The 63,184-nt window shown below is 36.4% G+C and overlaps 1 protein-coding gene across 2 annotated transcripts; it reads right to left on the bottom strand.

Annotated features, from left to right (window-relative positions):
* Positions 1–2,557: 2,557 nt before the first annotated feature.
* LOC117410987 (polypyrimidine tract-binding protein 2) lies at positions 2,558–22,015 on the bottom strand. 2 transcript variants are annotated; one of them, XM_034017976.3, is made up of 15 exons: positions 21,911–22,015; positions 20,509–20,539; positions 13,313–13,388; positions 12,857–13,029; positions 12,377–12,520; positions 11,807–11,971; positions 11,475–11,585; positions 11,131–11,338; positions 10,076–10,153; positions 7,207–7,325; positions 5,668–5,701; positions 5,106–5,198; positions 4,509–4,725; positions 4,350–4,427; positions 2,558–4,060 (listed from the first exon to the last, which is right to left on the bottom strand). In XM_034017976.3, the coding sequence occupies exons 1-15, from the start codon at positions 21,916–21,918 to the stop codon at positions 3,931–3,933; spliced, it is 1,665 nt and encodes a 554-aa protein (XP_033873867.1). In that variant the 5' UTR covers positions 21,919–22,015; the 3' UTR covers positions 2,558–3,930. The 2 variants fall into 2 exon arrangements, with proteins under 2 accessions (XP_033873867.1, XP_033873875.1); XM_034017984.3 differs by having other exon boundaries at positions 11,143–11,338.
* Between the last annotated feature and the right edge of the window lie 41,169 nt (positions 22,016–63,184).

The following is a 63,184-nucleotide window of genomic DNA, read 5'->3' as shown; positions in this document are numbered from 1 at the left end:
AAAACAGTACTGTATCCGTTGTGAACAAATCACTAGTGGTGCCAAAAAGGTGTTCTTTTAAGCAAAGTTCCTGTTCCTTTAGGTGGAGTGTTTATGATGGGACAAATCTGTTTCACCACAAGGGTGTTCTCTTAGGTGTTCCTATACGCAGAGACTACCGAATTTAAGATGCTGGCCGTTTTTGAGAAGAACTAAAAAGAGTTTAAAAAGTTTGCCTTAAATTCAAAAGAATACAGTATTTTCTTCTAGTGTTGGCATACAGGTCAACCATGGTTTCTTGGTATGTTTTTAAATGAGAAACAGGACAAAGGGTACAATTTACAGCACACAAAGATGGTAGCAAGAACACAAAGAGTGGGGAGAAAAAAAGCAGGACATTGTAGAGAAGCAAAGAAAGAGAAGATTATATAATGCTCTTAATTTTGTTTACATAATGAAGACTGATTATCACAGATGTATTAGTCTGTCTAATTTGTATCAGTACATAAATGATGTACATATGTAATTAAATTATTAACAGTAAAATAATGTTGTATTTACATTTTTTATTTAATTGATTAGTGGTCTGGGCCATTGAAGGCTTTTATGATGTATTAGTAAATAATTGCTTTTAATGTAGGAAACAAGGACAGGCACATACAATTGATCTGGTCTAATTAAGGTCAAAATTAGCTATTACTCGACACATTGATTCCACCAAATTCCATTGTAAAGCTTGCCTGAAGGGGATGGAAGAAATAATGTTGACCCCCTCCAAATACATTTAAGTCTTGATTGTTTTGTACCTTGTTCCTAAGAACACTTAAGCCTTCAAAACAAGTTATTTTGGCATTTCTGGATAAGATACGAATTCTCAGGTAACGTTTGCAACACTGACACTGTATTTTGGTCTTCCCTTTGAGATACAGCAAGGGTAGTAACATAATTAAGAAAATGTTCTTTTGCCTTTGTTTGGACTTTCAAAGGGTTGTGGATTATTGTCCATATTCAATTCAAAAAGTTTTTCATTTCAGCACCATCATCTCCAGGCAACTGCAATCTGTTTTCTCTGGATACATCTACAATAACCTTTAAGCCTAACCTTTGGTTCACCTGTAATAGATTAGACTAATGTGGCTGCAATCAAGCATGTAGATGATCATTTTTGTAGAAGAAATCAATTTCCTCTGCAATTCAGTCCTGTGAGTATTCCAGTCCTATACAAAGTAATCAAGTCAATCTTGTAATAACATTAATTGTGAACACTTTAGCAAGGTAATAGGAATGGGCTTAACTACAATGTGCTTTTTTCCATATTTAAATACATAAAAAATATTTTAAAAAAGCAGGTAATTATATGAAACTTCTAAAACACATGTACTGTGACTGACAGCTTAAATCAGATTTTTTTTTTTTTTTTAAACTAAATATTGTATAGGCCTCTCTTTCATAATGGATATTTAATTATTCCATAAACAGTAATCTCCCAAAACAATAACGTTCATTATTTGAAGGATCATTAACTTTAATACTCTTTCTCCAATTAAAAGTGTTAATATGAACCATCTACATGTAGAAAAAAAAGTGTGCAATGAGCTCACGAAAATGCCGCCGGCTTCATGCCAAGACCGCCAACACTTTTCGGTTTTATCTGTAACATTCGGTATGGAAATGTATGAAAATGTCGGTTTTGGTTCAGTTTCAGTTTGGTTGCATCCCTACTTCAATACAATAGTGGCTAAAGAATATCATAACTTAAAGGGCACAGAAGGACCTTTTTATTTTATTGTGTTACATGTTCCCATATGTTGCTACAACTACGTAAGGTGTGTGTTGTTTTAATTTATTTATTTTTTACATTTTGACCACTTCTTTAAACTTTGAAATTGCATTCCCTGCCTCAAGATGGCTTCCCATGTAACCACATGGACCTCTCAGAAATACATTTCCCATCATCATCTTCCTGCTCACTGGTAAATCCATCTGTTACATATGTCAGTAGGAGAATGATGGGATATGTAGTTTTGAGAGGTCCATGCGTGTACATGGGAAGCCATCTTGAGGCAGGTAATGCAATTTTTAAAAAGTCGTCAAAACGTAAACAAAAAAAAACATTAAAACAAAACACATACCTTAAGTAAACAGTTGTAGCAACACATGGGAACATGTAACACAATAAAATAAAAAGGTCCTCATGTGCCCTTTAATGCACCATAAAGAGCATCTTATGGAAGAATTTTGGTAGAAGTGTCTCGATAGCAGACAGATGAAGGATGGATTTGCAGCAAAGAAGCATGAAACTCTTAAATAATGACTAGTAGAAACATCTACTTAAGACAGAACAGAGTGTTAAAGTCAGGTCTGCCAGGTAGCAGAATACCACACAGGGTGGGAAATACATTTCCAGCATTTGTTTAATTGTTTTTGTTTTTAACATTTCATCAGCTTCCAAAATACAAATGACAATAAAATGGGTATTTGTTTCCCACCCTGAGAAAGAACATGATATCAGAAGCATAGTGAGGTGAAATACAAGAGAAGATAGTGAGAGAAAGGCAGCAGAGACAGAAAAGGTGAATATAGAGCTACAGAAGTGTTTATTGAGCATGCTACAGAGGTAAGCAGAGTACACACAAGGCGAAATCAACACAACCATCAAACCTTCCAACTTGTTAGAAAATTATTTTTTTAATTGTGCCGCTTCCAAACTATACTGAATTTTACATTTCTAAAGATGTAAAAACTCAACTAATATAGAAAATATACATGACTTTTGTATTTTTGTTTGTTTTAAACCCAGTACATAAGATGTGGGGGGAATGAACACATTGGTCATTTTCAACAGCTGATCATCGAACACTGGTATATTCTGAGCCATGTTTGTTATAAAGTCTGATTTTTGAAATACAAAAAATATTTCAAAAGGTTTACTAAAACTGAATATTATAATGCAAGGTAAATTAAGACTAAAAGGCACATAAACTTTGGTCCCACCAGGTTGTCAGTTTCAGAAAACTGCCACACAATTACTTTGCTGCAGCCAGACTGTGCAGCTCACTTCTGCTAGCTTTTTATAATGCATGCAACAGCAGTTTCTCCAGAACTATCTATACCAGTCAGTACATGCTCAGAAGTCCACAGCCATTTTTAACCATACGTACAAACTAAAAGATGGCAACATATAAATGCACATAAGCAATGCTGAAGTACATCTACAAAAGTATATTTAGTCATAAGCAACATTTATACCATATTTCTCAGCAGTGGTAGTGCAAACATGATAAAAAAAGGTAAGAATCTCAGTAATGTTCAGTTAGAGCTTTATCTGGTTGTATTGATAAAGCAGGCCAACATTTAAAACAGAAACATAAAATATGGTAGCTTAACAAAAAAAAAAACAAAAAAAAAAAAACACCATCTCCCCAAACACATAATACATTAACTAGTTGGAAAGATTGGCAAAAAAAGGAACAGCAGTTCTATTAACAATGGTTACACTTTTGAGGGACATAACTTCACAATCTGTACAGGTACTTCAGGAAAAAACTAAACCTTTTCTTTAAGAAACCCATTCCTTACACTATCAGAACCAATGTGCCAAATTGTTAACTATAATAGTTTGTGTAAATGTACTACTAATAAAATGTTGATACTATTTTGTCAAGTAAGGCACGTATCTTGTCAACTAATCCGATGATAATAAAAAAATCTGGAACTTCTTATAAAAGAAAACGGAAAAAGTTAATGGTTTGTCTAACTTATAATAAATGGGAAAAAAATTAAGATCAGTCCAATACTGCTGCCTTTTCTCTCACGCTCTCTCTTTTTCTCCAAAGGAATGACTGATAACTGAACTTAAAATGTCAAACTCTGGTCCCCAGTGTCCTGAAACAGTCAACAGGTATTGCCACACTAAACAGCATGAGCAGATTTTACAGCATTCTGTTATGCTCAAATGGTTGACTTGGAGAAGGAAACTCTCAGGTGGTGATTGTCTCCTAGATTGTAATTGTGAAGGTCAATCAAAGCTTGAATTGCTTCCTCAACAGTAGACATCTGAAGAAGTGCCATTTTGTGATCTCTGCAGAAATAAGGACTATGTTTAGAAACTGTGGTTACTTTACCCAAAACATGTTGCTTTAACAAGTGCAGCGATCAAGCATCAAAACTTTGCAACATATGAAAAAATATTAAATTTTACTTCCAAGTTTAAAATAAAATTCATTTGAAAAAATACAGTAATTAATATGTTTTACTTAAGTGCTTTGCAACATATAGTGCTGGACTATATTAAAAAAATGACCCTAGATGTAATTACGTACAAAAAAATAATAAAATAAAAACAAATAAATAAAAGGAAAAAAGCTTACTGGAAAAATTTGAAAGCTTTCACAGTGCCACCAGAGTTTTCAAAGAGTGTTCTAAGATCTTCCTCCGTTATGGTTTGTCTGTAAGAACAGAAAAGGAAAATTTGAAGTACATCAGCTATAAGCAATTCCAATTCCAAATTACATTTTTGCTATGCTTACGGGATATTTGAGAGATGAAGAGTTGCAGAAGGTGGAAATATATTTTGAAAGTTCTTTGAACCAGGCTTTTTGAATCGATGTAATGGCGAGTTAGTGAAATCCTTTGTCAACCCTTGGTCATCAAGTCCCTCCCTTGGTAGCTGCACGGTTTGATGTTTCGACAAAGTCACTCGTATTATCTTTCCATACATCTTTTGACCATTCAGATGACTCATTGCTGAGAGAATGAAACAAGCAATCAAATTATTTTCGAATAGCACCAAAAATGACAACTTATTTCTGATTTTGGATTTGAATCCCCACCTCCCCAAATTTAAAGCTGTTATTGAGTTGTGCAAATATATATTTCAACATCTCTGATAATCTCACTAATTGATGGTATGCTTTATGGGACATCTCTGCAACAGAAGTGTGATTGCTGAGGCTCTTAATTTAGCATATCTGGGTTACATTCAGGGAGTCGGTCCAGAAATGTCTTTGTTAAAAGTATAGCTTTCATCTTGTTTCCACCAGTTATGGTTCCACAACATCTGCATTGTTGCTTCATTATATAAAGTTATAAAAATAAAAACATCTGCAACAAGGACAAAGTCTTACCAAGCTGAGCTTGATTCCCATCTGCCATTTGAATGAGTGCACTGTCTTTCTTATTGTACAGTATCTTCACGCGCTGAGCATCCCCATAAACACCTTTTTAGAGTGAGAAGCAGTTAGGAAATAATAATCAATTTTCACTACACAGACTGACATATAGACATCAATGAGAAAAGATAGAACATTCATCCAAATGAAAAAAACAAAATCAAGATTTGAATAGAGATTGAAGAGAACACATTCTGATACACCCTCCAAAAAAGCTATGTGGAATGGTAAACATGCAAAACAAATTTAGCATGCATGAACTAAAAACTGTGGCTATGGAGAGAAGTTTAACAGCAAAAGGAAAAGAAAATAAAGGAGGGGGGAGAGGGAGAGAGAGAGAGAGAGAGAGAGAGAGAGAGAGAGAGAGAGAGAGAGACAGACAGGAGAGAGAAGTAGCAAGATAATTACTACTAATCTACAAGCCAAAAAGCTAGCTATGAATAAGGAGAACAAATATTTAAAATCAATACTAAAAAATAAAAAAAAATAAAAAAGTATAGTGCTAACGATAACATACCGAAGAGGGTAAACAGACTTTGGGGCGTAACCATCTTTAGAAGGAGAGAAGAGCAAGCAGCGTAAGACAGGAAGAGAGAAGAGTCGAGGAAGAGCGGAGATGAACAGATCATCCATAACGAAGGGTGGTTTCCCGTAGAATGGTGAGGTGGTCATGGATCATGGTTCAAGGCAGTTAATTGGGGCAAGTTGGTCCGAGGAACATTTTGTTCAAGCACAAAGCATGAACAGAGGGTGGGGGGTAGGTAATGAAGAGGGAATGGGGAAAACAAAAAGGACAAAGTAGGGAAAGGTAAGGGGTGAGAAAATAAAAGGAGGGTAAAGGATTGGAATAGGGAGGGGAAGGTGACAATGCAGAATAAAAGGAGTAGGGGAACAAAAATAAAATATAGGTCAGTACACAGGAAATGCAGGAGTTTGGTCAGAGAATGGCTGGTTTAATGTATTTTACAAGAAAAAAAGTGTCAAATGTAGCCACCCAAGACAAACATGGGTAAAGTACATTTAAATCAAAGGATTATAGAGCACAGCCTTAATGAGAAAGAAAGGGCATGCAATAGAATTTAAAGACTATGCTTTATTTGCTTAAGCGTTGCAGAGTATGAAATGCAGGCAAATCAACTGTTTTAGGCGGCGCTCTGGTTCACACATTGCTAGCATGCAGGTGTACAGCTGAAACCACCTTGCAAAGTCAAGGTAACAAAACAAAGGGAAATGTTTAAAACCACAACGCCAATTTTTGGGGGGACAAATCAATCAATTCCCAAACGAGTTATAGAAAAATCCCTACATTTCATATCAGCTTTCACAGCAAGAGAAAACAGTACAGAGAGAGTGAGAGAGAGTCAGGACAGTAAACGCAAACAACTAGAGCTTAGAGAGAAAAGATCAAGAATTAAAGAGTTTCAATTTACAACAAGGGAGTAAAGAAGGAGTTTAGAAGACTGTGACCAAAATCTGCAAAGAAAATACTGAGAAGAAACTGAGAAGAGTGCCTCATCAAGTTCTTTTGGGAGAACCTTGAAAGAAAAAGGTATTTACATAAAGCAAGAGAGAGAATTAACAAATGTGACATTGCAAGCACAAGAATCAAACTTAAAATAATATTTAAAATAATTAAAATTATATTTAGCAAACAATGAACACTTAGGTCATATTACTTTATTACATTGTACAGTTTCTGACATCAAATGTAATGCTAATGTATTTACTATTTCCTAAACAACAATTTGAAAAACAGAAAGAAAAAAAGTTGAATGTCTTAAATTAAGGAATTAAACATCAAGTACTCTTAAACTAAAATAAGTTACAGCTATACAATCTGCAGCTAGTTTGAATAATGTATTTTAAGAGGAACTTAATTGTGCTGTTTTTGTTTTTAAAAAAATAAAGTCTTATACTATATAAACCACAAACACTGTACATGAAAAACACAAAGACAATGGTAAAAAATGCAACTTAATAAAGCACAGTATGCAATGGTCAGCTCAGTCAACAGAATGAGAATGCAGACTGATCTGATTGAGTGTTGCTCACTGACCTCCTCGTTAAGGTTGCTGACCAGGAGAACGCCACTGTTGGAATGAGAGACTCCGGACAGCGCTACTCGACCTGCGGCCGCCGCTGCTGCTGCTGCAGCACTCAAAGGACTGAGAGCTCCTGGAACAGTTGCAACAGGAATGGTTAGAAAAATGCATATAAGCTGTTCCTGGCATCCTAAGCACAAGCATTCTAAACTCAATGCTGTAAGTCTGTGTCTATATAGTCATAAAGGTATGTATACTCTTAAATATTGTGACCCAGTACATGGTTAAAAAAAAATAGCCAATTCTTGTTAACACACTCGGATTAGACTAATTTAGTGATATTAAGAATTTTTCCTGTCAAATTTAGCAGTCGCTTATGGTAAATTACTTCTTATATGAGTTCACTTATATGAGCCCCCCCCCCCCCCCCCAGCCCCACTGTTTTCTGCCAATTCTGAGCTGATGGCACTGCTGGACATCTTCCGATTGCGAAGGGAAGTAAGCATGATGTGTCTTTCATCTGCTGCAGTAAGTTTCCTTGGCCGACCACTGCGTCTACGGTCCTCAACATTGCCCGTTTCTTCAAAAGAGCTTGGACAGCACATCTGGAAACCCCTGTCTGCCTTGAAATTTCTGCCTGGGAGAGACCTTGCTGATGCAGTAGAACTACCTTGTGTCTTGTTGCTTTGCTCAGTCTTGCCATGGTGTATGACTTTTGACAGTAAACTGTCTTCAGCAACCTCACCTTGTTAGCTGAGTTTGGCTGTTCCTCACCCAGTTTTATTCCTCCTACACAGCTGTTTCTGTTTCAGTTAATGATTGTGTTTCAACCTACATATTGAATTGATGATCATTAGCACCTGTTTGGTATAATTGTTTAATCATACACCTGACTATATGCCTACAAAATCCCTGACTTTGTGCAAGTGTACCTAGAAGAATTGATGCTGTTTTGAAGGCAAAGGGTGGTCACACCAAATATGGATTTGATATAGATTTTTCTTCTGTTCACTCACTTTGCATTTAGTTAACTGATAAATATAATCTATTAACATGTCTATTTTTGAAAGCATTCTTACTTTACAGCATTTTTTCACACCTGCCTAAAACTTTTGCACAGGACTCTATATATATACAGACGTGCTCAAATTTGTTGGTACCCTTACAGCTCATTGAAATAATGCTTCATTCCTCCTGAAAAGTGATGAAATTAAAAGCTATTTTACCATGTATACTTGCATGCCTTTGGTATGTCATAGAATAAAGCAAAGAAGCTGTGAAAAGAGATTAATTATTGCTTATTCTACAAAGATATTCTAAAATGGCCTGGACACATTTGTTGGTACCCCTTAGAAAAGATAATAAATAATTGGATTATAGTGATATTTCAAACTAATTAGTTTCTTTAATTGGTATCACACATGTCTCCAATCTTGTAATCAGTCATTCAGCCTATTTAAATGGAGAAAAGTAGTCACTGTGCTGTTTGGTATCATTGTGTGCACCACACTGAACATGGACCAGAGAAAGCAAAGGAGAGAGTTGTCTGAGGAGATCAGAAAGAAAATAATAGACAAGCATGGTAAAGGTAAAGGCTACAAGACCATCTCCAAGCAGCTTGATGTTCCTGTGACAACAGTTGCAAATATTATTAAGAAGTTTAAGGTCCATGGAACTGTAGCCAACCTCCCTGGGTGCAGCTGCAAGAGGAAAATCAACCCCAGATTGAACAGAAGGATAGTGCGAATGGTAGAAAAAGAACCAAGGATAATGCCGAAGAGATATAAGCTGAACTCCAAGTTGAAGGTACGTCAGTTTCTGATCGCACCATCCGTCACTTTTTGAGCGAAAGTGGGCTCCATGGAAGAAGACCCAGGAGGACTCCACTTTTGAAAGAAAAACATAAAAAAGCCAAACTGGAATTTGCTAAAATGCATATTGACAAGCCACAATCCTTCTGGGAGAATGTCCTTTGGACAGATGAGTCAAAACTGGAGCTTTTTGGCAAGTCACATCAGCTCTATGTTCACAGATGAAAAAATGAAGCTTTCAAAGAAAAGAACACCATACCTACAATGAAACATGGAGGAGGCTCGGTTATGTTTTGGGGCTGCTTTGCTGCGCCTAGCACAGGGTGCCTTGAATCTGTGCAGGGCACAATGAAATCTCAAGACTATCAAGACATTCTGGAGCGAAACGTACTGCCCAGTGTCAGAAAGTTCTGTCTCAGTCGCAGGTCATGGGTCCTCCAACAGGATAATGACCCAAAACACACAGCTAAAAGCACCCAAGAATGGATAAGAATAAAACATTGGACTATTCTGAAGTGGCCTTCTATGAGTCCTGATCTGAATCCTATCGAACATCTATGGAAAGAGCTGAAACTTGCAGTCTGGAGAAGGCACCCATCAAACCTGAGACAGCTGGAGCAGTTTGCTCAGGAAGAGTGGGCCAAACTACCTGTTAACAGGTGCAGAAGTCTCATTGAGAGCTACAGAAAACGTTTGATTACAGTGATTGCCTCTAAAGGTTGTGCAACAAAATATTAGGTTAGCGGTCCCATCATTTTTGTCCATGCCACTTTCATTTGTTTTATTATTTACAATATTATGTTGAATAAAAAATCAAAAGCAAAGTCTGATTTCTATTAAATATGGAATAAACAATGGTGGATGCCAATTACTTTTGTCAGTTTCAAGTTATTTCAGAGAAAATTGTGCATTCTTTGTTTTTTGTGGAGGGGTACCAACAAATTTGAGCACGTCTTTATATATATATATATATATATATATAAATAAATTATTTAGGTTGGATATAAAAGTTTACGGTGTAACAAGTTTAGTGTGTGAAAATAATTCTAATCAAAATTATAAAAGAACGTACCTCCAGTCTGTCCGAAACTGAGTGAAGAAGAAAAGGCTCCTCCACTGGAATAAGGGGACACCATTCCAGAAGGAGTACCTGAAAAAAGGTGCATCTTAAATTCTTTTGACAAGAGGCCGATCAGCTACTGATAACTTAATTCTACCCCACAACCCCAATAAATAAGGGAAAAGTGCCATTTTAAACCTGAACAATACATCTATTCCACTTGACCTCTCAGTGCCTCTTTTACTAGTTTTAGCAAGAGCTTTTCAATCAAGCATTTTCATTTATTTAATTTAATATCCATAACAATGTAAAAATCTGTTTCATCACAATAAAAGTGAAACCAGTGAAATCGTCGATCAAGATATTAACCCTTTGCGGTCTTATGTCGGACCTGGTCTGACATTGCAATTTTTCCTATCCGGTTGAAACGCAAAAAACTGGTTTCTAGTCGTTTTTTCTCCGGAAAAAGCCGAGAAAACCATTCAATGGCCGAGTGGGAGCGACAGGAGCCGAGACAAGCCCAAAAAAAACAAAAAACAACAAAGGGCCGTATCTCATGAATAGTCATACTTGCCCCTGGCATCAGATAACAGCGGCCATAAGGAAACAAGCTGGCTGATACTGCATCAGCGCTCAGAAAATATCACGGACATCTGCAGAGCTTTTTTCAGACGTTATAGTAATAAAATAATGACTTGGATCGCATTATTGAGGCGTTTGGTGATAAAACGAGTGATCAGATGATTGATCGGTATGTACGACTATTATTATTATTTATTTCTTAGCATATGTGAAAGCTATAGCGAACGAAAGGGTGGGGCGGGGCTGGAGATGCCTAGTGAGTGCTTTGTTGATATGCAGGGCCTTTTAAACCCGTTTGACTGTGGAAAAAAAAAATACTTTTAAACAGCACGTTTAAAATTAACTGCGCATGTGAAAATAAATTGGACCCGACGCGCCTGACGCGCACTTAATAAATGGACTGCAAAGGGTTAAAAGATTTTAAAGACTTGAAAAGACAGAAGATTGTTAGGATGAATAAAATTTGGAACAAAAGGTTATTATACCTTGATTCTTACCAAGCAGAGACGAATCCTTATTAAACGCTGCAGTCACAGAGGGGTCCATGGCTGGCTGCCCATCCCCAGCAGGAAGCTCAGGGCGAGTGTAGTCACGACTCTTGTCGTTGTTGTACTTCACATTCAAATTCACCAGTTTAGAAAAGTCAATACGCAGCGTGCAGCAAGCATTGTAAATGTTCTGACCATCCAGGGCCTTTAACAAAAAGGAACACCAAATATTAAATCAGCATAATATTGAAAAACACATTAAAAAATCTATAAAAATCACAAAACCCTATATTTGTGCACCAATTGGCATGCTATTGTTTACATTATTTTTTGTTGCTCACCAGTTTGGCTTGCTGGGCATTCATTGGGTCACTGAATTGCAGCAAAGCTTGAAACTGGTTGTTCTTTGTGAATGTTATGATCTTCAAGACAGTTCCAAACTTGGAAAAGATCTGGCAAGTCAAAGTTTTGTGATTACGCAACAGTTTACTGTACATGTCTCCTGCGACTGTATACCTATAACAAGATGTACTATTAGTTACTATATCCACATGAAAACAAAACCTAGTCAGTAACAGAAAAAATAAAAATACTTCATTGACCACGTCGCGTCTTTCATTGTGTCACTGGCATTGACATAATGACAGTCAAACAGAACATGCAATTAACTTACCTGCTGAAGGACATCTAGTGTAACAGGGTAGAACATGTTGTCAATAATGATCCTCAGCACTGGGCTCTGTGCTGGTGTCAATGCACACTCACTAACTGCTGTCCCAGACATGGGCGTACTTGCTGACTGAACAGCAGTCACAGCTTGAAGGACAGCCTGCGCACGCTACAATGAAAAAGTTAATAATGTTCAAGTGTTACTGAACAATTCACGTCAACGTCACAACATCTTGTGTGCATCCAAATGAAGCTCTTGTAGGAATACAAATAATGTGCTTTGTTGTATAACAGACTATAACCTGAAGACATTAAGATAAATCTTTTACATTTTGTAGATAACAGTATATAACACTCCTTTCAGTTTTATTTTAGGTTGTTTCAAAGCAACTTTAAAAAGGACCTGACACGAGACTGCAGGGTAGATGTAGTCATAGCAACAGAGAAACTGGCAACCCTAAATTAAGACCAATGTCCTTTCAAATAGAACAAACTACAAAAGCTTTAATAGCATGGATATTAAAATACAGCTGTAGAGATCTCTTACTTCAACATGATTAATATAACATTTTACCTGATTGAGGGCACTGTCAGTCTTTAGTTCTTTGTGATTCGAATACTGGATGAACACAGGCACATTACGAACATGAGGCGTCACAGCAGTGTAATAATTAACCATGGTAATAGCAGCTTCTTCACTTCCAAGCTCTAAGAATGCCTGTTGGTAAAAATGAATACCCATAAATAAGCACTCTCCCCTTTTTTCCTGAACAATAAATATTTCAATTAAAATAGAATGGAGTGTCAAATTAGAACATGTTGCACGCTACATAATTAATCAGTAACAAAAATATGTTAAAGTCTACATAATGCAGATTTGCAGCAATTTATTGTTAAGCTTCAGGTAGTGGGAAGCGTTTCTTCTGAATAGTGTAGAGATATTTAAATTTCAGGTAACAGGGTTTTCTGCATGTACAAAAGAATATAGCAGTAATTCTCTCACAGGGGCACTTAGTGTGATGTGTCCCTGAGAAACAAGACACTAATTACATACCTGATTCTTTCCTTTTAGCATTAGAATATTGGTGACCTTCCCAAAAGGTAAGCCTAGGGCAATAACTTCTGTCTCTGAAACTTCATTGGGCAGCTTCCTGATGTGAAGAACACGAGAGGGTGCACAATCCATCCTGTCTTCTACTCTTAATTTCTTGTTATCATTGCCATTCGCTGTAAAGAAGATACCGTTTTTTGTGAAGACCAAAATGTTTAATTTCAGTCATGTTACATATTTTATACAGGACAGAACCCCCTTTTTTTGCATGGGACTAGGGATGCAACATCCTACAACGGGATCTATTCACTTGATCTAAACAGCTGCGATCCAAACCCTGCCAACATTGTTATTTTTTATGAATTTATTATTAATGGAAATAAACAATACATTTTAAAATATGTTTTTTTGTAATAGTTTTCTTTTCATCACAAAAGAACAAAAAACCTAAATACCTACCAGTAACCACCATACCACTCATACTAGAATTAGGGCTGTTGTATAGACTGCTAGACAATAGCTCATCCGATCCTCTCTGCAAAAACACAAGACAACACATCATGGAAATTCACTGAAAGATCAATACCAAATGCAATCCATGAGAAATAGAAAATCCAAACATTCATCTCTCTCAGCCTAATGGTTTGCAAGAAAAGTACCCCCAAATCTGACTCATTCGACATTTAAATTAATAAGAATACATTGTAGTGCTGGGACAAACATGGCATTTTTATGTTCGGATATTCATTTTCAAAACATTATCAAAGCCATTATATGTAACACTGCATTAAGTTGAAAAATATCCCAGAAGTACAAGTAAGAAAGGCCTAAATAGACCCTCTTTAAATGCAGTTGGTTCTCTGAATGATGAAGATGTGGACCAGATGACTGCCAATATTGAGTGAGCTGTTAGAATAAATTAATGCACTTTTTTTTTTCTAGAGAGAACATAAACTTAGAGTTCTCAGTCCCCCTTTGTGAAGCAACATGCACAGCTACATGTCTGATTCAACGAGTGCAGGATTTAAGCAGACTTCAATTTGTACAGCAGGAGCCTGTACAATGCTATGTACCAACTGCCAAAGGTATTAGGCTCCTGCTATCCCACCACTCCCCTTACATCCTGGTTTAGATCTGGGGGCCAATCCATGACCACAATATAACACCATTGGGCAAATCCATGCAGTCTAATCCAAAAAAAGTGGAAAAAATAAATAAATAAAGTGGGTAAACTAGTGGGTAAACTGCGTGTTTTGCGCAACCCTTAAACATATTGGAATCCTGTGCAGAGTTCATACAGAACTCATATACCCAGCTTAATAAAACTATTGTTTGTTAAATAAGAATATTTAAACTGTTTCGCTAATCTTTTCAATGACATATTTAGAGACATAATTGCTATAATTGTTCAACTGCTTTCATTTGAAGCCAATTTAATTGACTAATAGTGACTAAGTAATTTGTTGCCACTGTGATAAGCTAATTTTAAAAGAACACTGCTAATTGTAATTTTGATCAATGATGTGTTGGGAAATGATTAAAAGGGAATGAGAATTTTAATTGGGAATGGATTGTGAAAATGGAATTGGAATTGAAAAACAAGAATTGACCCCAACCCTTGATACAAATAACATACCATGTCATAAGAAGTTTGGCTGTGGTCTCTGCCTTGTTCCCAATAGAATAATAAAACTACTAAATACAACTTTCATACGATAGTACCTTTGCAGGCAGTTCACCAGAAAAGTATTGTTTGGCATGGACTGCAATACCTTCTTACCCCACAGAAAGTGGTCTGTCTGGAGCACCGGTAGGTCTGCCAGCGTCGTGCCAAATTCTGCCCCTTGCTTTGAACTTTGAGATATGTGCATGAGTCAGTGTTTCGTTGAATTTTGCCTGTGTGATTACTTTAGCTATTAATTTGTTCATAAAACATAAAAGCACAAAACAGAATCAAGTGAAAATGAAATTATTAACACAGCAGTTATTACTTTCCATTCTGCGATTATTAGGCCTACATTTCGTTGATGTGAGTTTGCGCTCTATCCATCAGTAAACCAAACCGTAAGCAAGAATTATACAATACAGCGAAGCACGGTTTAGCACAGTGGTACTCAACTCTGGCCCTCGAGATCCATTCCAGTCCTGGTTTTTACTCCAAGCATGTTCTAATGTAGTTAACTGAAGCTGTTAAGAGGCAATTAACAAAATGTAGGACCTGCTTGGAATAAAGACCAGGACTGGAATGGATCTCAAGGGCCAGAGTCGAGTACCACTGGTTTAGCATAATAAATATTCGTAATGAAACATGGTAAAGCAGACATGTACACAATCATTTTTAATACACATATTATATTTGGATAAAGGTGTCAGCTAAATATATTGGGTATACTCTGTGTCTGTGTAATTATATATATTTTTTTTATTTTATTTTATTTGAAGGAGTTATAACTGCAGTGTAATGAAAGATGACTTTTTGGGGGGGATATACACAAAAGGTTTAAATTAAAAATGTAGCCTATATATCAGGACGTTTTGGACAAAAGCCCTTCTGCTGTGGAGAGAGAGAGAGAGAGAGAGAGAGAGAGAGAGAGAGAGAGGAGAGAGAGATCTAAAATTTACATTTAATTTGTAATACTGAAAGGTCACAGAAAACCACGGAGATGAACAAATGAATATCTTAAGAAATCACATGGTCAAACCTAAATGAAACACTGATGCTTGCACATATGTCAAAGTAGTGCAAAATTCAGCAAGGGGAAGAATTTGGAATGATACAGGCACTACCACTGCCTTATTATTAAAAACAGGACTTACTGTAGGCTCTAAAATCTCCTATGTATATAGCCAACTCTGCACCTTGTCAAACATGAATTAGTTCCCTCTCCTATCAAAATAGAAATAATATCCATGGATTGTAAGTGTTTTTTTAAACTTGTGATAAACAGAGTCAAATTGATTAAAAAATGTCACAAAAGCTAATATTTTTCTGGCTATGAAGCTTATTATAATCAAGATATCAAATGCTCTGAAGCATAATCATTTTTCAACATGAAGCGCTGTGCACCACGGCAGGGCTCCAAGTTGGCATCAAAACATTTTTAGAAATCCACTTAATGCAGGAAGTATAGGATTTTGTGGAATTTGTGCTTAAATATTCATAAAGCTTTGTCAGACCATCCAAAGATTGTCATAGGGCCTACATTCCAGAGTTACACAAAAATGTCCAAAACCATATTTCATCAGCCAATCATCAGGGATGAGGAAATAATACTACCCTTACTGTGAAGACAAGTTCTTAAGCCAACAGAGGGTCATTATCAGGCCAGTGTCAACAACATTATATACTACACAATAATGGCGGACTGCTTATTTTTTTGAAGCACAGCTATGCATATTTGGCATTTCTGTTCACCACCTCCACAATAGGCAAACTTCAGTTCCTGACCATAAAAGTTTTAAAAACCAATGCCCTATTTATCTCTGGAAACTGTTATACAATTTGAATGAACCACATGCAATGCCGAAACAAACAAGTTCACACTGAAAACAAATATCTTCTCTATAGTCCATGTAACCTGCTCTTTATACATAAAAACTAATTATGCCAATGCTATGGTCCTTGCTTTCAGTATTATGAAATAGTCCACATTAAAGGTTTTGAAACGATTACGATGAATTACAATTCTGAAAGGCAGTTGGTGCTTTCTGCTCTGATTAGTGAATCTACATAAGTGGTTTCAGTTCATAGTTCGACTGTGACAGCTGTCTTTAGGTCATTTATATTCTACATAACAATACAAGCCTACAAACCACACAATAACTGGCTTTAAATAAATAGTGAAGGGATATTATCAAGGAGAGAGAAAAAAAACCCAGCTTGTAAATAAATGTTCATCAAGACAATGCCCAAAAAGGCTACAAGACAAATCGAGGGTATGGAAAGTCAGGAGAGTGCCCTTTTTTGGTCCTTTAGCCAGCTAATTAAACAGTAGATGCAATGCAGACCTTATATGATGAATAGCAAGTAATGTAGTTATTTATTTTGGAACATGACAAGATATTACAAACAGAAACAGTAACAGAGTCTTACATGAGCATTAGACATCCTTTCCTTTTTAATAATTTTCCATAGTGCATGCACTGTTGGCTGACGAGGCACTAGAATTCCATCCCAAAAATGATAAATACAAGCGCACAGCTTTAACTATGTCACTATGCTAATTAAATGCGTGTGTGTGTGTGTGTGTACAGCGAGAGAGAGAGAGAGAAAGAGAAGGTTGTGCTAGATTTTCTGTTCATGCTTTCCTGAAACGCACATGCCCAAAATTGTGCATCCCATCTATCAGATACTAAATGATCACTTAACACAAAGGCTGTCGATGTGCATTTTGTTACATTTCTATGAATGTTTAAACTCTATGCTATATCGTAGTTTAAACAATATGTCTGTGTATAGATATACTAAATACAGACAGACTTTTCTTTATGCTAGTATATACTGACAGTAGACCATTCTCATGACAAGACTGGATTCTAAGCAGTGTTTTCATCTTTTTCTGCATTTCAGTAACAGCAATGGCATCGGCATGTGTCTTAAGCGAAGACTCTTGAAAATCTGTACATCTGCGTGTATATGCATTTTTTTTTGCTCAGCAGCTTTTTCACACACACTTCAGTACAGCTTGCCGTCTCAATAAATAAGCCATGTGTACTTCATCTCAGATGCAGAATTAAGAACGTATTTTTCTGCATTACTACTGCTTGCAACTGCGTTGGTCACTGTAGAACAGTAGTCTCTGGCTAAGAGAACCCCCCTCAAGAAGCAAGCAAAGTGTTCTAAGATGGAGAGGACCACCAGACACAATAATAAATAAATATGTATTACTTGTCATAATACATACATTATATGAAATGAACTGAATAAGTATGTGTATGTTAAACTATAATAATAAAGTAACAGATAAACTAACGTTAATAAACTGTCAAACTAAATTGACAAACCACACCTACACACATTTAAAAAAAAGTAGCAGCAGTAAGACATGCACATTATTTAACAGAATGGTGAAGCAACTCACCAGAACGGGAAACATACAATTGCTCGGTGACTTGTATCTGATTCAGGCTTTTTTTTCCCTGCAAGAGCTCGAACAATTTTTTGTAGCAAAAGAAACAGCGGCACATTTCACATTGCCTTTTTGTTTACATGCCATTTTGTAGCAATGAGGTGTACTCGTGGAAATCAAAATACAAAACGAGTCAATATGACATTGGTTTATTAAATCTTTCCAGAATCGGTGTGCTTCTCGCGATGACAAGTCACTTTTGAAAACACTGACTAAACCATTTTAACTTCAGTTTGATGAGAATGAGTTATCTGGTTACAAAACAGTACTGAATCCGTTGTGAACAAATCACTATAGGTGTCAATAAGATGTTCTTTTAAGTGACGTTCCTGTTCCCTTACCCGGAGCATTTACAATGGGAAAAATCAGTGTGTTTCCTTAGGTGGTGTTCGGTGGAGACTACTGTACTTGTACAGTTAGAAGATGCTGACTGCTGTGCAAAAAAACTTCCGATTGACAACTGCTTCGCCATATTGTGACAGACACTGGTCTGGCAGCAGAAACGTCAAAGTAAATATCCTTCTTTATATTGCTGCCCAAGCCAAATATGAGACTTAATGCTACCACCTACAGGACTGGAGCGTAACTTAAATCAAGGCTGTTATATTCCAAAACAGTTCTCCCGCTCTGTGCGTCCCATGAACGCAAGACAAAATATTTTTCCGTCCAATGGATTTATTTTGCTTCTAGGATGCAAAAATTTGCGTTAATGCGACCTCTGTGTGTGTGTGTAATATATATATATATATATATATATATATATATATATATTATATATTTAGCTCAAAGAGCCAGCTGCCCCCTATATATATATACATATATATATATATATATATATATATATATATATATATATATATATATATATATATATATAGACTGTGCTGGGACAAATATCCGAATAGTCGAACAAATATTTTTTGCCATGTATATGTATACAAAAATATGTATACAAAAATCATATGTTCGTATTTCGCTACAAATGACAAAAATACCTTGCACTTATTTACCGTCTCACCAGACAGTTTAAAAAAATGGCAAATGAAAAAGAGCTCTGTGTGATATGTGAGATTAATACATATAAAAAAAAAACAAAAAAACAAGCAGCTCTTGAACTTGTATTTAAAAGTTTTAGGACAGCAAAAAGTAAACAAACCAGATTATGGGCGCACACAGTGATCTCTATGGAAAGCCATCTGGGACCAAAAAGTGTTGTGCTGCTTTACAGTGAGCCAGAATCTCATGGAACAGGAAAAAGGCAAGGATATAATTCTGAAATGCCTCACTTAAACAGTACCCAACTTCCTGAAAATGTTGTGTAGTGATTTTTATATAGACTGTATATATTTTGTTGTGACTTATGTGGAATGTAATAAACGAGAACCAAAGCGGTGAGTTTTTTCGCCATTTCCAAGTTTGTTTTATTTTAAGTGTTTAAAGTTAAATTTCAGTTTTAGTTTGCTTGTTCAGCTACATAAAGGCACAAGTAAACCTCATGTTATTTCTTTATGAAAATGTGTCTATGGTCACTGTTTACTGTTAAGAAACAGCAATGGCAAGGAATAGGAAAAAAAGAATATAAATAAAATGCATGGTCAGTTATTATTTTGTAGTTAATTCACTGGGTTAAAATAAGTCCTACACAACTTATTCTTCACTCCTGGGATGTTTTTCTATTTTATCGTGTTAAATCTTGTAAGGTCTTGCTGTAAAATAAAGGCACACACACACAGGGGCCATGGCCACGCCCCCTGCCTCTGCTGCCATGATGTCTCTGACTGTGTTCAGAGCAATATAATTTTTATTACTTTTTGAAAAACAAAAGAATACCCAAACAAATATTTAAATTACGAGCGAATATCCGAACATGAAAATCCTCTGTTCGTCCCAGCACTAGTATATGAAGTAGGTGACACAGAGGGCATTACAGACCGTTTGGGTAATGTGACCCGAGACAGGGTTATGTAATGGCCTGAACTAAACTTTTAAAATGATTGCAATCTATCTCAGAAATACAGCAAGGGTTATGCCTCATCACCCTTATATATACTTTAATGGAAAGATTCTGTGCATTTTGATTGGCTGAGCTAGACGGATATAATTAAGCGATAGTTGACCTTGATTTCCACTTGTGCCCTCGCCTTCGGTTCAGGGTGCATAACTCAGTTATGGTCAACTGCCACACAGCAGAGCCTTCAGCACTATTGCTAAATTATATCTAGGGCTTCTGATTGTCATACTCATCATTCAACAAGTCAGCATATGTTAACTTATGGCTTGGGTGTGTGTTTACCAGTCTGACTCACTGGCAAGTATACTGGTACCAGACAGACAGACAGACAAGGTGTCAACAGATTTCAATACTCAACTTAAATTGCCTTTTCAAATTTCATCACAACTGGATAAGCAATTCTCCAGAAGATATTTGTAAAAATATGTGTCAAAAATATTGACTGAGATAATGTGTATATATTTTATTGCAGTCTTGCTCTCATTACATTTTAATACATATTTTAAGAAGCTTACCTTTACGCCAACTGCAACATCAGTGACAATGCTATAGGGTTTAAAAAAAAAAAAAGGGGACACATCAATATGCTGGATGAACAATACCTACCACAATCCTCGGGGTGAAACAGGGTCTTTGCCGTGCCCCAGCCATCAAATAACCCAATTTAGTAAAACAGATAATCTCGGCAGATATAAAAATTGTACAACAGTACTGTGTTCATATTTGTGAATACAATACTGTATTCTCAAAGTATATCCTACTGTAATGAACTGCATTGCCAGCTGCCCTTTGTTGTGTTCGGAGTGACATATGCATACACAGGCTAAACCACAGATGTTCAAGATTATTTTTTATTTCAACAACGCATTCATTTTCAACATCTGAGGACATATGTTTCTTTTGCTGAAATAAAGCCTTTTTTTTCTTTTCTTTTTTTTGGAGAGCAGACCTTGACAAACAACACAGTTCCACCGCGGTTCAATGGGGCCCTTGTTTGCTGACTGCACAAGCATAGCTTTCATCCACCAAAAAAAAAAAAAAAAAAATCAGGCCTAAGTATCTCCATATGGCCTTAGCCTGCAGCTTGTTTTTACCCTCATAAACTTGAATTTCGAAATCACTATGGTTACGAGTTATTGTGCCCAGAATTTAACCCTACCTTAAGTGGCTATATTCTAAATCATATTTGTAGATTTCACATATTAAACCCCTAGTTTAACTTGAACAGGGAAGGTGGCTAGAACAATACGGTTATGCATTTAGGTTATATGATCAACGTTGAAAAAAAGATGCTGGATTCGGCTTTTATTTTAGATTTATTCAGATATTTTGAAACACGACTAAATAACAAGTCATTTGCTTAAAATCTGTAGAAAAATGTAAACAATGGCTTTATTAGCACTTCAGTTTTGGTTAGGTTACACATATCCTTCGTTCAAATTTAAAAAAAGGCTAAATATTTTAATATATGCAAATATTTTCTGTAATCATAACAAAATATGCTTTTGCTTCAGTCACCAATCCCGTTTCTGTGTTGTTCACAAAATGTTTTAGTCTGTGAATAACTTAATAAAAAAATAAAATTAAAACGATTCAAATAATGCTGCAGCTCAACATATTAAACAATCGTGAATAATATACCACATTTTAATACCGTAACACTCGCTAAATATGAAGAGACACAATAATGAACTCCCACGTTAAAGCGATGAGATACGGTACACATGCTACCCAGACCCTCTGCGCTTCCTCTGAGTCGAATTACACTAGAAACTAAAACCAGCTGGGTCATCTTATCTACATACGTTTACTTTTTAAAAACGTTTAATCTTTATGTTATTTTTCTTTCATCAACCAATTAAACATGTTGCATAAAACGACAGCTGAAGAAATATTCATAAAGAAAGAGATACCTACCCGTCCATTGCCGGATTAACAAGCGCACCGTTATGAGCTACAGTACAGCAGCTCTGCCAATAACACGCCAGACGACAAAATGGCGGCGGAAACTAGGACGGAAATGGCCGAACATGGTCGATTGGTTGACGGAAACTAATCGGCTAGAAACAGAACTCGAATGAACCCTGGCTGACTGGGAGTGTAGGATGTGAATTCTCACTACATCCCTCCAAATTGTACTGCACAGAATGTTCTATTGAAACTGTATTCCAACCTTCCACGCATTACTCAGTTTTAAGCAATCCAACTTTAGTAAAGGAATGAATGCAGTCTCACTAATTCTGATGCTCTGAGCTTGGCAACTCAACATAAAATAGGACTTACATGCTGCTTGGGGCCATTAACTTCAACTCTGCATTGTATTATCATAAACCACCTCTGGCGTTTTAAAATATTGGTAGGCTATGGCATGCCTCCTGCCCCCAAATAAAATAAAACCTTACCATCCATTTAAATTAATACATAAGAGTACACCAAACCGATGAGCAGCATTCAGAGCTTTATATTGATACTGCAGTACTTGTATCTGCATGTCCACTGCCTATCAGCTCTGAGGTCTGCTCCTGGGGGCTGCTTTTCTGCTCTCACAGACAGCTCTGTGTCATTTCCCCCCTTTTGTCCATCATGTTGACAGCCTGTCGACTTTGAAGACGGGCGTGTTTTTGGCAGCAGGTTGTGTGAGGGAATGTTTTTCACCCATAAGGAAAAGAGAAAAACTGTATTTAAAATCAAGTAACTGAAGTCAATTTTGAAAAGGGGATCTGAAAATGTTACAAAAACAGAATTAATTTTTTTTTTTTTTTGCAAGAGCCAACGAGCATCTTGTTTTGGTCATTCAAAATTGAAAAAGAAAGTCAGTCATTGTCCCAATATATGGTTTACACCAGTGTAATGTTTTCCCACATTTTGTTCTGAAAGGAATGTGACTCTTAACCTCTTGAGAGTAACTTTCCGTTTTCAGGAGTAACCTTGAAATTGTTTCATGCTATAGTTGTTTCACATAAACAACAACAAAAAATGTGTGAATAAAAATTGGGGCCATTTATGTGTCAATGACTTAGAAGCCAGCGTCTTGGACTGTGAGCTTGCCATCTAAAGTCACATTAATTTACAGCAGCTATCATCAAATACATCTCAAGACAAGCCCTTAGAAATAGGGAGATTAGGGACAGGTTTGTCTTTCAGATATTAATGGCTCAAAACTAAAAATGAACAAAAACATTGTAATAAAGCACCTTACACTACTTTAAGAAGAGCTATACAAATACATGAGTAACACAAATGTAATTCTATAAAAATGAGTGCTTACATGAACCTGAAAGAAAAGGCTGTTTCTTAGACGTTAATTTAAAGGATCTGAAGCACTACAAATATGTATAAAACACAGTCTGATGTAAACTGTTCATGTTGTCATAACACTGAGAGAGCTCCATTGCAGTTGCCAATCATAAATGGTAGTTTTAACTTAAAATGACAGTAATGAGGTTACCAGCACTTCAATTCAGAGTTTCTTATGCATATCATTATTTTTGACAGACATACGTTATGCTCTTTCAACTTCTTTCCAGCAGCCGCCCCCTAGTGAAGTTCATTCATTTTAAGTTAAAAGACCTGGGACTTAATTAAAAATAAATTTCCCCCCAAACACCCAGTTGCATTTTCAATGCTGGCTTTGTTGAAATTAGCATTTTGAGCTCTAGAGTGAAAAAAAGTAGCAAACTGTCAACCACTCACCAAATTTCCACCTTTAATTCTTCATAAATAGCAGCTGGCACACTTTCAATTAATACAACAGCAACCAGGACATTGAGGGCCACTGATCTGTTTATGTGCAGACTGAAGAGATGGGTGACTGACACACAACAATAAAATGACCACGAGCCAAATCCAATTCATACTTACCTTGTTTTCCTGCTTCTGACAAGTTTTTGGTCAATTTAAATAGCACTTTGCTACCGGTTTACTGCTGATCATTGATTAAAACCTTATTGACCTGTCAAGTATATAATGCTTTCACTGAAAACAGCCAATTGATCAAAATGTGGGTTTCAAAATGGTAGTTCAGTAATTTAACTCTGAGAAATGTATTGCTTTGTGCCAGGGCTTGTGGTTTGAAGAATGAGGTAGGAGCCTCATTCCATTGAATGCAGCTGTAGGATGGTTCCATTAGTTTTTGAATATTACATGAAACTGACAACATTCCCCATTCACAGACCAGAAGGAGACATTTAAGTTTCCATTTTGAAATCTTAGTGAAAGCTGGATGCTGGCAGGCTTCAAACATACATGAATATTTGTTAACAGCTTGTCTTTATTCTGAGCTGACTGTATAAACTGACTCTATAGGCTGACCTGTGGCTTTACACCTGGAAGTAAAGAACATAAGAAGTACTACTTTTTGTATTTCTGACACACTGTACTATCAATTCCTTAACTGCACATAGTGACATTACACAGGATACATTTTAAGCAGAGCCAAGGTTTTTCAGTTAAGTTCTGTGTTTACTTTGTATAATATATAATGGTTGTTATGAACACTACCTAAAGACATGTTTTAAGGATTGTTTTTTTTAATTACTGTAGTTCTTTCAAAACTAAGAATAAATCCTCTTGATACAGCTAATATGACCATACAGTTATATTATATCCATTAAGCCAGTCAACATTTTCTACAGTAGCTTACAAGTAACACAATGCAAAAATAGAAAACTATTTTAGGCATCAATGCCATATTTCTTGTATGTATGCTGTATCCATTATAAAACGCAAATCTAGCAGAATAATGTGGCATCATATAGTGCAAAGATTTATGGTATTTGTGATTGTTCATTTACACAAGCCTCTTCTTTCATATGCAGCATTTCAAGAAATGGAATGAATAAGGTTGAGGTAATTATTTACACATTACAGTACTCCTCAGACTAACACATCAACAAAAATGTAAATTACTGAGGGAGGAATTACTGAAGGGCTTTTTTTAATGTAATGTGTAAATGTATGATTATTGAATCGTAACATAACAAGGAAGCAATGCAGTTTATTAATATACAGTATGTGCATGTCCATTTGGTCATTTGGTCCAAGAAAAGCAGTCACACTTGCATTATTAGAAGACATACTATGTACTGTATATTATAACCTATATATAAACCATACTATGCTAATCAGAGTGGTTATCTATACATTCTAGAGTTTGCTGAGACCACATATTAGATGTGTCAAGTTTGATTAAACACCACAGATTTCTTATGTGATTCGTATTGACTCCAACAGCAGAGAGTAGTTACCTTTGCAATCAGGTACTGGAAATGATCCTGGGGTTTGTAATTACAGAAATCCATTTTGATTTATGCCTAACAAGCTTAGGGAAAGTGTCTTGGTGATGATCTGTTTGGGACACATGAAAGGAAAACATATGTTACATATGTTGGGATCTCTAGGTTAGCATCCTTTTTGATTTCACAAGCAAGTTGCTGAGCACATTGCTCTGGATACGTCATGTTTTTCACGGAACAGACTTTTGCAATTAGAACGTTAATCAAGTCAAATCACTTTGTTGTTTAAAGTAAATCAACTGTACAAAAGAATCTGTACACATGTAAGATTTTTCAAATTCAAATCAGGAAACTGATTTCAACAACCCCATTTCAAATACAATAGTTCTAAATGTTCTGTTCTTAATAGAGTTCATTTTCATGCAGTTAATAGGACTCATTATCTTTCAGTGACTGCAGTGAAGGGCCTTTCACAGCGTAGTGTATGAGCCTCCTGTGACCTTGTTCTTATATGTGGCCCACAGGCTCTTTTAAACTGTGCTTCAGGGGCACACTGAATTAAAGGACAACAGTCTGCACAGTGCAACATGGTCTGCTCAATTCCAATCTGACAAATAGCTGTATTTAGGGACAAGACAAGTCTATAGAAATATGTGCTGAATTGTATTGTATATAATACTTATTCTATCAGAGCTTTTTGTACGTTTGGTTAAAACATTTATTGTACATTTAGAGTATGACTGTGTGTCTCACCAGCGACAGTTTTTTTTTTAAAGAGACAAAGGAAACATCTGTCATGTATGAGAACTGCCAAGTCTGCGTTCTCAGTTGGAAAGAAGTTTTGTTGAAGGCAGTTTATATTTATTGATGTCAAACAGAGTTCATGTTAGATAAACGGACGTTGTTTTAGTTGTAGTGATACTGAAGAAACAGAATATATCATATATCCAGCTTGACACTATAGTGAACTGTAAGTAAAAAATAAAAGTATTTAGACATTTTCTGTTTAAAAGCCAACAATATAAAATACAAGTAACCTGGTATCATATATATATATATATATATATATATATATATATATATATATATATATATATATATATATATATATATATATATAAGAAAAAAGTAAAAAAAAGAAAAGGATATTTCAGGTACTTAAAAGGTAGAATAATTAATTACAAATCAATTATCAGGACGTTTCAGACTACAAGTCCTTCATCGGCTGAATACAAAAAAACAGTGCTTTAAGAAGTTGATAAAAAACAAACAAGTAGTCTTTTAAACAAAATTCCAGAATGTTGTTGATAATGATGATGACCTCAGAATAGAATGTTCATTCCAAATGGCTCCAAAGTGCCTAGTTTGGAAATAAGTTCACATTCCTTTTGTTTCCTGACAGCATTAGTTCCATAGCATTGAACCATCCCACAAATTGTGATGTCTTCTGTAGTGTGGTCATTTCTGTTAAAATGTCTGGCGACAGAAAAGGTAGAGGTGTTAATTCGTATACTTCGTATATATATATATATATATATATATATATATATATATATATATATATATATATATATATATATATATATATTATAATAATGAAAAAGCACTTTGAATAAATCCTAGTGGCCAAAGGTTAATATATACTCTTTTATGACAGCTGGGCCATATTGGACATTTTGAAAACATACTTACTGAATAGTGAAATAAGATATATGACAAATCAGTGTAATGTTTTTTTTTTTGTTTAAAGAGTTGCATGATAGGCTTGTATTTTACAGCCAGGGTTTTTCATGATATAGTGAGTACTTACATTACACATGGAGTGATGTATTGCCTGTGGTGAGAAAGAGGGCACTGCACAAAGCACTCAGGCTAATAGCTCCCGTAATGACAACATGATGCCTGCCATCTCTCTCCACAATAAAAATGGCTCTGCTTGCCTGTGATTATAGACCCCGATTGATTTCCAATGTTCTGCACACATGTTGTAACCATCTGGAGTCCTTGGTATCACTACATTGGAATCAGTTCTGCAGTGTGCTGAATCAATGGCATACTATAGTGTATTTTCTCTATTCTATATTCAATTTGGCCTTCTATTTCAAAGGTCTTGACAGACATTTTTCTTTTTAACAGTGTTTCTGGTCAGCCACCCAAGTGCCTGGTAAATTGAGAGCCTTGCTGAATTGTCTAGCTGTTATTTGTCCTGAAAAAAATATAATACATAAAAGCTGTTATAGATCTACCTATTGCTACAAGAAGACAAAATATATAGAACATGATCTGATTATGTTTAATAATAGAAACCTAGTACTTATTTTTTTTACACCTGTCCATGAAAAGATTTGCCTTACAAATGACCAAGAACGTAATGGTCTAATTTTCTTTGCTACTCATCAACAATGGTAAGGCATAGACTTAAAAAAATGAGAGAAAAAATAGCAAAGTGAAAAGGAGTCAATATAGGTTTACAAAAAAAAAATAGGAGATTGATCTTCATGTGGAAATGCAAGATATAAAAAAATCTTTTTTAGAGTAGGGTCTTTGTCTAAAAAGACCTTGAAAGTGTGATGTAAGACGAAAAGCATGGCCTGCAAACAGGAATTTCTTTAACACAGTGTAGATAGATAGATAGCCCTTCTTCAGTTGTTTACACCTTAAAATAATAGTAAAGGTCCACAAAGTACAACATAAATACCAAAGTATTTAGGATGTTTCGAACATAACAGTCCTTCATCAGCTAAAATGCCATAGTGAGTTGTTTCCCTTCAAATCCTCTCTCTCTCTCTCTCTCTCTCTCTCTCTCTCTCTCTCTCTCTCTCTCTCTCTCTCATACATTATTATAATGTTTTTTGTATTATTATTATTATTATTATTATTATTATTATTATTATTATTATTATTATTATTATGCACTATGATAGCCAAGGAACTCAATTTAAAACCATTTCTGCTTATCTGGAAAGTTAAAGTAGTGTGTTGTAATGTTTTGATCAAATTTGCCCATTGAAACAGGTGAAATGTTGGTCATCTGGTTGTTGTTTATGATGTGTTTTTGAATATTTATGATACTTTAAATGGGTTCATCATAACTGTAAAACAGCACTTTCATTGTATGGTGTTAATGGTAAGTTAATAAAGGTCACTTTTAGTCCATAAGACAATTTACTATTTGTATTTATGAATGGCAAACGGTATGGGATTGCCTAAATGGAGGGTATATCAAACATTGCTTTTTCAGATATTAATTCTGGATTTAATTAAGATTAGGATTATTTGACTGTGCTTTTCCCTCTAGAGTATGTAGGGATCTTTTAACATTATTGTTTGAGGTTAACATCTCTTCCACTGCCTTCTTCAATATTACTTCATGCCCTGCAGCATTCAGCTCCAACTTAGTTATTAGCATAGATGCTTTGGGATTGGGAAATCACAGCTCTCATCCAGCGTTTATCTTGACAACCTTTAAAAGTGTAAAATGAGGATCGAAAAAAGGAAGGAAAATCCAACTCGTTAGAGTAAGAACAATTATCACAGGGACCAGATTAGGTGGTTCGGTTCCTCAGTGCTTAAGAGGATGGTTTAAATCCTTGAAGACTGAAAGCGAGTGTGAAAGGCTGCTAAGCCCTCCCTTTGTCAAGTGGTATGGAAATTCAGGACAGTCAGTGAAGCTAGGTATTAATATAGATTAAATAACAGTTTTAACCTATAAGCTTTGTGTAAAAACAACACTTAAACATTTTGATGATACTTACTTCAGCCTTATCTAGGGTAAGCTGTGCAACAAGATAAGTGTGTTTATGAAATCAAGGGGCTTTACAGATAAGGGAGCAGATTTCTGTTTTAGTGGACAACTAACTGCTTTGAATGTCTATTGCTTCACCTATGGAGAATTCAGGAGCCTTTTCTAGGTCCTTGGATCATAGTGGCTACTGGCATGTAGAGATGGACTAGAGCAGTAGAAATAAAACATGGTTGAGCAACAGTATATTGGTGCAAAGGACCTAGAACTTAGTTGAAGAGTTAATGGCATATGACAGACATTGCTGACAAAGAAGAATCTACAATTTACAAAATTTTGGGATTTGTAACACCCAATCAGAAGGTATGAACATAAATTCAGAGAAAAGTATGAAAAATCCCAGTTTTCCCTGGATGCCTGTTGACCCTATTCACATCACAGCACTTACGATGATACACTTTAAAAAATAAAGACTGCACATTTAAATTGATAAAACTTCCACAAGCCTGCGGCTTTATTTTTCAAATTATAGTGCCATGATGCATATAATTAAACAAGAGCAATTTGTTTAATTCTAGATAGAGGTACCGACAAAACCGAACGTTTTCTCATATTGATGCATATCAAAATATGATCACAGGTTATGTTTGTATATATGTGTGAAAAATAATATTTCACATTTTCACATTATTGCACAAATATAAAAGTCTATTTGTATTTTTGAATCCTCTGCCTCTGCGTCTCTCAGCATTCTGTCAAAGCCATCGCAGAGCCCTCTTTGGAGCAGGCCACTTTTAGGACATCTAGACCTTGGCCAGCTGCATTTACATTACATAAAAAGACGTATGAGGTCTTAAAGTGGCTAGTGTAAACGGGGTGATAGTGATAGAACATACAAACATAAGAAAAGTTTGAGAACAAGAAAAGGCCATTCAGCTTATCGAGGCTCGTCCCTTGTCATTAGTTAACTTCCCTTAAATTGGACATAATACTGTACTTTTCAAAGAGATGGAACAATAACATAAGCTGAGAGTACTGCTTTCTATGTACCCAACAAAGCAGTTCAGGTTGTAAACCAATATTTATTGGCTGACCTACTTTAAGTCCTGTTATTAAACCAATGAATCACCCTATTTCCAGATGATGTTTTGTATTGCAAAACATTTGTACAATATAATTATTGAAACATCTGTTCATATATGAAGCACAGCCGTTTTCTAATCCTAAACTAGGAAATTAAGTCTTGCAGCCTGTCTAGGTAAAGTCTGTGGGTTTTATTGGAAATATTCTGCATGTTGTTGTAGCTTACATGTACTGTATCAGAATCCTGTGCCAAATTTGTAAACAACTGATCTTTGTTTATGAGTGACAAGGCAAATTATGTGGCCCCAGGGGCCAAGTGGAGTACTCCAGACTTCTGGGTTCCCCTCCCTTTAATTATGAGCACTTGCAATCCCAGTTTCCAGAGCTCTACACAGGCCTAGAAGTCTTTGACAGGATGTTCCCCTTTCCTGGGTCCTATGGTCCTATACTGACTTACACTATTCCACTGAACTGCAAATCTCAATATACATGTAACTGCCGATATTCTTCAGGCATTGCTGCTTCACTGGGACAAACTTGAAATTTCTAGAAGGCTTTTTTACATGCACGGAGAATCATTATATAAAACTGATAGTCTGATCACAGCATTTATTAATCTATACTGATTACTGTATTTGAAGTCAAAACAACCAAGCATTCATAATTTATTTGTAATCTGCTTTTAGATGTATTTGAATTAATGCGCTGGATAATAAGCTTGCCAGTGAAAATAGACCAGCTAGAAGTTAAAGACGAATAAAGAAATCTTGTTCCTGAAGTTCAAATACATGGTAGCAGAGCATTATATAGGGCAGACAATCTTAGTTCAATGACCCTATCACAGAGTGCAGATGACAACATTACGTTAGAAATAAATGTTATCTCTAATATTGGGGTGCCCAGTTCCTCATACTCTTCTGCAGCTTAATTTAATTTGCCATTGTATCTCTTTTCCCCAATGACAGGGAATCCTTGCTGAGAATGAAGCGCAGGTTTTAATCAGGTTTCTCGAGTTCTTAACTGCATCAGGGCAATTGACTGGACCCATGTGACCAACTTCAGGCCACCTTCAAATCACATGAATAATAATCAGAGCTATTTCCATGTCATGAATATGCAGGTGGGTTGTAATGCCAATTGAGTAATTATCAACGCTGTTGCTAATTACCGCTCTGGAACGTATAATTCCTTAATATTCATCTGGTTGAGAGGAAGTCTAAATGCAAGGTGATCTGTTTAATTGGAGTAGTAAAGACTAGCAGTCATGTAACCTCCCTCCCTGAAAGTGTGTTGATCAGATTGATGCTTATTAAAGTACATCTACATCTTTACGTTGTTTCAGGCTAATGACTGTAGTTTATCTACCACCTCCAAAGGTATGTAGTTATTTACTATACCATGTATAGACCTCATCATGTTGAAATATATCAGTTTTTTATATATTGTATTGTGCCATACAGAGTAGATCTAAACTGCCTTGGCACACACTGCCGTGATGATTATTTTATGTGCAAACTGCATTATTAAATGTCTTGTGTAAATGTTTACTCCAGAACACAGCGGTAAATGTACAGTCTAAGAAAGCATAGTGGATGTAATCTAAAGTATTCAGCTACAGAAAAAAATAAATAAACCAGAAGCCACAGGGGAAACCCAAACTTGACACATTGAGACATTTCAGTGCAAACAAGGATAGAAATCTACATGCAAGAATTCAGCCAAAAACCACAGAGATGGATTAGAAGAAAGTCAAACCAAGTAATTAGCACTTCACATCTGGTTATAAAACAAACAAACAAAAAAAATATGCACAACTTAATTAAAACGGAAGAACAGAAAAAGTCCAAAACAAACAGCATCAAAATAACCATAATGTGTCAATTTTTGGATAAAAATTAACCCAAAGTTTTGTTTAAAAATCCCATTAACTATCTGTATCATAGTTGAATGAATTCATCACATTGACCACACTATGCTGATCTGTCTATATTGCTGTGGTGTCCTCATTTCTTTTTTAAATTTGACTTCTCATTTAAGTTGCAAGCTCACCATGTTCATTGCTGCTCAACAGCTGCAGACCAATACACTTTAAAGAAGTTCCAATATTTGAGCTAAAGATTAAAAGATTCTCATATATAGTTAAAAATCATATGTTCTCATTCAGAAACTATACAAATATCAGTATCTCAATATAGTTTTATATGGGGCATTCATGTAATGATTGAGCTTCCCCTCCGCCACCCATTTTCTATTCTCTAAGTAGCTTTTTGATCTTGTATTACAGTTACCTCGGTGTTCTCTTCACTATTTCAGCTTTCCGATAAGGTTGCCCCAATTCTTTCATTGTAGTTTAAGCTCTGTGTAAGATGTTCAATTATTACTATCTGCAGTTTCATAAAGCATAAACATTTGCCTCTAACTACTGGAGAATTACACTGTAGAAACACAAAAATTATGTATACAATGCAGCAACATGCTTACAAATATAATGTAGAGTTAGAGATGTATACTTATAATTCTTATCTCTAATTAAACTTGTATTACTATACCCAACAACTGTGAATTAAACTATTAAGCTAGTTTAGGTTTGTAACACATTATGTAATACATATGGACAGTTAAGCAAATGTTACTGTATGTACACTAAGCTCATAACTAGATGTGTTATACCAAAGCTTTAATGGTTATTCTACAGTCTTGTAAATACTGGCAAGAAAATACCTTTTCCAATTGTATTTAGCGACAACCTGGTCTAAGTGACCACTTTAAATTCCTCCCAATGATACTTGTGATTTTATTTAACTGTATTAAGAGGCCATCTGTCTAACACGAACAGTGACCACAATTCTCCAGCATGCATGTCAAGTCTCAAGGTTTACCTGTGAAACTCACGGTTTTTCACAATTTTCATAGTCTCAGGGCCGTGCAATGGCTTCTCACGTTTGTGCATAAGTTTGTTATTGTTTGCGAGGCTGCGAAACCCTTTATACATGATACAGCTGTATTATTTCATTGGGGGGGGGGGGGAGTGGTCACCATGAAGAAGTGTACATTACCATTCTATATTCCTGTTGCTGCTATGCAAACTCCCCCATTACTCCAAAGATAGAATTGCCTTGTTTTGTACACAACACGTCATTACTTTGACAGAGTCGAAGGAGAGGCTGTTAGACTGTCACTGTCTCGTTCCCGCAGAAATTGCCACAGAAATAAATGACAAATGGACATCAATGAGAATTTAATTATTAATTCGAAAAATATAATTTTTGTCAGTGATTATAAAGACAATAAAAAGAAAGACACCATATAGTAAGAAATAACATAACAATTGGAAATTGATGGTATGTCTATCTCTCTTTATTTCACCTTAATTTTAGTCAGTGGCGGGGAGCACTACACACTGATTTCGTATTTCTGTAAAATGATGATTTTTTGTTTTAATAATGTTGACCAATAATAATAATCACATTCACACAGATTTTATTAAAACTGAAGCTCAATAAAAATGTATATTAAACTAATATGTGTAGATGTATTGTTTTTGAATCATTTATATGTTAAACCAGATCACATATAAACATTCACTGTTAAATGTCATTTTGTGTGTGGTGTACCCATACTATTTCTTTGTTTTATTTATTTTAGATCTAGTGGTCTAGGTTTAGGTTTTTCATCAATCCCAAGGTTTTTCAGCAGGGGTCTCACTGGTATGAACACTTAGGGGTTGACATGTCTGCTTACCCAGCAACGGACTCAACCCTGTACTTAGCACCCTTACACAGGGTGTTGTTTACATTATGAATACAATTGTATTTACAAAAATGTTATTATGCAACTTATGTTTCTGAACCTCAGTTTATATCTAGTTGTAGCTCACAAAAAGGGTTTGCATTAAGGATTAAAATAACTCTCATGGTACTAAATAAGAAAAAGATCTCAACCATCATGAAATACTTATTAACAAAGCCACGTTACTTACTTAGGGTGTATATCACTGTCTGATTATTACACTCATTCTACTTGTCCGATAGTAAGGGTTCTTTATATTACAGATAAGTTTAGTCCAGTCTACTCTGGTAATAATAGGATCGCCTTGTTGGAATCTGATTAAGGGAAATGAATTACTCATTGCCAATGTCATTTGTCCCCGTGGTTTATACAGTTTAGTCTCATATGACTCGGAACAGACTACTAGTTGTTTTTCTCATCTCCTGTCGTCTAGATTAGATAAAACCGTAACAACAAACGAACATCCAATGTGTTACACAACAAGACACATCTTGATTAAAAGGACTTCACTCAGCCATTTAACTGAAGTTTAACACTTGGATTGCATTCAATGAATACATTTATTCTTCATTGGCCAATTCCATTATCCACTTGGATGCCTCACCAGTTTGAGCTCACAGGTAGCTACTGACTGGATTGGAGTCGTTTTAGAACTGAGTGGACTATTTGTGTTGGATATGCAGCAGGAAGGACTTACCCAGAAAATGTACCATTCAAATGTACAAAATTACTCATGGCTTCTCCATATTCAAAAGCTAGCCCTGCTTTCACCTTCATGCAGCAGCAGTCAACGACTGTAGAGTCCTAAACAAGGGATATTATCTGTGCTCGAACAACAAATATTGTGTGTATTTTGCTCCTTTAAACGTCATCCACAGCCCACCACAACCAAAGATTACGACCTTCCCTGCTTTCAACAGCTTGTTCTAGCTGCCTCACAATGAGTTCCTTGTAGTTTTTTGTACTTCAACAAAACAAATTAGGTACAAGTCCTTTAAAATGACTCTGGGAGAAGTGACTGTGAAAGCTCTTCACTCTTGGAGTCATTTAAAACACTCCTAATGCAACCTGAGGGCACTTTCAAAAGTGCACAGTGAAAGCAGCAGTAACTAACCTTGGCAATTTTAAATGCCTGTTACCACCCTGTGATACTCAAGTGAAGAAGATATGACAACATTTATGATTAGCTTATATAGTTGCCTAGGAAACCAAAGGAAGAAAGAAGTATTTGACAGGTTAACATTAGGTCAAACACCCTTGAGTAGCATGATGCAGGGTCTAATATGTTTGCTCTGGTGTGAATGGTTTTTCCAAATGGAAAAACATAACATACAGTTTATGTTAGAAAGAAACAATACCAATATTTTAAAACAAAAATAAGAATACTGTACATGTTAAATTATTATACTGTTATTTACATGTGTTACATGGATATTTTCTTTATTATTTATTATACACATTCTTAAAATTGAAGACATTGTGAAATAACTGTAGTCATGCATTTGTCAAAAAATGTTAATAGTTAATTTTAATATATATATATATATATATATATATATATATATATATATATATATATATATATATATATATATAATGTAATATAGCGGGTTGTGAGAGACGGCAGGGAGGGGGTTAAAACCTCCCTGCAAGAAAAAAACATGTGGGAATGCACCTTTTTGTTTGATTTGTATTGCTTTATTGTTTTTTTCTTGCAGGGAGGTTTTAACCCCCTCCCTGCCGTCTCTCACAACCCGCTATATTACAATATATATATATATATATATATATATATATATATATATATATATATATATATATATATATATATATATATACAGTGCCTTGCATAAGTATTCACCCCCCTTAGACTTTTCCACATTTTGTAGTGTTACAACCTGGAATTAAAATTGATTTAATTAGGATTTTTTGTCACGGTGAAGCATGGTGGTGGCAGCATCCTGTTATGGGGATGCTTTTCATCGGCAGGGACTGGGAAACTGGTCAGGATTGAGGGCAAGATGGATGGAGCCATCTGAATTGTCTTAGAATGGCCCAGTCAAAGCCCAGACCTCAATCCGATTGAGAATCTGTGGCAAGACTTGAAAATTGCTGTTCACCAACGGTCCCCATCCAACTTGACAGAGTTTGAGCAATTTTGCAAAGAAGAATGGGCAAAAATTGCAGGATCCAGATGTGCAAAGCTGGTAAAGACTTACCCAAAAAGACTCACAGCTGTAATTGCTGCCAAAGGTGCTTCTACCAAGTATTGAAAACACCACACAGGTGTTCTGTTTTATTTTTACTCTGGTGCGGTGCACTTATTTCTTTGAACCCGTAGAGGGCGCTTGTGGTCCGTGGTCTGGCTACCAGCTATGGTATCCAGAACCAACGGGGAATACCACGGCAGGGTACTCAGGTACAGTCCGGCACTCGCAGGTGCTCACAAATTATAAAAAACGAAGAAGGCAAAAAGAAACAGGGAAAATAAAACACAGTAAGGAAAAACTACAAAATAAATGTGCTGCACTTCGCAGCGTGAATCTCCCCAGTCGCCGTTACCCGTACGACCCGGGATTCCGTCCTACACTCTGCTGTCTCCAACTCGCTACACAACAATATTGGGGCTGCCCAACAATTCCCCACTTTTCCCTCTCTTTCTTTAAAATTATTTTCTTTGATTTTTCTTTCCAGACGGTTGTTATCCTTCCGTCCCTCGGTAATCAAAACGAGACCGCTTTGCTCGCTGGTCCAGTCTAAAGGGGCAGATCTGAGGAAACAACAGAGCATTACTTTATAGGTTAACAATGCCATTAAAGCCCGCCTCCCAGCCACTCAGAGAGGGGGAAAGCACACACGCACCCTCTTCCCCACCTCTCCGTGTCACCGCCATGAATGGCAGGCAGACCCCACGGGACTGCCGCCCCCTTCCTGCAGCATCGTGCATGCGTCAGACGGCCAGTCCAGGTCTCTCCCTGTTATAGCCTCTAATTTCTGTTTCAGAATGAATGAATTTATAGATATTACATCGTGGTCTATTATATATATATATATATATATATATATATATATATATATATATATATATATATATATATATATATATATTCTGCTAAACTTCTGTTTATATTTGTTTGGTTAAATGTCAAGGCACACTTGCACGTCCCTCCTGTTTATCTTACCATCTAGGCTGTCAAAGCATAACAGGTTACACAAGCCTTATATTTTATTTTCACATAACACTAAAACCTTTTAGGTTTGAGCAATGTTCCAGAACCACTTTGTTATTTCCTACATTGACTTTTAAAAGCACATGATGGATGAGCTTTTTCAAGAGCAGCAAATTAAACTGAACAGTGAAGTTAGTTAGCCATTTTCAATTTACTGTAGGGGGCTGGTAGCCAGATAAACAACTGCTTGCACACAGGTTACGGTACAGCTCATGACTGCACATTCAATACTGTTAAATGTATGTTTTTAGTGTTGATAAGGATTGGAGGTGATTCCAATCACAAATAACTTGTATTACCTATAAAACAAAATTGGCAACTGCAAGTGTTCATCTAAGAGCACTTGCAATTCCTAGTCTTCACAGTTGTATAATGCTCATCTTCAACAGCCTAGTTCCTTCCCCTGGAACATATTGTCCGATACTACAATCTTACAACTAATTACATGAACTGTAGCTTCCAATACCTACATGGCTGTCAAAACACTGAACTATAGAACTCAATAGACTCAACTACAGAACACTGGTCACTGTTGGCTCTGCTCCTTTACATCCTTGAGTGGTCTTCCAGAAGGTTATATCACAATGCTACCACATATTGGGTGTGTTTAGTAACAGAGGTGCTCAGAGTGAGAATTCTCAACAAGCACACATTTTTGTCCACTTACCTTGATCATAAGCCCCTTTCACACTGGCATGTTCTACCCGGGTCAGAACCTGCCCAGGTCAGGACCCGGTGCCATGCAGGCTGGCTACGCGCACACTCCTTTTGATAAAGCAGGGTTCACCTGGGTGACAGATGCAAGTACACAATATGTGTGTCAATGCCCAGAAAGCAGCTTGTATGGACGCTTCCATCCAAGCTTCTCTGGATTGAATCGTCGGCCCAATTGTTGATTAGAGCAAATGCTTCTTCATCCCTGCTGCAATATGGTTCATGGTGTGTCTCAAGCAACAAAAATATGGCTAAATAGAATAAACAGAAATGTTCCTTGTGGAAGTGAAACCTTCACGCAGGCGTGGCAGTTTGTTATTTTGTCGGCTTATGAACGGCCATCATGTATTTTGTCTAGCTCGACCTCTGTCAAAGTGTGTGGACCCACATCCTGAGGTAGGTCGCTGGGACCCTGGTCAAACCGGGTACGACACAGGTACATGGTTTCACACTATGTGGGATTGTGACCTGGGTAGCCAGAACCCAGGTAGGAGTGCTAGTGTGAAAGGGGCTTTAGAGGAGACCTGCTCGTTTACACTTTAAGCTGGTTATCAGAAGCAAAACTGAATGTGCTGTTTAGTGATTTTTTTCACTAAGTGTTCTTAAAAATATATTTTATTTTTCAATGTCTAGTAATCTTGTGGAAAGCAGTGTCATATTTTGACAAATATTGAAAAAAAAAATCTGTATTTCAATAACAAAAAAGATTGTGTTGTTCTCCAATGCAGTGCTGACATCTTTGTTAAGCCCTACCCTTCCCCCTTTCCCATTGATTTTATGTTCTCCATATATATATTGTCTTCTCTGAGTCACCTCAGTTCAACTCTTTGTACAGTAATAATCAACTCCATTCATGTGCCACTCACTACAGATGAGCCCTGTTTAATCATTTAGCCAGCTTTCAGTAGTCTTTGTTCCCATTTAAATCTGTGGTGCCTTCAAGAATCAGCCTCCTCAACATCACAATAGTCAAGCAGGAGAGACAGTGGTTTTGCATACAGGTGCAATGGCTGATGTTTTGCAATGCAAGATGTCTAAACAAAGTAGGACCACGTCCCACTCTATGTACAAAGCACTATATTAACTAGGGAATAGAAATACAAATTCAAATTACATTAAAAAAAAAACTTTAACTGTTGGTTTTACAGTTGGTAAACACTGAGTTTGGACTGCCAAGTGTTATTTTATTGCGCTCTGCGAAACCAGTCTTTTATATCATGTCAAACACTATATACAGAAAAAAATGTCTTGGATTGTAAGCAGGAAAAAAAGGGCATCACCTACCATAATGGATAGTACAGTGGATAAAGCAGCATATAAAACCAGTTAGTCAATTACACATTTACAAATCTGACCCATATACAAACAGCTTAAAGCTAGCTAGTTTAAAACTAAGTATGGTTAGCCTGTGGTCCACTCCTCCTTTCTTGTTAATTTTGTCTATGATTTTGGTGACAACAAGACAGCAGGGAGCAAGGCAAATTATCCCTGAGTCTAGAGAGACAGCATAAATGTATGTATACTTTTCCTCTGGCAACATTAAACGTTACTCTTTTTTAAATGAAGAGTTGCTTCACATTCAAGAGTTGAAGGGCACATTGAAATCTGCCACTGGAAGTTTATGAGTAAATGAATGTAAATAAAAAAGGTACAATTCTTATTTGAAAACACTTCTCAATAACCTAACTAACCAAGCAAATGTAAAATAAGGGAGCATTTATTTGTTTTAGTTAGAGCTGTTACAATGTGGGATTGACAAATTGCAGAAAATGACTTAAGGTGATTTTTACCAAACATTTGAATCACAGTGATGCATTGACATTTTTTTATTTTTTGTTTTTAGAACATTTCATGTCATTAATCAAGGATATAAAGGCCAAAGATCAAACTTCTACAGGCTTGAGTCTTAGGACTTACATTAATTATTTATGTATGTGACCCCACTAAAAGTCAAAGTTCAACAAGCAACTTCAAAATGTCACAATGTTTCTTTATCAAACATTAACCTTTGTTTTTGATTTTATAGATAAATATACATTTGATGTCAACTGTTTTTTTATATATATTAGGAGTTAAATGTTTAACTCTTAATAAATATAAATCATCTGCCAACCTAAGTTTGTAAAACATGAGGGGAATGCAACTATTACAACATTTTTACATATATTTTACTTCTAAAACATAGCTAAACCATGATATGTATGTATGTATGTATGTATGTATGTATGTATGTATGTATGTATGTATGTATGTATTTAGTTATTTAATTATTATGCCATTTGAGTGTCTGTTGGTTGGACTAAAATTGGAGATTATGGAACAATAAAAATGATCATATCATGAACAAAAGGGTATACTTTACATATACATTACATTTGGGTTTGATTCTTTTTAGAAACATACAAATAAACAAATAACATATTTTTCATTTGTAAAAAAAAAAAAAAAAAAATCAGAAAGCAATGTGATTTCAAGTTTCAAAGCCATGGTACAAAAGTCAAAAGGCTTGTGCATGCAGTTGTGATCGCCAGTGCATTCAGAACAAATTAAACACCCAGAATGATGGCCTTACTACTGAAAAGAACTTCTTCAATGACCTTCATTCTCCAACCAAAATGGGGATTTTCAGAAAACAATGACCCTGAGCATTCTTTGACAGTCAGAAAATATTGATTCTTATTCTTATTCTTTTCTTATTATCTTTTCTCATTGCCTGTGTTTAATTGAAGTTTAGATTCAGCTGTCACAAAGCAGAGAGAACGGCAAGTGTACAGAACAGCACTAGGAGGAGAAGGGAAGAGCTGATATAACTGGAAACCCTGTTACAGGTAACAACTGAAAGAATAGGTAGCAGAGGGCTGATGGGATGCCTGCAGCAAGTACTCTTCGGAAAGGCTTTCTTCTCTCTTTGGAAGCTGTGGTTAAACGTCCAGACTTGCCCACACTAAAATTACATCAATGTGGTTCTTGACAGCCTTTTCTTTGAGTCTGTGATGCAGTGCCAGGAATCCAAGTAAGAACTTACTGAAAGTGCATGTCATATTGAATGAAAGGCCTGAAGAAAACATCAAGGAGAGGGTCACTCTGTGGTTAGGTAGGATTTTGATAAAATAACCAATTTAGACATTATTATTTTAGGTCTGTATCGACCATAGGCACCAACCTAATCAAATGATTGGGCTACTCAGGTGGAAGGGTTTTAGTATAATTTTAGTATCTCCAGGCTGCTACAAAAGTTGCAGTAGAAACAATTTTTAAGGTGGTAGAGAGTTCAAACTTCATTGAGTATTTTATGTCTTAAAGTTTCACAAACATTTCTTTTTCTAATAATTGTGCAGTCTGTTACTATATGACATTGTATTGCTTGCTTGCCCTATAAAGGAGGTAGCAGGTAAAGTCATTTGTCAAAATGTTGAGAACTAGAGACCAAAGCCTCACACATTATCTGTAAAGTGATAATTACTTAATGAAGCACAACAGATCAAAGAAAGTGCACGTATTAGGAGATCATTATTAACAGGACTTGTTAGGGTGCTAATGACATACTTCTTCCTCACATTTCACACATCAACATCATTCGGCTTGTTCTATTTTAATTTTGCAGCACCTCGGTGAGCTGAGAATTCATGTGCTGAAAACTATTAGAGGTTTATTGATATTCGCTGATTAATTACCTTTAGAAGTATTTGTCGGCAGGTATAAAATAAATCCAAACATACCTATTCATTGATATGTTAATTTCAAAACAAAAAAGCTGCACAGAGGCCATAAACTGATAACTGACATATGTTGTGAAACTAGCAAATGCAACTGATTCATCACATATGTGTGACTTTACCTTAAACGTAACTCAAGAGCTACTGCTGTGGAAACTGGGATATGCTTTCCTTGTCTCGTTCTCCAAGGCTGGGAAGCAACCGATACTTCCCCCAAGGTGGATCGAGAGGCGAGAATGGGAAGAAGACAGTGATAGATAAATTTGGCCAGGGGTCCCCCTTGACTCACGGAGAACCTTCCTCGCGGAGGGCGAAGCCAGCAGCGGCTGGGCTTCAAAGGTTGGGGAGCGAGCTTTACTTATCCCCAAGAGGGAGACCGTTGAAGAGGAGGGCGCAGTTGCAAAGAGTAGCAGAATAGAAGAGGAAAGCATAGTGGGGGAGGGGAGGATGGTGGAAAACAAAAACGCAAGACAGAGAGCAAATACAAGGCTTGGGGTTTAAATAGGGTTTTTAGCAGATGCTGTTGGTAGGGAGGAAGTAGGGGGAAGCGCCCTCATTCAGCCCCCCAGATAACACACAAGTTTACAACAAGGGAACCCGAGGAGCGTCTTGTTTAGTGTTGAGTAATTAACACACCGTATTCCATTTAATTAATACCTAACAACTTAAAATTTCTTACAGGTAATTCATCAGAACATACAAGTATCAGCACACCCCTAAAGTATTAATCTTTACTTGTAGTTAACAGTGTTTCTTTAATATGTATATAGACGGGGCCCATCTGAAAATCTGAACTACTATAGAAAAAGGCAATTTTTACATTTTGTAGTTCAATTAAACAATTAAACAAATGGTATCTGGTATGACAAATACACGGTTTTGTTGAATGCTTGTACAGTACAATGTAGGTAAAGTGAGTATTGTCCCTAATATATAAGATAATCATTGTTTAGGACCAAACAGCATAACACATTGCAAAGCCTCATATAGTATACATTAGTTTGGATGTTTTTAAAGGGACCTTTTAGCAATACCGGAAGTATGTGATACTAGACACTTGCCACTGGCAGTATAGTTGATTCCAGAGTACAGTTATCAAGTATTAATGTGTGTTTGTTTTATAAGGCATATCCAGTTTATTGCTCCTGGGGTGTAGGGAAATATACTGATTCCCATTTTGAGTAACAGTACATTTATTGGTTAACAGTAAAAAATAGTTAAACAAATTACAGTGCAAAAGAAATACATATTGTTACAAATATTAGTAACTATATTTTTCTGGTATTGCCTGGTATTTCTATGATTTGAAAATGTGTGACCTCAAGCAATGCAATGGGATTACATATAGTTGCATTTTGATATGCACATCTCGCTGTGAACCCGTAAACAGGGGTGATTAACAGCAAAGACTCCTCTCCAATAGCTTTGTGGAAATAATAATTGCAACAAAATACAGCTCCAGATTTTGTGTTGCTCTAGTTAGACTCTAGAGACCTACAACTCTTGTGCTGTATATATACGCAGAGGTGATTTTCTACAAGAGGTGGTTCATGAAAATCAGTGTTCAGGTTTCTGGATAATGTACGGTTTCTGGATAATGTACAGTCTCTGATTCCTATTTTTCTTGTTGAACTAATCACCATGATTGTGGTGGCTGTATTTGTATTTGTTGGGATGGCAATTCAAATAACCCCATGTTGAATTCAGCCTGTGTTAAAATGTCTTGTTGAAACATTTGCCCAATGTTATTATGTCTTTTTGGCACAACTGTATACGTTATGATCCATGGTCACCTTCATACATAACCGATGCAATCCAGAGCTGGGACCAAATCAAAACTTTGACAACCCGCTAATCGCACTTAACAAAACTGTATTTAATAGCGTTTTTTTTTTTTTTTTTGTAAGTATCTTATTTCTTCTACTCATAAAAAGAAAACGCTATTAAATACAGTTTTGTGAAGTGCGATTAGCGGGTTGTCAAAGTTTTGATTTGGTCCCAGCCCAGGTCTAAATCTGTTTATTGCTAATATTTTATTTCTAATAGAATATGGTCCCTTTTTTTAAATAAAATACATTACATACAATCAGGATGAAAACATAATCATTACTCCACATCTTCTTTCAAGTTTATTACAATTTCATAACACGAGATGGGCCAGGGGACGCATTCCATGTAATTACTGATTTCTTACTCATGAACATTTCTATCCAAATTTTCAATTATTATGCCCCGTGTGGATCATTTAGGAATATTAACTCTTCTAGGGATCTCAGGATTTGTGCTGACAGCAAGTAGATTAATAAGACTGTGGAATAGCAGGGAGATTCATGCTAACCTTATTTGAATTCAATAGTCTTTGGTAACATTTTTGGAGTGAATCTCTAAAAGATTCTGTACTCCTTCTATCATGTTTTGTTGTACTGGTATCCGTTTTACTTAAGAGCATGGCACAGAGAAAATTTAGTGACACCAGATTCGTCAGTTTCATGAGTAGAAGTTTACAATAACATAATGTCAAGTTTATTTGTATTTCAAAAACAAGAGAAAAAACACATTGCCTGCGCTGCATAAGAGATCAATTACATGTAAAATGGGAACCACATTAACTACCACCATTAAAACATACAACACATTCACAATGCATTCCCCGTGTTTTCCTGATGAACCTGTGTAACCAAGGTTTTAAAATCTTAGTAATACTTCTTTGTTTAGGTAGATGCAATCGAATCATGTGACCTACAACAAAGGTCCCAGAATGAAACGGTTTATCTAAAGTGTTGTTTTCGAAATGTTTTCATATCAAAAAATGAATGTAAAAAAATAAAGGCAATATGACATGGGTTAGCACTTCTTTAAATGAAAATACACTTCAAATTAAAATAAGCAAATAATAATTATCAGTATGTGTCTTTATAAATTTTGCAAAAAGTGGGTACTGACAGTAGAAGCTTTCCTTCTGTACTTGATGTCTAGTATTTATCAGTATGTTCTGAGTTTGTAACGATATTCCTCCTGCATAATGTACTACCAGAGTACATATAGTAAGTCCCATGTGCCTTGGTATTGATCAGTAAACTACAGGCCTTCATATGCACACCATCTGTCCCCCAAACTGTATAAAGTGGGAGATAAGATTTTCTGGTGTGGCAGGAGAATTGCTTTGACAATTTAGAAACTAAAATGACATGTGGGTGGGAATAATCTCCTCGCAGGGTGTCAAATAAAGATAGTAAAAGGAGAGAAGAGGAGAACAATGGAAAAGGAAATTAAGCAATGCCAAGAAGCATGGCATCTTTGCTTCAAAACCAGGGAAACTGCATTTATTAACAATAACAAACATAGAGAATAGGCCTTATTCAATACTGTTTATAGTGTTACTTTTGACTAAATAAATAAAGGTATAGTATTTATGAAACCTATACTATCTGTTTGGGGGTTATTTGCAGCATCAAATCACTAAATTATATTTTCTGGATTGTATTATCACACTGAAATACATACCCTATGCATATTTACGACAATAGTAATTCTGTAACATATGTGCAGCTGCTGCCTTCAGTGTATTCCCCATAGAACACCTATACAAGTGTGCAGGATCAGAAACAGACCATTCCTGAGGCAGAGGGACACACTGGAAGTATCTCATTAAAAAAAAAATCAATACATGCAAGATTAGATTAATTACTTCATTTCCATACTTGCTTAAGGAATGTTCGACTAAATCCTTCCAAACACAGGAAAATACAAAAAAAAAAAAAGTTGCGTGATCATGATGATGTGTTCATACAGAATGTCCATGTTTAACTGAAATGAAAAGCAGGCCAGTGTGATTGTGGGTGAGTGAGGACTGCGGCAGTGTGACAGGCTTCTGTTCTCCACCCCCATAGTAACAGAATCACAGCCTCCCAGCAGGACCCGCTGCTCCAGAGCTGGTTATCCTGTTGTGTGAGGCAGAGTGTGACAGCAGAGTAATCCAGATGGATTTGGGCGGTTGACCCTGACATGACATAATACTGTGTCTGCTTTAAAAAAAACTCAACAGTTAGGTCAAACTAACAACTGATGAGGTTTTTCTTAGACGAAAACTTTAAAATCTTCACAACTAACATTCAAATGAAAAGTGTATCTTCTTTCCAAAAATGTGAGAGATTTTTTTTCATTTTTTTTAAACAATGGTTGGTTTATTCTATTTGGCTAATAGTAAAAATAAACAAATAAATACATAAATAAATACAAATTTGGCATGCCATGTAACAGTTATTGGTATGTATCTTCACTAACATACTTGCAGCACATTTACAGGAATAGTAATCTGGCTATGGCTATTATTGTCATGGAAACCAAGCTGATTGCAGCACAATGCCACAAGCGCTTTTCTCTTTGACAAAAAGAGTTGTACATGGATTTTTGGTTCAGGTAAAGGCAGTATTTCCTTGGAGAAATCCCAGGAGCCCCCACCTCCTTACCCTTTCCCCTCCCTGAATGTCTTAATCCAGATATAGATAGACTTCCCTCTGCTGGACCAAGATGGTATTGTACACTCCTTATGTTTTATGTAAAAGCTGAGTTCCTTTGACTAAATCCATGAGCTAAAGTGTGGCCTGCAGATGATATGTAAAACCTTCTGTTGTTGCTATACTGAAGATAATAGCAGGATCATGTCTGGTATGTTCATATAGTGACAGAGTAGAAGAGAAGGAAGACAACGTGTGTGGCTTCAGATAAAACTACTTTTTACAAAATAAAGCCAAAAAAGGTTTTGTGGAATTCACAATAGCCAAACAATTGATGGGGTGTCTACATGGAATACTATATATGCTTATGGTATATTATAGAATCCTATAATATTTAGCAGAACTACTTCACCCAAATACCAAAATAGGATTGTGTATCCTCCCTAACAATTTGCATTTTAATTATCCCACTTGGATTATGTTTAATTAAGACAAACACATAATAATCCATATGCTTTTTTTTATCTCCATGGTACTTGTATGGTATTAACAAAAATTGCATTATTCATAACAAGACATTTTTCAAATGGACACATCTTATTTTTTTATTCTTTTTTTTCTTTTTTTTCTGCAGGTTCAGCGCTTTTTTAACAGAATTATTATGTTCTAGTCAGCACAGACTTAATAAGCACACATTTAATCAAATAAAATAACTAAGTCATGTTTGCCACTGAAGATTAGTATAACAATCTCTAGAAAAGCTCAGCAGATATAGAATTAATACACTTAAAAAATGACAAGATCAGAATTCTTTTGCAGACTTCAAGATACTTGATATTAAAATAAGTAATAGAAAGATGTAATTGTTGTATTAAGTTCATTCACTGTAGATGTTTCTCTTCTAATAAACTAAAAAGAAAAAAGAAACGTTAGGTTACTTACAGTAACCCTGGTTCCCTGAAAGAGAAGACGACCACCAACATACTTATGGAATATGCCTGCCTTAGGTACATATTCACTGAGCTCTTTATATAAGAGCTGCTGATAGGCTCCTTCCATTACCGCCTTCCTTGCAAAGCCAGTAATAGGAAAATAAAAATAGGCTTACACACACAGCAATTCAGCTATGGGAGAAACACAGTCACCATGCCAGGCGGGTGAGCTGTAAATTTGTATTATTATTGTTACCAATAAGGCAGTAAAGGAAACAAAAACACATACACGCACACAACAACAAAGCTGTGAGGGAAAATAGAACAGACACCATGGCAACGTGGGTGAAATGAATTTTTAAGCACACGAGAGGGCTTTTTTTTAGCTGCAATAGGAGAGGAAAACACAAAACAGCGATCGCTGTAAGTTTAGAAACGCAGACTACAATTGCAAAGCGATATAGGCTGATGAAAAGAAAAAGTGTGCAGCGTTTATAGCTGAGTTCACAGAAGCAGAGTTTTTGATTCCAGGGAAGCGGCAAGCCGGCTTCCAGCAATAAAACTGCAGGGGACGAGAGAGAGAGAGAGAGAGAGAGAGAGATAGAGATAGATAGAGAGAGAGAGAGAGAGAGAGAGAGAGAGAGAGAGAGAGAGAGAGAGAGAAAGCTGTTTCACAGGCTCGCTCCCAGCAACTGGACAAGGGTGTCTAGCCTGAACTACATGCAGTCACACAACCGGGGCAGCGTGTAGCCTACAGTGGAGTGGAGCACCTACAGGCAGAGTGCATCAAGACACCGTGTGCACCAAGTACCGCGTGCACCTAGTGTACCGAGAACCGAAGGCACTGTGCAATGCAAGCGAGGCAGGGTGTGAGGAAAGGAGCAGAAAAAAGCTAAAGTTTAGAGCCGCTGATTCCACGAAAGCGGCAAGCCAGCTTTCAGCTTGAATGCAGGGCAACTGCAGTCAACTCGGAAAAGCTCTTTCAAAATATGCTCAGTTGGTAACACATAAGTCTTACCTTACCGTAGGTGAGAGGCAAAAGAGAACATGACTTCTGTAGGACCAAGGACGGGGCCGATCAGCAGCTCTTATATAAAGAGCTCAGTGAATACCTACCTAAGGCAGGCATATTCCATAAGTATGTTTTGGTGGTTAAGGGAACCTTAATTTACTCATATTTGCAGAGCTTATTAAATTAGCTATGTTTATAAACGGATAGCATTAGCTGTAAGCACTTAATTAAGCCAGTTCAGTTCATAAAGGCCACAATGAATGTACAGTCCATTTGCACTTGGCAAATTCAAACCATTTATATAACATTTAGTTACATCGACTTAACAAGTCAATGTATTGCTTTAGTGTTTTTCTTGTTGGCTGAATCAGTGAATAAAGGCAAGTTAAAATGCAGGTCCTGCTGAAACTTCAATAAACATGCATGCACAATATTTCAGAAATAAAATGATCTCACGGCTGCTTTTCAGTCTTCATTAGATTTACTGTATAGTAGCTGGCTGCTCTTACCTATCTGATCCTATATGAGTATTTGGTCATCTTAATTATTCTGTGTCACACAGTAATCATGACACAGTTGCCTAAAACATAAATATTGCATGTATATTTTATAAAAGTGCTACTGATTCACCTCAACTTTAAAATGAAAATCATTGAAAATTATATGCAAGTCAATTCTAAAGTCAACCAATCTTAATGCTAAAAACAGGGATTGACTTTGGTCTGCAGATACCAATGCTTACTGTTCTTGATATTGCAGAGGAACTATTTAACATTATGTCAAATACCCTTGGCAGATCAACATACTGTATGCGTATTATAAGCGGTGAAACAAAACAGCTAGAGCCTAACAAACAGTACTAGTAAGCATATATAGTATACCAAGAGCTCAGAGGAGAACTAACCTCTTCAAAAGAGGAAACCTCTGATCTAAAGGGTCTCCAGTTCCAATGCTTCTATTTGATCCCTTAGGGAAAGAAAATACACTTTTGGTTTTACACTTGTGAATGACACCCAAAGCAACCTACAGGGATCAATTCAGCAAGGACCCTTCCCAATTGTGGTCCAACAAACCCCCTCCAGTTGAATGAAATATAGCTGTGCGAACTGCAGAAAACTAGTGCCCAAAATGCATGGACCAGTGCAGCTAATTAAATGAACCATGTAGCTCTAACCAGCAGGATTGCTACAGGTCAGGGATGTTTTTGTTTGGGATTAGTTCCAGTGGTCTGACTGGTTTCTGAGCTCATTTGAACAAACATTATAACTGAGGAAGAAGAGCAGGATATTGACCAAGATTCTATAGATCAATCTCCATTATACCCAGCTCTGCTTGGTTGTGTGACTATGCTCATGATAATATTGCATGCTGCCTCTTTTTCTTTTGCGATACGGTACTGTGTTGTGTCTCATTTAAGTATAGTATGTTGCAGCACCACCTGTTGGACACTACCGGATATAGCTTTAGAGAGAATAAAGATAGGTTGTATATGTGTTGATTACCTCATTCAATACAACCAGCTAAATTGAGTTATGCGTGTTGCCTTTTATTTTACTGACTGCTACGATTGCTATTACACCACTACACTACATACTGCATAAACCATTGTAAGAGATCAATAATGTAGATGAAAATGGTATCTCAATGGCATAATAATATACAGTTTGGTGATTCATCATTGTGTACACATAACATTTGTAAAATAAAATTTCCTTTCAACAAAACAAAGCATTGTAAAGCAATTTATGCTACATAATGCACACCCCAGAGACTAGCCATTTTATAATCATGACAGAGCAAGAAAAAATAATGACACTGACCAGCCTGGCTTAATCAATTGTACTGGAAACAATTCAGAATTATAGATTGTGTTATTAAAGAATTCTATAGATTGTGTTATTAAAGGTCTAGTATAGTGACTTTTAAGTGAGGTGGACTGTTAGACTGGCACTTGGGTTTATTGAAGATTGCATTTCATCAGTTAGCAGGTAATAACAGAGATATTTATATAAAAAATCATCACTGTCAGCTACTCAGATAAAGCTTGCCCTAGAATACCTGGGAGAAAATTCAAAAGCAGTTGTCTTCAACTGGTGAAGGAGGCAGTGTGGTCCAGTGGTTAAAGTGCAGGGCTTTTAACCAGAAGGTCACCGGTTCAAATCCCAACTCTGCCACTGACTTACTCACTGTGTGACCCTGAGCAAGTCTCTTAACCTCCTTGTGCTCCATCCTGTGGATGAGATGTTAAATCAATGTCCTATTGTAAGTGACTGCATATAATCGACCCCACCTCCCTCCAGAGCTACCGTCCTGTCTCCCTCCTACCCTTCCTCTCCAAAACCCTCGAGCGGACTGTACACCGCCAGCTCTCTGCTTTCCTGTCCAACCACTCTCTGCTTGACCCTCTCCAATCTGGCTTCCGCTCTGCTCACTCTACTGAAACCGCCCTCCTGTCTGTCACCAACTCACTTAAATGTGCCCGAGCTGCCTCTCTCTCCTCTGTCCTGATTCTCCTCGACCTCTCTGCTGCCTTTGACACTGTTGATCACTCTACTCTACTATCATCTCTTGCTGACCTGGGGATCTCAGCTTGAGAAGAGTGGAAACTGTGCAGCTGGATAAGGAACTAATGGAAATGTGGTTAACTTACCCTAACATGCTGGAGACCGGAAATGCAGCAGAAGAGCAAATACTGGAGGTATAAGAAGCAGTAACCTGGAGCAAACCACTGCAACACCTTCTCAAAGATGGATTTCTGTTCATAGGCACATTGTCTTAGCACAAAGCACCTACAGAGACAAAATATGCTACCAGAGATAATCAATATGTCATGTTTAAAGTCAGATTTGACAAATTGAGCCCCTTGTCAGTGCAGCCCTTGTGCATCTGTAGAGCATTGAGGACTGTTAATGGTTCTTTAATGCTTTATGAATACGGCCCTATCTCAGTCATTAATGTATCAGTCATTTGTTCCAGCTGAGACAGCAAAGCTGAACAGCAGCCTATGTGAGTCTTTATCTTTTTGCCATAAACAGCTTGCAAAATAGCACTGGAAAATTGTTAACTCAACACTCAACATTGTCATCCATACAATACTGAATTAAACAGCTTGAACTGTACAAACTGCAAAAGTCAAGCATGCAATGTGCCGTTTTAATTTTCTAAAAATAAAAAAAAATCTTCAAAAAAGCTCAAAGTCTTTTAAATAAAAAAAAGTATTTGTTTACTAGGTCAAAGTTCCAAAATGCATTAACTCAAGGTAGGGTAAAGGCTGCCATTGGCTCATATTAGTAAGTCTCTGAAGAGTAAAGTGGTACTGTTTCAATATGGCAAAGACTTTTCAATTCATTAAGTTGTAGTATTTCAAATAATATACAGTACTATATGGGTTCACAGAATGAATGAAAATGAACCCACTGTGAAGTCCTTACACAATATAATTAATTACATTTGGGGATACCTAAAAGGCAATTTCTAAGCTAGTACTTTCTTATTGAAATCAAGGCATATTGTTACTTAGAAAATTGGTATTGAGTTTCTAAAACTGTTTATAAACATCAGTTCACTAGTGACATTTTTTTCCCTAAGTTTTTATGTTTCCAATTTAGTTTTTCTTCTGAACTGTTTATGTTTGAGTCCATGAAGAAATATATTGAACTACTGCAATGTACAAACTCTTTGATTCAGTAACTGCAGGCGCAACATATTATATTTCTCAGAAAGATGTTCTTCAAATACAGGCTGCATTCAATTCTGCACTTGAAGGGGAGTGGATATTTAATATTACATTTTTAAATTGAATTACTTCATGTGGGATACACTGCATCGAAGACGGGTGTGGGGTCAGCTGCCTAGTGTGCTTTACCTTGTGTAATTACTTGGGATTTAATAATCCATTTATGTTTGCTTCAGTGCAGGAACTGTAACATGCCACATCTGACCCGCGCGTTTTCCCTCCTGCATTCGTCGAGCCAGCCTTGTTGAAGTGACATTTGTGAATCTGAATTAAGTTTGCAAGTGGACAGATTGCACAATTCTGAGTTTTTTTTCCCTCCTCAGATGCCTGTAGGCTATCGCAGGTTTCCATATGTGAGGTAATTATGCTCAGTGAAGGAAAGAATAAACACGGTTTCCTAGAGAAAGGCAGTCATTGTATTTCACAAAGGGCTTGGGCACTAGCTTACGGAGATAAAAGAGGAAAGTGTAAAAGCTTTTGGTGCAAAGTTCACAAATCCTGTCTGCAGTGGCAGAGTTATTTACAACGGTGTAGTCTTAAAAAAGGTTGATTAGTTTTTTTTAAAAAACCTCAAAGTACACACAACATACCCCTTGCATGTCTTTTTAACTCCCATTGGGGATTTTTAAGATGTATTATAAATGTACAACATATCCATTTGTAATTGCAAATAAAATATCCGAAATGCTGTGTTGCAGGCACCCAGTGTGTTGTGCTGAGCACTAGAAACCTTAAAAGCTCCATAAGAAAGTCAGCGACAAAATGTTTCTGGGAATGAGATGCAACCTGCTCTTACTCAGGGCAGTGAGCAAGAACTCATTAGGAGATGTAAATACATTTACACAAAGTGAAAACACAAGGGGCGTACAAAGATAGATAAAAAGTACAGTTAACCAGGGGAGCAGAATTCAGGTAAGATAAATATGATCTATAAGAGACTTCCCCTTTAAACAAACTGTCAATAATCTGTAGAGTATAAAGCATGGTTAGATGCAGAAAAGTCTGTATATTGCTCACATGTTATTGCTTTTTGTTGCTTGGTTCTGGACAGCATGTCTGATGATTGGTGGCTCTCGCAGTAGCGCCACTATAGTTAGGGTTGAGTTGGGTACTCAATGTAAACCTCTAATTTTGCACTTTAATGACTTTGGCGAGGGTTGTCAGAATTGCCCACAAATTTGCATGTTCCACTGACTTGCAATGTTGTGAAAGCGTGGAGAGTTTCATGATGCCACCTTGTGCAGTTAACGAGATCTGGATACCCGTTGTTTTGTAAAAGTTCCCTTTTTTGTGGAAGACAAAGGCCAGCCCTGCAGGTGTTCGCCCTGAGCACACTGGGCGCCTGGCCAGGCTTCTTCAAGTATTCAACTCCAATCGCTTTCTTTTGTGTATTGTTTGTAACAGGTTTGCATCTTGGTTTTTGTCCATGGACGTTCATCTTGTTAAAGTATCGTTGAATTGTTTGCTCGTGAATTTCTTGACCATCTTCTCTCAATTCTTGTGTCAAATCTTTTGCAGTAATCCGAGGATTTTGCCGGCCTGCTCAAACGATTCTTCTTCCAGATTTTGCAGAAATCTTTCTAGTCTTTCACACTTGGAGCTAGTTGCAGTAGTTCCTGTTCTGTGTCTGTCAATAATAGCCCACACAGGGCTTTTTGGTAAACAGTCTTTCTGCTATTTTTCTGATACTTTCTCCTTTTTTGTTTAGTTGTACCACTGCCATTTTGAGATTGTTGCTTACTCTTTAGTTTGAACCATTTTTGTTCCAATTTATTTGTCAGCACTTGATGATTATGTATTTATTTATTCCATAATTATTATTAGGTGTTGGTTTTCAATCATGATAATTGTCAATAATTAGCAACGAATTGGTTTTAATACAAAATATGTTGATTGTCCAAATACTTTTGTCCAAGTATGAAATTAGCTTTTGCATGTTATTTTTCATTTTATGCATGTTATGTAATATTTTTTTTTTTTTTTTTTTTTTTATAAAGCTGAGTCTCTAATTTATATCTTTCAATAAAACAATTATAAATTATAGATGGTATTCTATTGATGCAACCATATAAAATCAGTTTGACATCTTGCTTTTTTCATTTATGTTCAGGAAATAAGAAACATCTCAGAGGAAAAAAGAATATGAAGCCTTTTCTATGAAAAAAAACATTATCCTGAAATGATCACAGTGCATAGGCGGTGCAGAACATGTCTATTAGCTGATACTGCTGCCAGTATGCTGCTAGTATGTGCTATGGGACTAAGTTGGCTGTGGTCACCAAAGGTCAACAAAGCAATTGTGTTCTAATCAAATACTATTTCCATACCTTCTGGACAGGTACAAACCTGCCATAAGGTATTTATGGTCCACTCTCTGTACAATATGACCTGAGAAATGTCATGTCCTTGTGTGTGCTGGATGTCTCCTTGTTTCCTTGGTTCCATAAAACAATGAAACACGAAAGACACATGTCTGTTTAATCACAGTGGTACCATTGAATGCTCTATGAAAGCTAAAATGCATATTTTTAAAGCGTTCATCTTTTATGGATTCTATTTAGCAGCACCATAAAGCCTTGTGTATTATGTTGACACATAGTCTCTAATGTTGTGTAAACAGGATGATAATATTGCTGGGAGATTTCGAAGGGATTACATCCTTTCATCTTTAAGCAACGCAGGATTAATCTGGTTTTATGAAAAGGCAATATTTATATGACATGGCCATTTAGCCTTTTTCAGTGAAAGAGATATGAATAATCAAACAGGTTCCTGTCTGAAGTTGCAACAGGACGACATCTTATTATAATGTGACTTTTAGTGAGGTGCAGTGGTGGACAGTGAAACAGGTTTGCATTTCCTGTGAACTGTAACCCTCATCACTCCACGATGTAAAGGATACACGTGTCACTTTAGAACAGTGATATTCACAATGCCATTCTGCTGCTGGTGAATGTCAAATGTGAACATAAATAGATATTAGACTGTCAGTCAACAAAATTACAAAGATCACCATAACTGTGGCAAAGATAATGCATGTGGGCTCCTGGATGGACACAGGTGTCTAAGCATTATTAAATGCCACGGGGCACTGGAGTGAGTGATGGGCTGCATGGCAGCTTTGGATTTTTTACTCCGAGGGAATGAACTGCTTTCATCATCCGGAGCCTCGGTAAGTCACAAATGGCTATGGAAGTGCTGTCTGTTCCTTTGAGATCAATGCAGATGAAATTACACAATGCTGGGTCAGAGTTTGTCTAAAAGTAAAAGAAGGTTTCTTCTAAAGGTGTTCGCCTCAAACCCAGACCAGGAATACCCTACCTATCTACTGTACCTTGTATGCTACTGTCTGTAACATAAAACCACTATGGTACTCCATATAGTTAGATTAAAATCAGATTAAAAGAATAACAATTATCTACATTAATTGAGGTATAGTATACTCTCAACAATATACAATATTAACCCTTAAAAAATTGAAAATAAAAATGTAACAGGTTTTTGCATGCTCCTAATGTACACTATATAACAAAAAAATCTGTTTGCTATATATATACACTGCTTCGCAAAAGTCTTAGACATGTGCATTTTTCTACTCTGATGCATTATGAGCATCAACAATTTACTCAAAGACTCACTAGTGTTTTCTACTATTATAACAACCTTGACTTGCATAAAGAAGGAAAAAACATTCAGTGAAATAGCTCGCATCACTCGATTTTCAAGATGTGGTATCCGAAGCATAATCAACAAATACAGAGAGAAAAATCATTTACAATTGACAAACCCAGGATTGGAAGACTCAAAAAGCTGTCTAACAAATATGAGCAATACTTGAAGATAATATCCTTAAGGAATAGAAAGAAGACAAGCATTGAATTGACAACAGAACTGGCACAGGTGTCGTTGTCCATCAAATCAACAGTACGAAGGTAACTCTTGAAATCAAGACTCAAAGGATGTGTTGCAGTAAGAATACCTCTGTTAAGAAAGGGGAACAAGACTAAAAGGCTAAAATATGCACAAGAACACAGAAATTGGACTATGGAACAATGGTCAAAGGTGCTTTGGAATATTGGATGGACAACGACGCCTGTGCCTTCTGCCAGTTCATGTTTAATGCATTTCAAATATAATCCGTTTAAACGTGAAGTTTAAAGGAAGGCGTTTGAAAGCTAATGCAGCTCTCAAAAATAATATTGTTTACTCACTATTGTAAACTTTATTCATATAGGTATAGTAATTAATTATTCTGTACATGCCTAACAAAAATACAGGACAAAGAAACCCACATGAAGTCAGTGATTAAGAAGAGACATCTTTTGAATGGAGCATGGAGAGATGGCAGATTACTTCACTGCAGGTAGAAGGTGTTAATCAAAGTCACACACTTCCATAGATATTACACTCATCGGTGTTCCCAGCAGGGCTACTGTAAGATGTGAAGGGGTGGGTTATTTTAATTTCCTTAATTTGTCGTCTTGAAGACCACACTGTTCAGACATGAAGAGGCACAGTTGTATCTGGAGCCTGCAATGTTTCTTTGTAATTATTTTGTAGACAAAATTGAATAGAAACCACCTTCTTTAATTTACTTAAGAGTTGTACCGTAATGTACCGTGCATAGAAAATGAGAGTACTGCCAAAACACTGTTTTTTTTAAAAAAAATTGCTCCGAGGAAGACAGATTTCAATGTATTAAATATTAATTTTAACATATTTAAACGTTGCATTTTAAACACAGAAGAAGCAATTGTAACCGGCAGCTATTACATGAATTAATATGACTGTGTTCGGTTGTTCAGTGCATTTATTGACAATCTGTGAACAGTAGATAAAAAATATTGGATAATTACCAGAGTACCGGTTGTGCTTGTTAATTTTGCTACACATCACAAGAATGTTTCACTGGCAGACAGGATCAGAAAAAGTCTTCCTTATACCAGCTTTGATTGCCTAAATATATTCAATTTGCATGTTGCAACCCCACAGCACCACTAAGATGTACAATCACCTTAACAGCAGCGTACTGTTTTTTTTTTTTTATTATTGCAAACTAAGAAGGAATTATACTAAAATATATGCTTTTAAATAACATTTGTTGTTGACATGTTTAATTCCATTTAAAGGGTGACATATAGTGAATAGTGGGCAGATTAACCATACGATTATTGTGTTTGAAGCAAACACAAAGCTGACAGCTATACAGTAGCTATTTAAATGTTTCCTTTTGAAAATCAAAAGATGCCAGTTTTTATATCTGCTGCAGGTCATTAAAATACTGCTGACAGGAGGAGTCTTTTTTGTTTTAATAAAATCCCTATGATCTAATCCACATTCAAAGCAATCCTTACTCTTTAGCAGCATTTACAGTTAGAGTTGGGCAAGCACTTCTTGCAGGGCTAATATACAGTGTAACTGTGCCTTTTGTTTTGGTTTTACAAAGTTACTTTGATCAATACCTAAAGCAGCATCATCTTACTAAAACCATTGGAGCCATTGCCTATGCATAATTAAATGTTTGTGTATGTGTTTGTGTGTGTGAGGGTTTGGGGGAGTGGGGGGGGGGGGTTCATCATGACCTCTTCATTACTTTTTAAAATGCATTTTGTTCATTATACTTATTTTCAACTAGAGACTGTCTGTAAGAGGGAGAAAAAAACTAACATTTTCACAAAAACTGATTGCAAATGTGAGCGTGGGGTTGAAAGTATCCAAGTGTTGAACCCCATAACCCCATATTAAATCTGGTTAAATAAACAACTCTAAATGTGTTAATAAAGTATTTCTGATTATACATTAGGAGAAAATTGAATTCTGTTTCACTTTCAGTTGACATGGAAGGCAAGACTTGTGGAGAAACATCTGACACTAAATAACCTTCATGCGTTTTTATTTCTTCATTAGAATAATGAATTCTCATGTGCTATATAAACCTGTACTGTACAGTTGATATCTATTATTATTATTATTATTATTATTATTATTATTATTATTATTATTATTATTATTATTGTAAACAAGTATTCTCTATTGGAAATAATTATTACATTTTCCAAGGGAATGTCCTGACAACCCATCATTATTATACTCAGGACTATCTCCATTACTGAGCCAGTGTATGCTTAGATAGCAGGCAAGCCCAGCCATCTAATGCTACTTATTGATTATAATGTTTCTATATGCAACCGAAATGACATATGAAAGAAGACTCATTTCACTGCATGGTAATATTTTTTAATTTAATTTATTTGCATAATGTGAACAAAACATCTTTGAGCTGATTGCTTGTTAGATGTGCTTAATAAATGGAAATTGTATTGTAATTGATGCATTCATTTCATTGTCACATCTGGGATACGGTGCTAGAACTCCCTCTGTCTGTTCCTCAATGTAACAATTGCAGCAACAAAACAGTAAAAGACGGGGTTGTGGGTTCCAAAGACCCCACAGTTCTGCAGTAAATTGACATTATACTGCACATAATTGAACAGCACCTATAAGGGTTATAGAAATGCAGAGTTTGTAACCCTACTGTAACTCCAAACCTCCAGGTCAAACAGGTGGACCATTTGAATGAGTATCTAAACATCCATCAGTCTTTATTCATATGCATCTAGCTTGTAACCGCTACCTTAAAGTTGTTTGTTGTATTAATCTGCTGATCTTCAATAGGCTGACTCAATTGCCCATTCTATCATGTATCTATTACCCCAGGAAGCTATAGGCAGGTAATTACACAGGGCGATCAGTTCAGTAACAATGTGGTATAAGGTTTGGTAGGATCATTATTTAAAACCTGCTGCACTTTAAGGGACAATTTGTTATTTACTTGCAAATTGGTATTAAAAACAGTGTTTTATTTTTTTTTTTTTTCAACTTCATGGTATTTACCGCCTACTGTGGTTTTTATATTCATTGTATTTACCGCCCACTGTTTTATGCATCTGACCCTGACTAGGCCCCTTTAATACCGGAGAAGTGAGTGATTTATATGAAAGCCTAGGCAGAGCATAACGTGACTTTAAGGGACTAAAACCAGACATATTATACTGGTCCTGTAACCCAGTCTCAAGTTCCACAACTAAAAGTGACAAGTTTGGTGAAAATTTTGGTGCTTGGGAATTTAGTTGTCCCTACAGTCAGGCAAACTACCGATAAGCTCTGACCTGCCATTCGGTCCTGGCCGCCTCTCCAGTCAAGATAATTGATGTGCTAAATAATGTAGTGGCTTTGTGATGTGGAGATGAATGACATAGCCAACCAAAGTCCATTTATCTTAGACAGATTCAAAGCCAATCCTTTCTGAGTTGAAAGCATAAAAGGCCACCTGAATCTATCTCCTGACCTCAACCCTGAAAAGAAAGTTGCTCCTACACACTTTCTTTAAAAAATATGAAATGTAAAAACAAATGAGTAAGAAATGGGATATGAAAAGCAACATTCTAAGTGTAAGGTAACATACAGGTAGTGGACAAAAAATGGGTAACACCTGGGTAAATGAGGGTCACCAAGTATATCGAAACCAAGGACTTCCACACAGGTATGGCTCATGCGTTAATTAAGCAAATAACATCCCAGCATGTTAAAAATGCTGGATAGGCCTGGTTGCCTATAATTATGGCTAGCATGGCTGCAAGAGGAGACCTCAGTGACTTTGAAAGAGGGGTGATTGTTGGGGCGCATTTGGCAGGAGCTTCAGTGACCAAGATAGCTCAACTTGCTGATGTTTCACAAGCAACGGTGCCTAAGGTGATGTCGGCATGGAACTCCGAGGGAAAGACATCATCAGCAAAGGGCAACAGTGGGTGGACGCGCATACTCCAGGATCGTGATATCCGTGCATTCATTCGAAGTGCAAGGCAAAACAGGCGAGCAACTACAGATCAAATGACTGCAAATTTCAACCTGGGGCGCGAGCAGCCAGTTTCATCAAAAACGGTCCGCCGAGAACTCCACAGAGCGGGATACCATAGTGGCCCAACGCCCTATTAAGTGACTTTACATTGGTGTTTCCATTTTTTTGTCCGCTACCTGTACATTGACAGTGAATACCGACAAATAAACCAATTATGTCTCTCCATATGTTTGTAATATGTACTGTATGTTGTAATCTTTGCAATGCACTCTTGTGTATTTTCAGCACACATTTTATGACTGGACCGGTTTGTGCATTGCAGTCTTGAGGAGTGAAATTCTGAAAACGAGAAATGTTGTCATAAAAAGGCTCCCTAACCATTTCTTATGCATACTGCTAGCTTAATATCCACGTGGCTGATTCTGTTGTTTGTTATGCATTCGGGACTGACATCATTCCGCACAACTAAGGCAGACAGTGTCAAATCTGCAAAATGGGGCGTTATAGGAAACATTATTGGATCTCAATAAAAATAAATGAGTGCATCTAATGTTAATAGACTTTGATAAAAAAAATAAGTATGATTTACATCTAATTAAATTTGTAATCTAAATTGTAAATTAAATATGATATGGCATATTACATTTGAGGGACTGGCTCCCAAGATGACCAGTAATTAAAGATTATCTATCTTTTATGCATCTAGTTATGCATCTACTTTTTCTAATTTGTTCAGAAGCAATCGGTTTCAGGTTAGCACAATTACCATAATCACATACTGTATTCTCCTTATGAAATAATTCTTGATTAAACTATAATATATGATACAACATAATGTATTTAACTACACCCAAAAGCTTACAGTCTTACAGTGCATAATAGTCTCTGAGCCCTACGCCTCTTGTTCAGTAAATCTGGAGACAAACCTGGGTAGTTAATGCTTAATAGCTTCCTCATCATTCCTGTAGTGACCCTGCTCATTTACAGACAGAGCTTTCCATGCACCCTTTTCTATCAGCACTTCTCTTTCAGAAGCAATTAATACATCTGTTGGATGATAGTTAATTATAATATTGATTGGCTTGTTTCAGAAAAAAAAGGGTGCACTTGTTGAATTAGTGTGACAGAGAGCGATTGAATCCGAGTCAACAATCTCCCTCCTGACCTGTGAAGGCACGGTATAACAGGAACAGTGTGCCCCGGACTGGATGGTTTGATAGTTCATTCCAGGGTCAGTCATAAGTCGGCCATCCAAAAAGGGGGCGAAGCCACAATACTAGAAGTCAGCGCCTTGCTGCAGAATGCTAGGTGTCAGTCATGGATTGGAGGAGACGTGATTGCACTTGCTACCAAAGGGGACGTGACTGAAGGTATATCAGGGTGTGTGGCCGAGCGATCTGTTCTGTCGTTAGCCATCGTAGATGGCTAAATATCCGGGAGCTGTCACTATTCAGCCAGCATCAAACCCGGACTGCACTGCACCACTGTTAGTACTATTTCATGTATTCACAACACCACTTGCACCCGGAGCACTCACTGTTGCACTGGTGTTTTAAAGTGTGAGTTTATTGTTATTATCATTTCAGGACTAAACCCTGTGGTTTTACTGACTATACACATTGTTGTGTATAGTCAGTGTTATTACTTAAAAGCCATTAATAAAGCTTTGTTATTTACCATTGAACTGTTGTTGGCCTGTTGTTTCTAGCACTGCATCACCTCCACACCTGTGCACTACAAACCACTTTGCCACAATTAGTCTGTGTATTCACATTGACCAAATATAGTTCATAATTTGACTGTGGGGTCTTTGAACACACTAAACCATCCCTGATCGTAAACAGTTATTCCTACATAAGATCATTAATAAATGCCTCATGAATGTTAATTAAGTGGTAACAACCACTGAAAAAGGTAAGGTGAGTCTGAACTGACTCCTGCTAGATGAAATAATTGAAAGCTGTGGCAAATAAGTATGTGATAAGAACCTTGAAAACATGAACAAGTTGAAGACAGTATTAGATTTCATTTGGAATATTTCTAAAGAGCCCTGGAGAGTGGGGTGTCTGACTTTTTTCTGAGATGTTTTGGTATTCAGACTACCAATGTCCTCGTGTATAAGTAGCCCACATAAACAAAACATACAGCTCTGCCTCTACACAGGGACACCTTGCAGTAAGAGTTTTCAAACAAAGACTGCATAGGACAATGGGCATTGGGCCCCATGGCCTTTGGCAATGTCTTATTCTACCCCTTGAATCAGGAGTAATTCCTATACTAGCCATTAATCCCTTTAAAAACACTACAACAGCCAGTTAAGCACTACATATTCTTTTGGTCATTGATTTACAATGGTAGACTTTAATGTGCGTAGACTATTAAATGGACTTAAAGCATAGGATATGCTAGTAATTTAGTTATTCAAAGAATACATGTATGATTTTTGTATTCATACTGTAAGAATCTTGAATCATGAATACTGAAAAGAATAAAAAAACATTTTCAAATTTCTACTAATATAACCAAGTCATCTTCTTGTTGCCTCTGGGTCCCTAAAAATACATTTAAATTCTATTTCTATCAGTAATTCAGACTCAAAAGTGACATGCATCCGGCTTTTTATACAAAAAAGACATTTGGATCACCATAATTACACAGTAATGCTATGAATTTTATTTATTGAAAAGTGAGATAGCATAATTTTTTTTCTTTTTTACTATGTGGATTTCGGCTCATGTTTATTTATAACTCCCATTTTCTGTAAGGTTTTACTGTACTACATAACCAAATACAATATGAAATGTAAAAATTCTAATAACATTGCTCTGGTTCCCTAAAACATGATACTGCTTGATACCACTGCTATACTGTAAGCCTCTTGTACGCCAAATGATTATTTTACAAGGTGATATTACTTTACCTATCAGTCAATTAAAAAGAAAGCTTGAATAAATCTTTGCCAGGTCTAAGACACTGTTGTAGTATATTAAGAGGGCTAACTAATAGGAACCTGGAATACCACAAATCCAGTCAAAGTTTTTTTCCAGCCCTGAAGTCTCTAAGTTCTTAACAATACAAGTTTTCTTATTGTTTTCTTATTTACAATGTTTGCATGCATGCATTTGTAAGTCATGATTTGCAATGATATTTATTTTGCAGCTTGTCTAGTTCCTCCCACTCCTGATGATTACATTTGTGAAATTTTGGCTGCGCCAATCAATTTTATTAGATTTATTATAATATTTAACCATTAAAGAAATCCTTTCAGAGGCACCATATCGTAATTCTACACCACATGGGTGAAATTGAAGTTCAGGTAACTTCTCCACCTGCTTTTTAAATTGAAATACGTTTCATTTTAAAGGCCTGTGTTTGTTAACAGTGGTCCTTTTTATTTGTTTGTTTAAATTTGAATTTATTTTCAGGAGTCCATGATGTGATTTGGGTTGCTACGGTTGAGAGATGACAGGATTATTGGAAGGGTGGTATGTTTGGGAGTAGCATTCTGCACCCATGTCCAGCCTATAGCATTACAAGTATCTGCTGCTTTCACTTTGCCCACAGATTTACTTTCACAGGTTCTGACTGTGGGAAAGCGAGGGTGGTGTCAGGACATCCTCTGCTTCTGGAAGAGAGTTGAGCAAAACAAGTATGTTGATAGAATGTTCCAGAAATGATATAATGGTAT

The sequence above is a fragment of the Acipenser ruthenus genome, chromosome 10 (assembly GCF_902713425.1).
Source record: "Acipenser ruthenus chromosome 10, fAciRut3.2 maternal haplotype, whole genome shotgun sequence".
Taxonomy (NCBI): domain Eukaryota; kingdom Metazoa; phylum Chordata; class Actinopteri; order Acipenseriformes; family Acipenseridae; genus Acipenser; species Acipenser ruthenus.
The sequence above is the reverse complement of the archived record's forward strand: the minus strand, read 5'-3'. Positions and strand labels throughout refer to the sequence as shown.

Bases quoted from the DNA above. Each gene is read 5' to 3' on its own strand.
- LOC117410987 (XM_034017976.3), bottom strand. The intron at 12,521-12,856 runs GTATGTAATTAG...TTTTACCAACAG, and splicing joins TGCTAAAAGGAAAGAATCAG to GCATTCTTAGAGCTTGGAAG. The intron at 11,972-12,376 runs GTAAAATGTTAT...TTTTCATTGTAG, and splicing joins CTGACAGTGCCCTCAATCAG to CGTGCGCAGGCTGTCCTTCA.